General features: G+C 38.3%; 3 protein-coding genes across 10 annotated transcripts; all 3 read right to left on the reverse strand.

The window, feature by feature from the left end:
- Positions 1-26924: 26924 nt before the first annotated feature.
- LOC103718833 (chloride channel protein CLC-b-like) lies at positions 26925-32003 on the reverse strand. 6 transcript variants are annotated; one of them, XM_039130988.3, is made up of 7 exons: positions 31311-32001; positions 31022-31226; positions 30720-30920; positions 30445-30622; positions 29117-29649; positions 27772-28924; positions 26925-27489 (listed from the first exon to the last, which is right to left on the reverse strand). In XM_039130988.3, the coding sequence occupies exons 2-7, from the start codon at positions 31213-31215 to the stop codon at positions 27379-27381; spliced, it is 2370 nt and encodes a 789-aa protein (XP_038986916.3). In that variant the 5' UTR covers positions 31216-31226; positions 31311-32001; the 3' UTR covers positions 26925-27378. The 6 variants fall into 6 exon arrangements, with proteins under 6 accessions (XP_038986916.3, XP_088565644.2, XP_089783018.1 ...); XM_088709518.2 differs by having other exon boundaries at positions 30445-30593; positions 30721-30920; positions 31022-32003; XM_089926892.1 differs by having other exon boundaries at positions 31022-32002.
- A 3809-nt stretch (positions 32004-35812) lies between these two features.
- Positions 35813-43734, reverse strand: LOC103718832 (F-box/kelch-repeat protein At1g67480-like). Of its 3 annotated transcripts, none has more exons than XM_008807821.6 (5): positions 43436-43734; positions 43156-43353; positions 40828-40877; positions 39846-40726; positions 35813-36649 (listed from the first exon to the last, which is right to left on the reverse strand). In XM_008807821.6, exons 4-5 carry the CDS (start codon positions 40370-40372, stop codon positions 36022-36024), a joined length of 1155 nt encoding a protein of 384 aa, XP_008806043.4. In that variant the 5' UTR covers positions 40373-40726; positions 40828-40877; positions 43156-43353; positions 43436-43734; the 3' UTR covers positions 35813-36021. The 3 variants fall into 3 exon arrangements, with proteins under 3 accessions (XP_008806043.4, XP_008806044.4, XP_008806045.4); XM_008807822.6 differs by having other exon boundaries at positions 43156-43296; positions 43436-43727; XM_008807823.6 differs by lacking the exon at positions 43156-43353 and having other exon boundaries at positions 43436-43675.
- A 7189-nt stretch (positions 43735-50923) lies between these two features.
- On the reverse strand, positions 50924-51565 carry LOC149751461 (uncharacterized). Its single transcript, XM_089926902.1, has one exon. The coding sequence runs from the start codon at positions 51563-51565 to the stop codon at positions 50924-50926; it is 642 nt and encodes a 213-aa protein (XP_089783028.1).
- Between the last annotated feature and the right edge of the window lie 19528 nt (positions 51566-71093).

Genomic DNA, 71093 nt, shown 5'->3' on the forward strand with positions numbered 1-71093 from the left:
GACTAAATCTAAATTTAAATGCCAAACTCTATAACTTCAACATTCAGAAGTCATCAACTACAAATTTATAGTTAATTAAAGAATTAAAATTCTGCTACAAAATCGCTAAGCTTGCTATCGCAAATTCCAAGCCTGAATCATTTTTCATTTTTAGTAATCCTATTCCTCTAAAAAAAGAAAATAAATAGAGATATCAGATATACAGCTCTGTAAACAAATCTTACACTATTTTATCAGATCAAGCATAAATTTTTACATACATCAATAGATCATTTAGAGAAAATAACTACATTAGAAAATAGAATATTTCACAATAACAATACAATCATAAATCAATCATGCTCTTGTATATGCATAAATTATGCAAATTAGATAAATATGGTTTTGAGTGGACAAACAAAATCGTAAATCATGCTAACTTTATAAAGTCATAAATCATTATCATTTTGCCATATCATAATTCATAATGATTTTCTCAAACTATATACTAAGGTCACCTTATATCTGTGATAAGACTGTAATCGATATCATACCAACTAATATAATCATAGGTGGAATCCGTATGCTAAGCTACAATAACCTAGTAGCAAGGGCCATATACTAAGCTATTGTAACCTCCTTGCAAGGGCCGTATGTCAAGCTACTATAACCCACTAGCGAGGGCCATAAACGAATTACTATAACTTGTTCGCAGGGCCATACATAACTATATGAGAGTCTGTAGTCATATTTTCTTAAGTCATAATTTGTTAAAATATATGTTCTCATATAATAAATAAATAAGTTGAAAGACATCACACGGCTTTATATACTTCATAAATCATTAATAGTGGAACAATCATGTAATTAAACTTTTCAAAACAAAAATGAAGATTTCATAAGTATGGAGTTTATAGTTCATAAACAAAATATTAATATCAAAATATACATTAAAATATCAATGAAACCATACTTTTCATGACAATATATAATTTGCATAATATCATGTGCTTGACCCTTAATTTAAGAAAACATAGAATTATCAATATCAAATATTCTTTTTATATTTCATAAAGTTTTAAGCAGCTGAAAATTCTAAAATTAGTAAGGGGTGCTAGAGTTACTTACTTCTTTCACTTTTGAACCTTCAATGTTCAACTATGTGAATCTACTGAACCTATTCAAAGCTATTAAAATCTATCATCAACAACTGCAAAATCCAAAAGAACTGGGGAAGGTTAAAATTGGGCAAAACTATCTTGTTTGAGATACTGCAGACTGTATGGCTTCATACTCGAGGGTAGAAGAAGAACAAGGTCGAGGCAGCAGTGCCCAGTTGCCCAGATTGGTCCGAACAAGGTGAACTCAATTGGTCCTGATCAACTATGTTTTAGGCGACCAAATTCTAGAGGTATCCTTACAAGTGCCAGGACGATGGATCGGTATGCTACCTGGGTATAAGGGTGGTTCAGAGCCTTCCCATTGTGGTCAAATTAGATTCATAGCAAAGGGAGATGGGATCCTTCACTGGGTCCATAGGTCTGCTAAAAAGAGAGAGGGAGATGAGAATGAAAGAAGAGAGAGAGAGGAAGAGAGAAATGAGAGAGAGAAATTCAGAAAGAGAGAGTCTTTGTCTCTTCTAGAAGAGGAAGGGGAGGCTAGGATCATCAAAGACCATGCCGGGGGGCATGGTCAATGGCTGGAGGCAGTGGTCAGCCGATGATGGTGACCGGCTAAATGAAAAAGCCCAAAATGAAGGGGAACCAGATCTTTTTCTCATTTTTGTCCGTTGGCCGCTTATCGGCGGCCATGGCTCCACCAGAAAGGGTCGAAGGGAGGCCAAAAAACTTGTCCAAGGGTCAAGTGTTTAGAGGCAGAGGCGTCAGTGGTCAGAAAGGAAAAGGAAAAGGCAAAGAAGAAGGTTTCTTGGTCAATTTCTGATAGAATAGGGGGCTTTCTTGGTCAATTTCTGATCGATTTGTTGATAGAATCCGGCTGGCAACTGCATAGTGGAGAAAGGAAAAGGCAAAGAAGAAGGTTCAGGGCTTAATTGGGCTATGACGGCATCTACAGCCGAATTTTCCGGCAGGTGTAGTTAAAGTAAACCCAAAAAGTAGGGAGAAAGAGGGAGAAAGAAAGAAGAGGAGGCATTGTACTCCTCGAAGGAGGGTCCTGGAGGGAAGGGGTGGCCATTTTATAGAGGATCCCTAGGATCCCGGAAACCCTAGGACTCTAGCTTCTTTCTAGAGTCGCTGGAGAGGAGGAAGATACGTCTAGGAGTCTTCCATGCCGGTCATGCACAGAACACACGCGACTAGCTTGATGGGCCAAGCATGGGCCGACCAAGTGGACCGAGCCGGGCCTTCACACGTGGATACTTTGGGTTACGGTGTTTTATTGATGAAAAACAGATTATGCACTTTTAGAATGTAATGCTTGTTGATATGATCACTGCATGCGTGAATTGGTAGATTTGTTATCGTTAGTCTTGAGTGGCATTTTTCAATATACTATTTCTAGAAGAGGTTCTTTTGAGAGGATGGATATATATACAACTTTGGTATAAATACATCGATAGGAGATAGAGGATGGGAGTTTCTATAGTTGGGAAAGAATAAAAAGAATAGAGTCTCACAGAGTTCTCCCAATGTGATTAGCCACGTAGGTGGACAACCCAATCAATCGCACTACTCGATTCCTTGCAGACATTGGTTGCCTAAAATCTATTCAAGGTGGCTTCCATCCTTTGTATGTCTTAGGGTAGGAGATGCTAATGTGGTTTCCAGGTTTGATGACCAATTAACCACATTTTTTGAATACGACTAGGGTTGCCCTTAGTGCCCTTATAATATGGTAGAGCTCTACCCACGCTCCATGCATTTGCCACTAGAATAGTAACACCAAATATTTTACCAACAGTGACTCCAAATGATGAAGCTAGCTCCTTGAGGAGCTCGATCATAAAGTACATTGCCATCAAAGTTAATCTTGAGGAAGCAAGAGATGGTATCTCTCAGGTAAAAATAAATCACTTGAGGAGATATGGAAGCTGCAGTACAAAACCATAGATCTCCCTTACTGTCAAAGACTCTCCGGTGGGAACAACCTGAATGAATTTTGAAGCATGAATAGAGAATTTCAACAAGATCAATCTAGAGCTTAGGAGGGTACTTTAAAAAATGTGCTCATTCCTAGAAAGTCAAATATAGTAGGCAATGTAACACATATAAAAAATCTCATTTTTATCTTTGCTTCTTGGAGCTCCCTCCTTTAGATGTTGAAGAAAGGCATCTAATGTGAAGGATGAGATACTAGCTGCATTAGGGATAGGGCCAATATCTAGGATCCCAACTCTCTGGGCTAATGAGCTGGCCTGAAGAGGTTAGGCCCATTTAGCCTTTGGTTGTGGTCGACTGATCGTGGGAGGTAGAGAAGAAAACTCCCAACTTCTTCGATCTTGCCGAACTCTGAGAGTCCGAGGTGATCCAACCACCGGCCGGATAAGGCCGGGATCCCTTCTATTTAAGATCTCCTTCTCTGATGAATCCAACACAAATCCCTCGAAGGAAGCCGTTGGTTTCAATATCTTTCCGAGTTTCTCCCTCGATGTGTCACCGAAAAGAGACACTGGATCACCTCGCTAGACCAAGGCAAGTGTCCTACTTCTTCTTCTCTTTCTTCTCTAGTATATCAGACCTTGTTCATCTTAATTTAGGCCGACGAATCGACAAAAAACCGTCTGAAATAGGGGTGCCCTATTTCGGTCTCTTCTTCCTGTGCTCGCCACCATCGGCTGCTGGACTAGGCTGGGCTTTGACTTGGTTGGGCCCTCTGTGACTGTGCAGGTGTTGGCCTAGGTGATCGATTGTGATCTTGGCCGAGATTGGTGTGGATCTCTTCTTTATTTTTTTTATTTCTTCCTCTTTTTTCCTTTCATTGGTCGACCACCATCGCCGGCAATGATTGTTGCTGTGGGCCATCATGTTTGCCACAGTCGGGGCTAGGTTGTCCTTGGTCCCTGCCAACTAGATAGGGGTCGGGTCGTCCTTGGCCACTGCCAGCTAGATCCTCTGTTTCTCCATCGCGAGGAAGAGAGAGTGGGAGAGGGAGAGCTTCTACAACTCTCTTATTTTCTCTCTTCTCTCTCTTCTTTCTATTGCTCTTTTGTCTTTCTTCCTTTTTTCCCTATCATGGTTTCTGTCTCTCTCTAATTGACCCGAAAAAGTAGTAGAAGGGACTTGGGGGACCTAGTGATGGACCCCTGGGGGATGCCAGTAGGCAGTCTAGGCTACTAGTCTACTATATATATATTTTTTTGATAATCGAGTTTGATTCCATAGGAGAAGAGTCATTTGCATGAGAAAGTTTTGATTGGGGTACTTAGTATCCTAGCTCGTAAATTATGAAGTGGGTTAGTGATTATTGTATTTAGTCAATCTTCGGTAGAAGTAAGGATCTACGTACTTGGTTATCATTATAAATATATACATGTTATTGATTTGTACTGTTAGATTTGCATTGTGAGTTTTACATCGATAAATTTGGTTTAACATGTGATGATATATTTTATATGATTTTCAATATGAATATACTTGTATGGATATTATATGCATCAAAGTTGATTATGTGAACAATGATTTGAATTTTAGAGAAATGCACTGTGTAGGTGAAAATTGATTTGATAAGAGTAACATATAAATCAGAGAGATAAAATATAGTTTGGACTAACCTTGTCATAGGATAGCCTCCACGAGCTTATGCATGAGATAATATCCACAAGTTTATGTGTAGGATAGCCTCCACGAGCTTATATGTGAGATAGCTTCCATGAGCTTATGCATGAAATTTTGTAATAGCTTTGGATTTGGTTATGATCTTGGTTAGTCCAAAGCCAAAAAAATATTGCTATAAAATCTGAAAATCGAGTTAATGAGAAACGGATGACATGATATAAAAAACTGTTGTTGAATAATTAGTTAAATTTGATGCTTTGGTAAGGTGATAATGAGGGCTTATGTGCATGTTATTTGTATGAGCTTTTCGAGTATCGATATGGTATTTATTTTATCTAGTATTGTTCATTTGATTATTACTTATGGTGTAGCGATTCAGAATTCTTACTAGCTAGAAAAATCTCATGTCCTTGCATTTTTTTCAGTAACAAGAGGTGTAGTTTGGAATGGGAGGGATGAGGAGTTTGTGCAACTAGTAGTTAGTTAGTTTGTTATCTCTTTTATTTTACTGATACTGATGGACATTTGAAACTTTATAATTGAACTAGTTGATTATTTAATGTTAGTGATTTTATTGGATTGATTTGATTATTATTGGTTTTACATGATCTCTAGGGCTTCGCTTTAAGAATTATGTGGCTGTGTCACGTGTTCGACTTGGGTGATAGGTTTAGGGCATGATAGAAGTGGTATCAGAGCTTAAGGTTCTCGTATTGTAAGGTTTAGGTATTTCATGTTTTAATGTTGAGGAAGTATGTTTGAGACTCGAATCATGTGGTAAAGTATGAGCCATTGTGTCTTTATGCGGACTTGACCTACGAAGAGCACCCAGTGCGGATTGTGGATACAAAGGATCATGTGCTGTGGCATCGGATCATTCCATATGGAAAGGTGCAATGGAGCAATCATTCAAAAACAGAGGCTATCTGGGAGCTTGAGGAAGAGATGAGACCAAGCATCCTCAACTTTTTGAAATTCTAGGTTTGTTAATTCGAGGACGAAATTATTTTTAGGGGGAGGAATGTAATAGCCCAACTCTCTGGGCTAATGGGTCATCCTGAACAGGCCAAGTCCATTTGGCCTTTGATCGTGGTTGACTGATCGTGGTTGACCGATCGTGGGAGGTGGAGAAGCAAACTCCCAACCTCTCCGATTTTGCGAGACTCTGAGAGTTCGAGGTGATCCAACCACCGGCTAGATAAGGCTGAGATCCCTTCTATTTAAGATCTCCTTTTCCTCTAATGAATCCATCGCAAATCCCTCAAAGCAAGCTGCCAGTTTCAAGCTCTTCTTTCCAAGTTTCTCCCTCAATTCGTAGCCAAAAAGCGACACCGTACCACCTCACCGAATTGAGAAAAGTGTTCTACATCTTCTTCTCTTTCTTCTCTAGTGTATCAAACCTCGTTCACCTTAATTTGGGCCGGTGAATCACCGAGAAACCATCTGAAATAGGGGTGCCTTGTTTCGGTCTCGTTTTCTTGTGCTCCCCGGCACTGGCCACCGGATTAGGTTGCGCTTCGACTCGGTTGGGTCCCCTGTGACCGTGCAGGTGTTGGCCTAGGTGATTGGTTGTGATATTGGCTAAGATTGGTGTGGATCTCTGCTTTATTTTTTTCTGTTTCTTCTTCTCTTTTTCTTGCATTGATCGGCCATCGTCTCTAGTAATGATCGTTGCTTGGGTCGCCGTGGTCACCACTGCCAGGGCCGGGTTGTCCTTAGCCATTGCCGGCTAGATAGGGGTCAGGTTGTCCTTAGTTGTTGCTGGCTAGATCCTCTGTTCTCGCCATCGTGTGGAAGAGACGTGGGAGAGGAAGAGCTTCTACAACTCTCTTATTTTCTCTTTCTTCTCTCTTCTTTCTACTTCTCTTTTGTCTTTCTTCCTCTTTTCCCTATCATGGTTTCTGTCTCTATCTCTAGTTGATCCGAGAAAGTAGTAGAAGGGACTCGAGGGACCTAGTGATGGACCCTTGATGGATGCCGGTAGGCGGTCTAGTTTACTAGTCCCTGTATGTTTTTCTTCTGATAATCTAGTTTGATTTTGTAAGGAGAGGTCATCTATGCAAGAAGGTTCTGATTGGGGTACTTTATATCCTAGCTCGTAGATCATGAAGTGGATCAGTGATTGCTGTGTTTAGTCATCCTCCGATAGAGGTAAGGATCTCTATACTTGATTACCATTATAAATATATATACATGTTATTGATTTGTACTGCTGGATTTGCATCGTGAGTTTTATATCAATAAATTTGGTTTAGCATGTGATGGTGTTGCCCAGATAGACAACCCAAGAGGGGGGGTGAATTGGGTTTTAAAATAATTTTGCAATTAAAACGTTTGAGGATGACTAATTAATACTTTTGCAAGATGATTAATTAGTTGCTATGTGCTGTGAGTGAAATGAGAGTGAGAGAGAGAGACACAAGCAATCACAAACACAATGTTTATAGTAGTTCGGAGCTAACCCTTGCTCCTACGTCCACTCCCCAAGTCTCACTTGGGAATTCACTATAACCCCTTGGATTACAGCCGGTTGTTTTATAAGCTCACAACCCAACTTGTTGTTTTACGAGCTCACAACGAACTCGGTCGGTTTTCCCAGGCTCACCGACTAGAACCACCCCGATTGTTTTCCCGGGATCACAATCGAACCCTTACACGTTGGTTTTACCCTCGGCTCACCAACCAACCTCTACACTCTTGATTCAATCCCTTGATTGAATCAAGCAAAGACAAGATGGAAAGAACAAGGACAAACAGAAAAACAGAGTTTCTAAAAAACAGATATACAGCAATATAAACTAGAGAGAAGTTAAGAGCCCTTAAACACGTTTGAGTTGGAGTAGAGTAGGGCTTCTTGAACTGTGAGTCTCCTCTTGAATGTCTGGTCGACTTGAAGGCAGGAGGAGACTTCTTTTAAATGCTGGGAAGAGGTAGCTGGATGGAGTTAATGGCGCTCTTCCTTCTTTTCTGTTGAAAACCAGTTGGCAGAGATAGGATGCTTGATTTCTTTGAGTGGAATAGTGCTTCTCTGCCTTGCTACAGTCCTCTGTGGCTATTTAAGCCATCCCCCACGGAAACTAGCCGTTAGACACCTTTTTCTGCCCGTTCTGCACACTCTGCACATCCTGACAATATGTCCGTTGGGGTTGGAGTCGACTCGCGCGATCTGGAGTCGACTCGGCTGTAGCGTCGACTCATGCTTTTCTGGAGTCGGCTCGGCAACTGTTCCGGATTTGAATTAAAGTGACCTCCGCGACTGGGAGTCGACTCGACTTAACCCGGAGTCGACTCGCCAACTTCTGGAGCTGACTTGCCATTTTCGGAGTCGGCTCATCCCATGAAGTCCATGGAGCTAATTTTTCAACTTGGCCCACTCGAGTCGACTCGACAATCCTGAGAGTCGACTCGGCGCTCAGAGCCCGAACTCCCGATCTTCTGTCTTTTGGCTCATCCAGTCTTGGAGTCGACTCGAACTTTTTCGGAGTCAACTCGGCTCTCAGTTTCCGAAACACAGCCTTCTGCCTTTTTGATGTAGCGCTGCCTTGGAGTCGACTCGAGCTGTCTGGGAGTCGACTTGGCTCTCAGAGACAATAATTCGGTCTTCTGTCTTTTTGGGGTCGCACTGTCTCAGAGTCGACTCGCGCATTGCGGGAGTCGACTCGAATCTCAGAGTCCGAAAACTGCTCTCTGACTTTTGCCTTGTGTACCACTGAGAGTCGACTCTCGCTTTCTTTGGAGTCGACCTGCCAACCATCGAAGTCGACTCGCATTCCTGCCAACCATCGGAGTCGACTCGCGTTCCACAGGAGTCGACTCGAATCTTAGGGTCGAAAATCGCTCTCTGACTTTTCTGTCTGTAACTCCTTGGAGTCGACTCATACTACTCCGGAGTCGACTCGGTAATCATCGGAGTCGACTCGCGCACTTCAGGAGTCGACTTGCTGACAGGTTTTGAGTTGAGTCTTTCTGTTCGTCTGTCAGTTCTCAGTCGGAGTCGACTCGTAATGATCCGGAGTCGACTCAAGCCCGTGCCAGTGATTCTGATACGCTTGGAGTCGACTCGTAATATTCCGGAGTCGACTCGAGTCTCAGACTTTGGTTCAAACTGACTTCTTAACTTATCCAAAATATCTTGAACCAAGTCTAGAAACACTTAGACAAGATTTTTACTGAAACACTCAATTGAATTCATTAGTAAACAAAAGATATACTCAATTGTTTGAGCTCATCAAAATCAAATAGGGTTTTAATCAATCACTCCACAATCTTCCCCTTTTTGATGATGACAAAACATTGAGTATATGTAAAGTGAATTGCTCAATAAACAAGGAAATGAAATCTATAAATGAATTCAAGTGTCTGGTTTTTTAATTTATCCAAACTTGAAAGGTGTGAAACAATAAATTTTGGAGTTAAAGCTCCCCCTTTCATTTGGAATTATATAAGCCTTCATGCACTCAATTGTTTGGCTTATATATATTTAATGATTTGACTTTCTTAAAAATTCAGATTCTCTCCCTCAACATATGCATTCTACTTTGTTTTGATTCTCTGAATTTTCTTTTAATGCATTGAAGTTTTTGAACTGAAATTTTTGATTTTTAGAGGAAAAATCTGTCAATTTGTTCTTGAGTAGGATTCAACTAATCTCCGAATATCCCTTGAATAGATTCTGAAGATTACTCCATTAGAAGCCCCAACAGAGAGATAATGAGCCTCGAGGTACCAAATCCACTAAGAACAAATTATGTTTTAATTTTTGATTTCTTTTATGTTGATTCCATTTATATATCTATTAAATATTTCTCCTCCTTTTTGTCATCGTATCAAAAAGAAAGTGAGTATAACACGCAATCAATTAGAGAGCAAATTGCACAAAATTGAAGAGAATATGTCTACTCATTGTATTGATGTGTATGTAAATACATTTGTGAATATAATAAGTAAAGCAAAAAGAATACATGTCAAAATACAAAAAGATATCTAAGGCTTCCTCGAGGAGGATGCGGCTCCCCGGGGCATGCGCTCTGCAAGTAGTGTGACTGCATTGGTGACGTGCTCGAGCTGTCGGATAATGGCCGAGGTGGCCCTGCTATGTGTCGTATCGAGCTCGGTCACCGACTGCTGAAGTGTGTCAAGCTTGGCGATGAGCACATTCGCCAAGCGCTCGGCCCCCTGGGTAGTGGTGCCCATGTCGTGTCGCATGTCATCGCGCATCTTCCGAGTGGTGCTCGTGATTTCGCTCATGCTGTGGAACTGGGCTTGGATCAGGCTCCTTACATTGTAGATCTCTTCCCGCACATGGGCCGTCATCTCAGTCACGGCTGATAGGAAAGGGACCAACGCTGAAGAAGGTGCAGGAGAGGGAGCAGGCACTGAACCTCGGAGCTCCCTAAGCAGGTCGTCCCGGAGATCTCTAACTATCTCCTGCCGCAACTCCCGGAGCTGCTCAGGAGAGATCCGGACCTCCATGGGCTGAGTAGGTGGAGCTGAGGAGGAGGGTCCGGCAGAGGTCGTGGGAGCAGAGGTGGAGGGAAAGGTAGGATAGTCTGAGTCTGGGTCAGGACTGGGGGAATGTCTGGTGGTATGTGTGGAGGTGGATGATTTCCTAACCCAGGTTCCCTCGACCTTCCGAAACCCCATCCTGTGTAGGGTTCCCGGACGCATGCGATCTGTCCATCGCAATGCGCGAGAGGGTTCCCCCTCAGGAATGGGAATCTCGGCCTCCCTAAATAGAAGAGTGAACATCATGCCATAGGGGAGGGTGAGCCTAGGTCTATCTAGTGGCTCACATAGATATCTATACATCATCTTGGGAAAGTTGATTGGGGTGTCCTGGAGGATGTAGAACATAAGAGCTAGGTCTCTCTCAGATACAAAATCGAAGCGGCCAGTCTTCGGGAAGAGGGACCTAGAGATGATACTCAAGAAGAGCCGCATCTCAACTGAAAGTGAGCTAGCGGACACCTCATCTAAGGGGGACTGAGGTGGATGTCCTAGAATGGCCATAAGGGCCTCAGTCCTATCCTCGGGGTGTGTGGGAGCCACCCCTACTTGTGGAAGATGGAGGACCTGAGCAATGATATCCTCCGAAATGAACAATGGGACACCGGCTACCATGCCCTCGATACCCCCATCGCCCCTATGTACAGTACCGTAGAACTCCCTAACTAGGCCAGGGTATGTGGGGAGATCTAGGGAACAAAAATACTCTAAGCCCTGGGCCCGCAGTCTCTCTCCTATAGTAAAGCCCTTCCGGAAGAGATAGTCGAAATCGACGTATCTCCCAGTGGAGACCGCCTTCCCGGCGCACGGCCTCGAGGGAACCTCCCTCGGCGGGGAACGAGCCGGAGGTTGTGGCCTCGCGGGATCGTTCCGAGCCTTGGAACGCCGCTCGGCACCGGTCGCGGGTTGGGGTCTCTTCCAGACAACGGCTTTACGAGGCATTTTGACCTAGGGAAGAGGAAGGAACCTAAAGAAGCGAGGAAGATGGATGGAAAAAAAAACCTTAAAGTCGGCCGGAGACGCTCTAGGAGTCGGCTCTAGGGCTTGTGAACAGTGGCGGCGGTGAATAGAAGTGTTGAGTAAACGATGAAGTTAGGGTTAAAAAATGGGATCCCGACTGCGAGTCGACTCCTCTGAGTCGCGAGTCGACTCGACCTCGAGTCGACTCCAAAGTATGCGCGAGTCGACTCTCCTTATGCGCCTATTGACCTCGAGTCGACTCCCGACTGTATGCGAGTCGACTCTCCGTTACGAGCCAACTCTGAAACTTGCTCGAGTCGTCTCGAACTCTGGCACGCACCTAAAAATCATCCTATGTTCGTGCCGAATGAGGGAAAATCACTAAGTTATGATCTGATTTGATGATCATTGTAAAGAAACTCTAAATTAGCCACAATCTAATTATCAAAATCAATGAACTAGTGGAAAATACCACTAGGATGGATCAATCACTCCCAATCCCCTCCTAAGCACACTAAATCTCTCTTCACTTAAGGGTTTGGTAAAAATGTCAGCTAATTGATCATCAGTGCAAACAAATTGAAGTGTCACATCACCATTCAGTACATGATCTCTTATGAAGTGATGTCTTATCTCAATATGTTTAGTTCTTGAATGCTGAATTGGATTTTTAGTTAGATTAATGGCACTTGTATTATCACAATTAATGGAAATTTTATCTTGTTTAATGCCATAATCTTCCAATTGTTGTTTGATCCACAAGATTTGAGCACAACAACTCCCGGCTGCAACATATTCAGCTTCAGCAGTAGATAATGCAACCGAGTTTTGTTTCTTGCTAAACCATGAGATTAAGTTTTCTCCTAGGAATTGACATGACCTGCTGGTGCTTTTTCTATCAAGTTTACATCCAGCAAAGTCTGAATCTGTGTATCCTATTAAGTTTAGGCTAGATTCTTTAGAATACCATAACCCTATATTCTTTGTTCCTATTAGGTATTTAAAGATTCTCTTGACTGCAATTAGATGAGATTTCTTCGGATTAGACTGATATTTAGCACACATGCAAACACTAAACATGATATCAGGTCTACTTGCAGTAAGATACAATAAAGATCCTATCATACCTCTATATAGTTTCTGATCTACAGATTTACCTGATTCATCTTGGTCTAATTTGCATGATGAGCTCATGGGGGTGCTGATTGACTTGTTCCCCTCCATATCAAACTTCTTAAGCATCTCCTTGATGTATTTAGCTTGATTGATGAAGATGCCTTCTTCAGATTGTTTGATTTGAAGCCCGAGAAAATAATTCAGCTCTCCCATCATGCTCATTTCAAATTCCCTCTGCATCAAGTCAGCAAATTCTTCGCAGAGGCGATTGTTAGTAGCACCGAAAATAATATCATCAACATAAATCTGCACTAACAACATATCTTTGTTTTTCTTCTTTAGAAACAATGTTGTATCTACATTACCCCTAGAAAACTCATGTTCTAATAGGAATTTGCTAAGCCTCTCATACCATGCTCTAGGTGCTTGTTTCAAACCATAAAGTGCCTTGTTCAATTTATATACATGATTAGGGTATTGATGATTTTCAAAACCAGGAGGTTGTTCTACATATACCTCCTCATTAATATACATATTTAAGAATGCACTTTTTACATCCATTTGAAATAATTTGAAGTCCTTAGAGCATGCAAATGCTAGTAAAAGTCTAATTGCCTCAAGTCTAGCTACAGGAGCAAAGGTTTCATCAAAATCTATACCTTCTTCTTGATTATAACCCTTTGCTACTAGTCTAGCCTTATTCCTTATTACAATTCTATTTTCATCAAGTTTATTTTTATAAATCCATTTGGTACCTATAATTGAATATTCAGTAGGTCTTTCAACTAGATTCCATACTTTGTTTCTAGTAAATTGGTTTAATTCTTCTTGCATTGCATTTATCCAATTTACATCTTTTTTAGCTTCTTCTATGTGTTTGGGCTCAAAATGTGAAACGAAAGCTAGATGATTGTTTAAGTTCCTAAGAGATGCTCTAGTCCTAACAGGTTGAGATGGATCATCTAGAATTAATTCCTTAGGATGCCCGTGAGCAAACCTCCAAGCCTTAGTCAGCCCATGATCTATAATAGCCTCTTGGCTTGATGATGCATTTCCAATTAATTTTTGATTATCATCTTGTAATGTCATCTCATCTATCTTCTCTTCAAGAATTTCACCATCATCATCAAAATTAACTCTCTTGCTAGAAGAGATATCACTAAAATCATCAAAAACAACATGTATGGATTCTTCTATAACTAGGGTTCTTTTATTAAAGATTCTATAGGCTTTACTAGTTGTGGAGTACCCCAAGAATATACCCTCATCAGATTTAGAGTCAAATTTTCCTAGATTATCTTTCTCATTATTATGAACAAAATACCTACATCCAAAAATATGAAAATAGTTCACTTTTGGTTTTCTGTTTTTCCAAAGTTCATAAGGTGTTTTCTTTATGATGGGTCTTAATAAAACTCTATTTAATATATGACAAGAAGTATTGACGGCTTCTCCCCAAAAGTACTTAGAGAGGTTACTTTCACACAACATAGTTCTAGCCATTTTCTCTAGAGTTCTATTTTTCCTCTCCACAACTCCATTTTGTTGTGGTGTCCTAGGTGCAGAAAAATTGTGTGTTATCCCCTTTTTACTACAAAACTCATCAAATAAATGATTTTCAAATTCGGTACTATGGTCACTTCTAATAGCTATTACTGAAGTATCTCTAGCATTTGTTACTTCTTTATGAAATTTCTTGAAAATTGAAAATGCTTGATCCTTATGGCCTAAGAACATGACCCAAGTATATCTAAAATAATCATCTACGATAACTAGACCATATTTATTTCCACCTAGACTTGTGGTTCTAGTTGGTCCGAATAGGTCCATGTGTAGTAGTTCTAGAGGTCTAGAGGTAGAGACACAATTTATAGATTTAAAGGAGTTCCTTGATTGTTTGCCAAATTGACATGCTTCACATATTTTATTCTTTTCAAACTTTAATTTTGACAAACCTATCACAGAATCTCTTTTAACTAGTTTAGATATGGTGTCCATGCTTGCATGACCTAACTTACGGTGCCATAACCAACTAGCATCATTATCCTTAGTTTCATTAACAACTAAACATGGGTTGTGTTTGGCAAGATCCTCAAGGTCTACAACATACACATTTCCACGTCTTATTCCTTTAAAAACTAAACTATTGTCATTTGGATTTGTTATGATGCATAGTGATGGTTTAAACATAACATTATAACCTCTATCACATAATTGACTAATGCTTAATAAATTATGCTTAAGACCATCAACATATCGAACATTATCAATAAAAGTTGAAGGAGTAATTTGTACTTTACCTATACCAATGATGTGACCTTGGTTATTGTCTCCAAAAGTCACAACACCTCCCTTCTTAGCTTCAAGGGTGAAGAATTGATCCTTGTCACCCGTCATGTGTCTTGAGCAGCCACTATCCAAGTACCAACAATTTTTGTCGACCTTGGCTGCAAGACACTCCTACACAAGCAAATCATATAATCTTAGGTACCCAAGTTTTCTTGGGTCCTTCATGGTTAGTAATGTTGGTTCCTTTTGGAACCCAAACCCTCTTAATTTTTCTTTTAGTTTTCCCTTTCCTATAATTACACACATTTGCTTTATGTCCTAAAGTTCCACAACAAAAGCAGGTTATTTTCTTAGTTTTACTTTTCCCTGCTTTAACAAAGAAGTTACTAAGAAGTTTTTGCTTATGTTTAGGTTTATACCCTAAACCGCTCTATTGAATACCGCTCGTTGACTATTAAGTATCATATTCAATTTTTCAGAACTATATGTAAATTTTTCAACCAAGGGTTTGTATTTTTCAAGTTATTTAGTTAGTGTTTGTTTTTCTGCTTTTAGATCATTTAGTTCTTTTGTGAGACTCTCATTTATATGTTTATTGTTTTTGGGTTCTAATGTTTCTTTGTTCAGCCTTTCATTTTCTTTAGTTAAGGTATTATTCTTTTGTATCAAGATTTGGTTGCTTGTTTTAAGTTCTGCATTTTCTTTGATAAGAACATCTTTATCCTTAACTAATGAATCATACTTACGGAGATGAGTTTGGTTAGTTACTTTTAGTTCTTTGTTTTTAACGTTTATTGTTTTGTATTCATCCATTAATTCATTGAAAGCATCATATAATTCATTGAAATCTAAATGTGGTGCGGATGTTACCTCATTTTCATTGGCCATGAAGCAGAAATTGGCCTTTTCTCCTTGTTCCTCATCCGATGATGATGATGATGTGTTGGAGTCCGATAGGGTGGTGATAAGGGCTTTCTTTTTCTTGTACTTGCTCCCCTTCTTCAGTAAAGGACACTCAGCTCTGATGTGTCCCGGCTTCTTGCACTCATAACATCCAATCCCCTCATTTTCCCTTTCCTTACCTTTATCCTTTCGATAGAAATTTGAGGGGCCTCTCCTTTGATGAAAGGACTTCTTTTGGTTGATGAATCTTCTGAACTTACGTACGAGAAGAGCCTCATCATCCTCTCCCTCATGATCTTCTTCTTCACTGCTGCTACTGCAAGACAAGTCTTTGTTAGATGATGTAGATTTGAGAGCTATTACCTTTTTCTTATGGGAGGACTCTTCTTCGCTGTGTTGCTTCATTGTTAGCTCGTGCGTCATTAGGGATCCAAGAAGCTCCTCAAGTGGTAGCTTGTTCAAGTCCTTGGCTTCTTGGATTGCCGTCACCTTGGCTTCCTATGACCTTGGTAGACAGCGAAGAATCTTCCTGACAAGATCACTGTTAGTATAGTTTTTGCCAAGGCTTTTTAGGCCATTGACAATGTCAGTAAATCTAGTGAACATGCAAGTGATTGTTTCATTAGAATCCATCTTAAATAGTTCATACTTATGAACCAATATGTTTATTTTGGATTCTTTGACTTGATTCGTGCCCTCATGGGTCACTTCAAGTCTATCCCAAATCTCTTTTGCAGAATTGCAAGTAGAGACTCTATTGAATTCATTCCTATCTAATGCACAGTAAAGCACATTCATTGCTTTGGAATTGAGTTGTGCCTTTCTCATGTCATGGTCATCCCAATCCTTTTCGAGTTTGGGTGCAGTGACACCCTCTACATAGATGGATGGGATGTATGGTCCATTTACTACAATGGTCCACATCTCATAGTCTTGGGCTTGGATAAAGATTCTCATCCTAGCCTTCCAATATGAGTAGTCGGATCCATTAAAGAATGGGGGTCTTTGGGTGGACTGACCCTCAATGTGGGAAGATCCAAATGGGGTTGTCATTTTGATCTTTTACTCTTAGGGTAGAAGAGTTTAGGCTCTGATACCACTTGTTGCCCAGATAGACAACCCAAGAGGGGGGGTGAATTGGGTTTTAAAATAATTTTGCAATTAAAACGTTTGAGGATGACTAATTAATACTTTTGCAAGATGATTAATTAGTTGCTATGTGCTGTGAGTGAAATGAGAGTGAGAGAGAGACACAAGCAATCACAAACACAATATTTATAGTGGTTCGGAGCTAACCCTTGCTCCTACGTCCACTCCCCAAGTCTCACTTGGAAATTCACTATAACCCCTTGGATTACAGCCGGTTGTTTTACAAGCTCACAACCCAACTTGTTGTTTTACGAGCTCACAATGAACTCGATCGGTTTTCCCAGGCTCACCGACTAGAACCACCCCGATTGTTTTTCCGGGATCACAATCGAACCCTTACACGTTGGTTTTACCCTCGGCTCACCAACCAACCTCTACACTCTTGATTCAATCCCCTGATTGAATCAAGCAAAGACAAGATGAAAAGAACAAGGACAAACAGAAAAACAGAGTTTCTAAAAAATAGATATACAGCAATATAAACTAGAGAGAAGTTAAGAGCCCTCAAACACGTTTGAGTTGGAGTAGAGTAGGGCTTCTTGAACTGTGAGTCTCCTCTTGAATGTCTGGTCGACTTGAAGGCAGGAGGAGACTTCTTTTAAATGCTGGGAAGAGGTAGCTGGATGGAGTTAATGGCGCTCTTCCTTCTTTTCTGTTGAAAACCAGTTGGCAGAGATAGGATGCTTGATTTCTTTGAGTGAAATAGTGCTTCTCTGCCTTGCTACAGTCCTCTGTGGCTATTTAAGCCATCCCCCACGGAAACTAGCCGTTAGACACCTTTTTCTACCCGTTCTGCACACTCTGCACATCCTGACAATATGTCCGTTGGGGTCGGAGTCGACTCGCGCGATCTGGAGTCGACTCGGCTGTAGCGGGACTCGACTCATGCTTTTCTGGAGTCGGCTCGGCAACTGTTCCGGATTTGAATTAAAGTGACCTCCGCGACTGGGAGTCGACTCGACTTAACCCGGAGTCGACTCGCCAACTTCTGGAGCTGACTTGCCATTTTCGGAGTCGGCTCATCCCATGAAGTCCATGGAGCTAATTTTTCAACTTGGCCCACTCGAGTCGACTCGACAATCCTGGGAGTCGACTCGGCGCTTAGAGCCCGAACTCCCGATCTTCTGTCTTTTGGCTCGTCCAGTCTTGGAGTCGACTCGAACTGTTCCGGAGTCGACTCGGCTCTCAGTTTCCGAAACACAGCCTTCTGCCTTTTTGATGTAGCGCTGCCTTGGAGTCGACTCGAGCTGTCTGGGAGTCGACTCGGCTCTCAGAGACAATAATTCGGTCTTCTGTCTTTTTGGGGTCGCGCTGTCTCGGAGTCGACTCGCGCATTGCAGGAGTCGACTCGGATCTTAGAGTCCGAAAACTGCTATCTGACTTTTGCCTTGTGTACCACTGAGAGTCGACTCTCGCTTTCTTTGGAGTCGACCTGCCAACCATCGGAGTCGACTCGCGTTCCACAGGAGTCGACTCGAATCTCAGGATCGAAAATCGCTCTTTGACTTTTCTGTCTGTAACTCCTTGGAGTCGACTCATACTACTCCGGAGTCGACTCGGTAATCATCGGAGTCAACTCGCGCACTTCAGGAGTCGACTTGCTGACAGGTTTTGAGTTGAGTCTTTCTGTTCGTCTGTCAGTTCTCAGTCGGAGTCGACTCGTAATGATCCGAAGTCGACTCGAGCCCGTGCCAGTGATTCTGATACGCTTGGAGTCGACTCGTAATATCCCGGAATCGACTCGAGTCTCAGACTTTGGTTCAAACTGACTTCTTAACTTATCCAAAATATCTTGAACCAAGTCTAGAAACACTTAGACAAGATTTTCACTGAAACACTCAATTGAATTCATTAGTAAACAAAAGATATACTCAATTGTTTGAGCTCATCAAAATCAAATAGGGTTTTAATCAATCACTCCACAGATGGTATGTCTTATATGTTTCCAATATGAATATACTTGTATGGATATTAGATGTATCAGTTATTGAAAATCGATTATGTGAACAATGATATCTTAAATTTGAGAGAAATACACTATCTAAGTAGAAATTGATTTGGTAAGAATAACATATAAATTAGATAGATGAGACATAGTTTGGACTATCTTTGTCATGGATAGCCTCCACGAGCTTATGGTTGAGATAGCTACCACCGCTTATGCATGAGATTTTGTATCGGTCTTAGACTGGGTTATGATTTTGGTTAGTCCAAAGCCAAAAAGTATTTTTATGAAACTTGACAATCAAGTTAATGAAAAATGGATGACATGACATAAGAAATTATTGTTAAACAATTGGTTAAATTATATATATATATATATTATATATATATATATATATATATATATATGTATGCTTCTTTTGTAAGGTGATAATGAGGCCTTATGTGCATGTTATTTGCATGAACTTTCTAAGTATTGAAATGGTATTTATTTTATATGGTATTGTTCATTTGATTATTACTTATGGTGTAGCGATTTGATTATTATCTCTTTTATTTTGCTGATATTGATAGATATTTGAATTTTTTTAATTGAACTAGTTGATTATTTAATGTTAGTGATTTTATTGGATTGATTTGATTATTATTGATTTTATGTGGATATTGTTCATTTTAAGCCTTACATGATCTCTAGGGCTTTACTTTAGAGATTATTTACTTTAGAGATTATGTGGCCATCTCACGTGTTCGACCTCAGTGATGGGTTCAAGGCGTGACACAACCTGCACAACCGCGTGGCCATTTGGCATTCTATGATGACATGTGCAATGAATTTCTCAATATCTAGACAAAGATCACAGTGAGAGGATATGCACAAGTCATACTGGTATAGAATGCCATGACAGAGAAGATGGTTCCATGAAGCTTTCAAAAGGAACAGTGCAATCCTTGGGTGGGTATCAATATTCCAAGCCCATGCAGCACTCTAGGTTACAGAAGGCTTGGATTGAAAAGCCTGTAAAAATCCCTCGCTTTAATATCTGAACATGAGGATGTAACCCACATAGTTTTATTAGGGCCATCAAAAATCGAGACTGCCAATGACAAAACTCCGGTTGCTGGGGCTTCACTAAAAGCTTGATGAATGAGCGTAATGATCCACCTCGTCCCTCTTGGCACAAGAAGGCCATTGACTCATAGGTCATTCAAAGCATCAACATCGATCTACCAACACTGGCTAATAGGCAAGCATACTGGAGGATATTCATGGATCATAAATAAACTTTATAGAGGAAATCCATGAAAGATGTTTTTAATCCTTTTTTCATGGTAGGTACCTTGAAACTTCAAAATTTATTGCATTGTATCAGAATGTATTGTTTCCACTTTGAAGGATTATTACAAGGTTCGAAAGGGGAATTGTTGTTGTCATCTTGTAAGTATGTGGAAATTTTATAGAACTGAAATAATAGCACCAAAACTTGATACAATGCCAAACAATGAACTGGGAATCTTAATTGCATTCCCTTTGAGTCTATCAAAATCTACCATGAATCTAAGTTGTGGGAATTTCTTATAAATTCGATTGCACAATATTGGTTGCTCAAATGATGTGGCCTGATGCTACTTGTTCTAAAACAAGGAATTGCTGCTGTAAAAGCCCTACATGTTCTTTTGGTTTAAAAAAAATGCTTTGGAATTATTGCCATCAGCAGCCCTACATGTTGGGTTTGCCTTATGGATGGTGGGATGATGGATTCTGAGGATCTTCATAGTACTTGCAGCAAAAGATAAGGATCTTTTTTATGATATTATCATACTAAAAAAATATGAGCAAGGGTTAAAATAATTTATTCTTGTTCGTGGTGATGAATCTGATGCCGATTTTCATGTTTTTAGTAGACGTTGAGACCGTGAAAATCGGAGCATGGACTAAAATGGTAGCAGTAGTAATTCTTTGAGGGTTACATGCTTTTGCAGCCTCAACATCTCTTGGGAATATGAAGATTTGCATTAGATTTATATTACCATGGGCAGGTATAATTTATTCTTACACTTATTCATACTTATTTATGTAGTACTTATTTATGTAGTAATTGTCATGCTCCAGATTCGGAGCATGACATGGCCATACTACCGAGAGGTATAACCCATGATAACACGAAGTCAATATTACATTTAGATTTCAAATCTATCACATATATAATAAAATAAATAGAAATCCAAGTTTATTATTTATTAAATAAAACTAATATTAGTTTAGAGCATATAAATCCAAACATAAATACTGAACCCATAATTCTTACTATTTAGAAAATCACTAACTACAAATTCATAATGAACTAAAGAACTAAAGTTTTACTTTGCTATATAGATCGCCAAGCTTGCTAGCATAAACTCCAAGCCTTGACTATCTTTTATTTCTATCGACCCTATTTGTCTGGGGAGAGAAAAAAATAAAGATATATGAGTGACATAGCTTAGTAAGTAAACTTTTCACTACTTTATCGGATCAAGAATAAGTTTTTGCATGCCAATACATCATTTAAAGAAAAATAACATATATTACAAAATAAAGTATTTCTTAGTACAGTATATTAAAATATATCATAAATCCAATCATACATTCATAAATCATTCAATTTCATAAACATAATTCCAAGTTTATTTTTGCAAATAAATACATAACTCATTCTTCAGCCATTTAGCCATATCATAGTTCAAATATTGTTCACAGATATTCGTGCTATGGTCACTTTATACTCGTGATAGGGCTAGTGCTCGTAGTCGACGTAGATTTATGTTCTGCATGCCAACTTTATATCCATTGGCAGGGCAGTGTTCGTATGGATGCTGGCTTTGGATGTTGATTTTTTCAATTTTAGAAATCATACATAGCTATTTGAGAACCTTTAGAAAACTTATATCTTTTTTTATAAAATATACATATAAATAGATAAAAACACTAAATGGCATGATCTGATTCATATTTCATAATAAAGTTATTTTCATCAAATCATTAATAAAATTATTTTTCATAATAAAGTACGATTTTCACAATATATATGTTGATCCATAATTTTAAGAGAAGATGATATTCCACAAGCACATTTAAAAGATAATAAGGAGTGCAAAATCTACTTACAAGTTTAAAAACTAGTAAGAAATATAAAATTTACTTACAAGTTCAAAAACTAGTAAGAAGTATACAATTTACTTACAAATTCAAAAATTAGTAAGGAATACAAGATTTACTTAACTCTTTTATCTTAGACCGTCAAACTTCACTAGGCTATTCAGTTAACCCTATAAAAATATTAAAAGCAAAATTAAGTTTTTGTTTGACAATTTTAATCGAATTAAAATAGTAAGATACAGGGACGAGCGTTCGACGATTCTGAATAGGTCAGGCCTGAGCGATTCAATCAATAAATCATAGGACATAGACTCGATCATGCCCAAGGTTAATCAATATAGTTCATTAATGAAGGTTTCTAGAATATTCAACAGAGCCGAGGTGATCGGTCCAGTACGTGACTCGAGCACCAAAGCGGATCGCGCCCCTTACAGGGGTCAATTTGTGTTCGTAGATCAGGTCGACAAAATCGGATACTAAGTTTCTTAGATCTTCTAGAGAGAAAAAGTAGCGAGAGGAGAGAGAAAGTAGAGAGAGGAGAGAGAATAAGAGAGAGAAAGAGAGGGGTGGTTCTCTCTCCTCCTCCTCTTCTTCTTGTTTCTTTCTTTCTTGCTAAACAGGGGAGAAAAGGGAGGTGGGCTAGTGGCTACCGTGGTCATGGTCCGACGAAGTAGCAGCCAACAGTGGTGATGGCTAGTGGCAGTGGTCGACCAGTGATAAAATTCAATGAAAAAGCCCGAAAAATAGGGAAATCGGACCTTTTCTTGATTTCTGGCCATTGATCGCTCACCGGTAGCCTTGAATCCATCGTGCAAGAGAGTAGGAAGGCCGGAGGTCTGGCACCAAGAGACGGCAATGCTGGTAGCTGGAAAGAGGAAGAAAAAATCGGCCAAAATAGAGAAAAACAGGGTCTCCTTTTGTCGATCGATTTTTGGCCAATTTCTCAATCGACGACCATGAATCGTAGTTGTGGGAAGAAGAAGAAGAAAAGAAGAGGAGGGACAGGGTTTTACCTCGGCTCCTGTGGCATTTGACGGCCCAAATTTTCGACGAACATGAAGACGGGCAGCTACGAGTTCAAGGGAAGAAAAGAGAGAGGAACGAGCTCGATGATGTTTTGGTGGAGGGCCATGAGAGGTGGGGAGGGCCTTATATAGAAGTGGAAGCTAGGCTTATCCTAGCCTCTGACGGATTTTGTGGTAGAGAAGAACTCTTCCTCCTCCACCGAGTTCTATCAGGGCTCCGCGTAGTTTTTGATTTGAATCAGACCTTTGGGCCACTATTTTCGCTCGGGGCCGAGCCAACAGGCCGGCCCAGTAAGGTTGGGCCTCACAATAATATCATGAACAAAGGTTCTTATCCTCCAATGCTAGTACTCCTACGATCCTCAGGATTTTATCATATACAACTGACCATATTTAACATTTAAACTTTACAAAATTGTAACTCAATATGCTTTATTCTATGCTATACAAATGTGACAACCAAATTGAAAATGATTTTATATGAGTCTGATGATTTTCTAGTTGTAACATGAAAATCCAATTCATGATATTTTTCCAAGCTCTCGACCAACCCAGTTCACCAAACATGACTTGTGAACCCCCTAACCAAACCTAACACAACTCCACTTAACTAAACCATTATCTATAGGTTTAAAGATATAAAACTCAGTCATGAATGGGTTAGAGGGAGCCTTGTTTCAGTTAGCATAGGTTGGACTATGATTGGACACTTTTACTGGCCTAGAAGGCCTTGATTAGCTTGTGGCTTAAGCCCATAAAATAGATTACAACTATTGACACATCAGGGCCAGGATCTGTCTCTCCATTTTTCATTCTTTTGATATATCTAGTTGTCAATTTACAGATAATGAATTCTACTGACCATTAACACGACTTCCACTTGTCTAAATTCTGTGAGGTCCCCATGTTACTTGATCATTTTCTCCATTCTTACGATCTTGTTACGGATGCGTGTTTTGAAAGGTGACACTTGGAACTCTAGGGTTGAGGAAAAAGTGCGTCCACTCGATTCAAGATACAATTGATGATTGTTATTCCATCCTTTCTCTCTCACATGCAGGTATCTCAATAACATTTGGGTTTCTCATGAACTCAATCAAATTCTTTCTTGACAAACTGCAACAATGATAATAAGATCTCACTATCTTATCCTGATGTAAGGGGTGATTTTTTGTTGGTCTATTGAGATAGATTTTAGTAGAGCAATCTAAATCTTAGCATTAACATGGAAAAAGTACAATGCACACTTAATTTAATGCAATGAGACATATAGCTATGGTGTAAACAACGTCCTCAATGCAAGGTAATGCACGTTTTCTAGTCCATATATTGACAACACTCTCATGGAGTATGTATTATCCTGATGTTTGGAAGGAGCGCAATGGCAGACCTTCAAAACAAAAACACATTGCCCTTTTCTAATTTTCTATATGTCTACATGCATAGAAAAATTATTTTGGCAGTTTAGTTGATGGGAGATTTTCTATATGTCTACATGCATAGAAAAATTATTTTGGCAGTTTAGTTGATGGGAGCTAATAATATGTTTAGATTAATAATACCTTTTCTCCAACTTGTTTACTTAACAAATTGTTTCTAATTCTTCCTTAAAGTCCACCATAATTCCGAAGTCATTCAAGTCACATTAAATCAACAGCAACAATGGATAAAACTATCAAGAACTCCATGATGCAAAGACTCTTCATAAAATTTTCTTGGGAAAATTCCATTAGTTTGTGTTTATGTAGGGCAGAAGACATTTAAAGCTGTATGCAGATTGGAAAGAAGTCACACGAGCAAGCACTTGTACTGGGTTCTAGTTCACAACCCAAGCTTCCATAACAGTAAGCAAATCAATGCCCCCAATTCTCAACCATGCTTCCAGGATAACAAGATTAACAAGTTGGTTGCAAATCCATCAAGTGGAATCAAAGGAACTAGCTAGCTCTATATTTCACACTTTTGCTATGGATAACTGCCGCTGGCTATCATTGAAAAGGAGGAAGAATGAACATGGAAAGACCCTATTAACACAACAAACCCTAATTACAGCAGAAGTTGAAGAGCGAAAATCTGGAAGGGCAAGGCTATTTTCCACACAAACATCATATACTACAATTATTGCTTTGATAATAGATGGTAGTTGTTCCATATTTGGCTTGGGACTTCCTTGAAATGTGGGTCTTCAAGAAACCAAAATTAACAGTATCTCTATCAGTTAGGAAATTAAGAGAAGGTAGAAAACTCATAGAATGTCTGCTAACCGGTATTATTAAAGATTTATCAAAATCATGAAGTTTGTTGGGTCCATGAGGAATTTATGGTAAGGAAGCAGTGCCATCTAACTCAGATCAATCTGATGAGAGTTGAATTCTAGGGGAATTCAATGTGATTGTAGTAAACAAAGATAAAAAGGACAGAGCGAAGTGGACAAAGGGTCCCAAAAATCCTGCTTTTTCTCTGCGGCCTCTTTGGCTTGGGCTTTCAGTGAGTGATCTCGGTTTCAAGGGGTTTTGAGCGGGGTTTGGATTCATTGCTCTGTTTTGGGTTTGGATTGGGTTACTGAAGGTGAGAGGAAGGATGGGCATGGGAAGTGGCTAATGAACTGACTTTGAATTAAGGCTGCAAATCGACCAAGTTGTTCATAAAACAGGTGAGGTTCGAGTGGAATGCGCCTGTTTTATTAGAAAATGAGCCAAGCTTAAACTCAACTTAAGAGCTAAACTCAAAGAGATAATCACATTGAATAAAAATGAAGAATGCATAAGAAAGAAGAACCTCTTCTTGGCAACGGGATAGTTTGCCGATGGTCAAAATCACAGGGGCATCGACCCACCTTCAAATGTATTTCACAAAAAGATCAACTTGTAATGAGTTTTGGGTGGTGCAACTCCAAATACTTGGACCTAAGTAATTACCGTGTGGATAAATCTTGCTCCTCATCTCTCGAAAAGGAAAAAAATTTCCATATATCAAGTGATTATATTTTGATGGACTCTCTCTTGGTTAGATTAGGAATAAGGAAGAAATTCTATCAACTTGCTTGACTTCAATCTCTTTAAAGAAAATTTAGAAAATAGAAAAATTAGTGAAAGTAGGGTCTAAATTCTCTTTTGTTTCATTAATGAGTCATAAAACTAAGTCATAAAGCTTTTATTTATATAATTAAGAATCGTGGAAATGTTCACCAAAAAAGAGGTTACATCTTTCCCAAAATTAATATATGACTAGTGAAAATGATCACCAAAAAAGTTAAAATCCTACAAGTAGTAGATCTTAACTTCTAAATCAACTTTATCTTTAGCCGCTTTGTTTCAGGGTAGCTCGTCACTCGGCATGCCGCACTTTATAAGATGGCTCCATATTGTAGAGCTCAAAAAGGTACCCTTTTTTTATATAAAAAAAAGTCACCTCAATGAGACAAGCTTATAGACCTTCCAATTTTTTTAGTAGCTTGGCAGACAATTCTGCTACTCGATGCGGCGGTTTTACTCATGGACCTTGTACAATCCTCTCTATTATGATCAAGATAGTCTATATCAATTATGGTGATCCTCCTACATCACTTGTTTTTGTACCCGATTAGTAATTACAGTGCATCCTCTAGCTACATGCTTTCTTTCCTCTACCTCTCTTGGCATCACATTCAGATAAATTATAATCTCATATAATGGAGGACCACTTGGAATAGAACATACAGTGCCGGCACTAAGAGCTTTTTTTTCATTTTTTTTTTCCATACAATATGTATACCTCATTAACTCATACTTTAATTTTTTTATATCTTTTTTTTAAAAAAAAATCACTAGTGTTATTTCAAATGATTCTTCTGCACTTCATGGTGATTCATGACTATTGGACTTATTATCATCAGCCAAACATTTAAGACTTCAACATAGGAGACTACCACCATGATCAGCGTACCATTTGTTCAAGGCAGTATAATTATTCAAGTCTTGCTCAAATGTCTGAGTGAGACGTCCCAACTTATTCTACCATTTGAATTCATGTTAGTTTTTACTGTCATCATATACTTTACATGCCCCTATTCCATCTTCTTATTGCATAGTGCATTCTGTGGATTCTTTCTATGCTAGTTCTCCTACGTATACATCATAACATGGATGTGCCACTGAACATGCAGCACCACTGAAATAGTCTATGAACTTGTCACACTGAGAAAAAGAACAGGAAAATGGAGATACTTTAGTAAGAAAAGCAGAACTACAAGTCTTGCACTCTATATGCAAACTGTTGTTTGGTATCTTCTTGATAACATAATATGAAGCTGAGGTTTTACAGGCTGTGGATTATATTTGACCATTCTCATGAGAAACAAAGAATGGCAGTAGTAGTAACAAAAATTTCTCAAAGTATAACGAATGATCATAATTCCCTGCAAACTGAATATTTTGACTAGGAATTGGTACTTTCACTTTTCTCCTTTTTCGGCCAAATGAGGGAAGGCACCCAAGATGTTGTGGGCTCTGAGATCCTGCCTGGTTAGAATGCCTACAACAGGCGATATCTACAGAATCAAAACCAAACAGCTAATTCAGTGGAAAAAAATTTCCACACTAGTTGTTGCTCACTTTTGCTTCTATATTTGAGTATATACAGCAAATGTAGTTTGTAAAGATCAGTGCTGAACTGCATCTTTCTTCTTGGAACAATATGCTATTTGTGAACTTGGGTGATCTGCTACGCTTTTTTGGTCTTGTACTTGGTACAGACACATATGGTCTGTGAACTAGCTTTTGGTACAACATGTATATTATCATAAATTAGTATGCATGAAATATAGATATTTGTGCATGAAGAAAATAATGTTAAACTATAGGGTGGATAATTATATCTTTTAAACAGTTGTCTGTCTTAATTTTTGTTAAAGGCTTTACATGGTTTGAGTTAAACTGTCCCATCAGCTTTTGAAATTTTTCTAGTCCTTTTTCAGTGTTGTGGCTTGTGTGGACTGAGCAAGAGTGCACCAAGCATATTAAGTCATGGAGAAAAAAGGAGGAATTGAACTCACCCCTGCTCCTTGGTACTTGGGAATAATCAGCAAATGCCTCAGAGCAACCTGTCGAAAAAGCACCACAGCCTTTGCAACTGACATGGTCTCCACCACTGTATATGGTGTTGTATTTGTGAAGGGGTGTAGATCAATGTACATATCCATCTCATCCTCCGTTAGCACCATCTCTTCTAATTTTGGCCCCTTCTTTCGTGCTAGATCCACTGATGTAAACTTTTCCCTCACTTCCCATTCTTCAGTTCTCCTCCTCTCTTTCAGGAACCACTTCTTCCTCAGCACTGCAATGAGGTGCGACCTCAGGACCAGACCATGCAATTCCACTGCTCCTTCAGGCATCCCTATGGGTGATGCCACTCCTTGATCAACAACAGGGAAGCCATTGTGTTTGGTGGATTTCAATACCTCGACAACGTGAGACACCTTCTCGATGCCTCGAAGGTTTACAACACTGGGCTTAGCTGCTGCAAGCTCTCCTACAGTAAGATTCCTCATCCATGGTTCTGGATTTGCTTCCAAGAATGGCAGTCCCTTGAGCTCAAGTATGATCTCATATATGCTTGGGTTAAAAGCATCACCAACGGTCTTGGCGATTAGCAATACAAACATCATTATGGGTAGGAGGTGAAGGTTGTTTGTGAGCTCTAGGAAGATGACACAGAGGGACACAGTCATTCTCATTGAGCCGGACATAAGAGCTGCGGCGCCCAACACTGCGTAGAGACCCTGATCAATGTAGGTATAAGATCCCATCACTAGGCCAAGCAGGCGGCCGTAAGCAGAGCCCATGAGGATGATGGGGAGGAAGAGACCCGAGGGGACGGCGATGCCAAAGGTGAAGAGGCCCAGAATACAGTAGAGAGCAAAGAAGATGAGCAGAGAGATGGGGCGGAACTCGGTCGGGGTGCTCGTGGAGAATATGTTGCGCACTGCATCATCATTGGTGGCATGGAGGAGGCTTGCCAAGTCATTGTAGTAGCCATTCGGGCAGTTGAATTGCTTGAAGTTCCCGCTTTGCCCGACGGTCGGGCAGGCGACATCCAGGGTGGGATCGCATGGTGTGCATGGCGCGACAAATGGAAGAAGGTATAGGCAGATGGAAGTGAAGAGAGAAACTCCTAGGCTGAGCAGCAGCTTGGCCATTCGGCCTTTTCTGTAATTCAAGAGCAAGTGCAATAGAATCAGCAATAACAGGAACTACTCATCTTGAAAACATGGCAAGAGAATGCTCTGGGCAAGCTTCGTATTATGGAAGATTGTGGCATTAAGGTTTCAAAGTAAATGCTCTATACATATGATTACTGAGCAATAGAAATGGTTGATCAGAAGACTGAGGTTGCCTTACTCATTAATTAGGCTATAGAACCTAAGAATCTTGTGCAAAAAATGGTTGTACAGACTTCCGAGGACTCCTCCGATTATGCCGATAAGTGCGACAGGAAGAAAATCATTTGCATGATAAGTCACAGAAACTGAGCTGACATCAAAGAGAATTAGTCCTCCTTTTCCAAACAAGCCACATTTTCCAGAGTTGCAATACTCCATGAATCCCCTCAGCACCACAACAACGATGGCGGTGCTGAAAAATGTTCTCCATAAAAGAGCACTCCTCCACCAGGATGCAATCTCTTCAAGAGCGAAGAGAACACCCCCGATGGGTGCTCTGAAGGCAGCGCAGACACCGGAAGATGCACCACATGTGATGAGGTCCCTGCGGTCCCTGTCATTCTGGAAGTATTGAAGCCATCTCCACTTGAGGAAGTAGTTGTCTGATCCACCTTGGCCTAGCAACGATGCGAGGCAGGCTCCGATGTGCACCAGTGGCCCTTCTTTTCCAAGATCTAGCCCTGCAGATACAGCTCCAATGCTTCCAATGATCTGTAGAAGCAGAAAGTAGGAAAAGGAATCACAAAAATCAGAAATGATGTTTCTGAATGGGTTGAAGTTTTCACTACATTGTTTGAGCTTAAGATGCATATGGAGCCAAGCCTCAGAGGCTTGTAAACTGGGAGCTCGACTGCTCCAGTGCATACCTAAATTAAGACATCAATTATATCAACTGAATCAAATTAGATAGATTAGTCCATGAAATATTACTGTTGTTTAGATATTTTCATAGGAAGCAGGTCTTGCATATCTATCCTGATGGAATGATTTATTTGGAAAGATGATTCTTTGAACAAATTCTTTGTCTAAAGCAAATCTCTTGGTGAGTTGATCTCAAAAATTATGATTTGATTGCAGAAATTCTTCATTGATTAAATGCATTTAGCTAGATGGATTTAATGATCTCAATTCTGTATCAGAAATCAAATGGTGCCATTCTGCTAGTTTCTAACTCTGCAACTTCTGTTTTCAGGAAAAAAGAAAGCGTGACGATGATTGATAGTCTATTTTCACCTAAATGAGGGATATCAATGGAAAGAAACATGTGAATTTTGATGAAATGATTCACTTAGGAAAATGGTTCTATGAATAAATTTTGTGAACAAATTCTCTTGGTGAGTTCATCTCTCTCTCTCTCTCTCTCTCTCTCTGGAGAAAAGCTGTGTGCTTATCTGATTTGTTTATCAGTAACCAAAATGATATTATCATATTGCTTTAAAAAAAAAACTCAAACTCATCTTATCATGTAAATCACAACACAGGAAGGTGATTCATAATTCACCTCACCTTGACGATCAACGTGGATGCACCAAACATATTGGGAGTATCAACTCCATTGAGATAAGCTTTGATCTCCGGTATTCCTGGCCCTGCTGCAGTCGGAGCAAACACCACACAAAGAGTCGCAGAAACTATGGTTAGAGCAAAATTTGCCCCTGTGAAGTAGGCAAACCCAGTTAAATACCTGCACCACCACCCAAAGAGACCTTTCCAATCTCAGGTTTACAAATTCTAGATCAACAACTGCTTACAGTTCAGTTCTTGAGCAATCTAAAACTCAACTTTTTTCATTCACAAGACGCCCCACAAGTAGCATCTTGAAGCCAGCAATGTTTTCGATAGCCAGGTTGATGAGGGAAGCAATGACACCAGTCAGGAGCCCGACGAGAAACACCAAAGTCCATTTCAAGAAGACGTACTGCAGTACCTGAACACTGGATCTGCTCCTCCAGTCATGCTTAAATAGATCATTCTCATTGATCCTGCACCGAAGAGCAAACCATAACAAAGTAGGAAAAGGTACTCAATTGGATCTTTCATTGTTAGACAGGAAAGAGTTCAAAGGTTGATGGTAAGGACATACTCATAGTCCAAGCTCTCTATATGGGAGACCTTTGCTCCAACCATGGCTAGATGATTGGTGGTGAGTGTTGGGGTTCTCCCGAGCAGTCGCTGATGCAGAGAGTTGCTTTCTGGATCTTGTTCATCTTCTTCATCTACTTCCAAATCAGCTACTGCTGTTGTTGGCTCTGGGATTAGTTTTGAGGTCTCTTCCATTAGCTCTGTGCCTGCTTCCAATGATATAGGGTCAGTATTCTCAGGTTCCTCTGGTATCCAAGTCTGAAACTGGGAAAATTGGAAAGGAAACTGACTCTGAGAGTTCACCAGTTTAAAAGATGTTTTAAACTGGTCTCCTCTTCTTCTTTTTTTTTTGCCACTTTCTATGAGTTTTTGCCAAGAGATAATGAGATGCAGATGTACATTGAAGGCACCGATATTTATCCCTGCTCTGTCACTACATAGAAACAGGGCAAGAAAGGATCTTCCAGTGACTTGGGGGAATATATTAATGAGCAACTTTCCCCATTTTGATGCCTTAATAGACTGATGCTGCTATAGTTTGATTGTAAATGTGTAGCTGGTAGGGTTTTAGGTGTACAATGGTAACAGACGTGTCTTTCGTGCAGGAATTTAATATTTCTTGGCATAGATTGGTGAGGAGCTCCACCACTGTTTAGACTTTGAATGAAAGGATGGTTTTGATTTCTTGTCTACATCAAAGTCTCCAATTTTGGTACTAAACTCCATAACAATACCATGACGATACAATATCGGTATGCCCAATATAAAGGTTGATTTTATATACCGAGATGCTCCTCAGACTAAGTGTTGGTTCGATATCAGTATAGTATGATATGTCTGTTACGAGATGGTATAGCGAACTTTTTCTGCATGAATTATAGGTTTTAACCCTTATATTTCTTGCTCGCAGACCTCTTACATTTTAATGGGCCCTTGATAAGTAGGAGGGGCGGTAGCTCACGCGGGGTGGAGACAATGAAATTCGGAAGCGTGTACATACAGCATTCCTGGATTTCAGTTCAAGATAACAAGATTAATCAAACTTTCAGATGAGCATGAGGCAAATAAAAAAAAAGGGAAACCTTGAATAATATATAGAAAGGATACTGAAGTTGTTTGTCTCATTGCAAAAGGTAAGTTGTAGCTATTGTCTGGCCCTCCTCTAGTCCTTTAGGGGGCATTTGGACTCTGGATTACCATGAGTTATGAAGAGGATCATGCTGGGGTAGTTGAATCATTTAAAAAAGGTTTAAGGCTCAGATAATGATACTAGTATATGGTTTGAACAAAGTGCTTGCATCTCATTCATAATACTATATGTGAAATATCTTTTGTTAAAATAAAATATGATGGTGACACGTCACTGACACCTAGAATTTTAGAGGGATAACTAGTTCTATTATCATATCCTTCTCTTCCTGAAAAAAATATTGTCAATTCTTTCCTAGCTCAAGAAATAATGCCCACCATGTTATTTGGACATGGCAGAATAGACATCCCACACCCTCTAATGGTATCGAAAACCTAGCAATTAGCTTCTGACTAATATCCAAGTCTTCACAATATTTCTACCGAAGACGAAATCTAAACTCATTGTGTCAATGACAACCTTTTATTGCTTAATAACTTTAGAACACAATCCTCTCATTTACATAATAGATGTAAGTAGCCTTGCTTAACAGGAAAGGAAATGATTTTGCATCACAGAGATCTCTGACCCAGAATGTCACACAGCAGATTTGGAACTTCTCAATTGTTCTAAATCTGACAAAAGGTGCCTGTTCACAAAGAAAAAAAAATTTATGACAGGATATTCTGATCAATTCATTAAGTTGCTGAGATTTATCCGATCTCGAATAGTTAGGATAAGACTGAAAAATTATGATCATGGTCCAGGACCACTTTTGGCACAGGCTGCCCCACTTGCAACCCTAAAAGAAGCCGGTCCAACTTGCATGCATCCTTGTGGGTTTAGATCTAGGTGAAAAATTTTCTCAAGCACGTTAATACCTGATGGAGACGACGACAAATGTCATCATCCCATGAATTATCTAAGCAAGATGGATGGATAAGAAGAACCGGCCGTTCGAGGTTCCAAGAGCCACTTTATCCAACTCACATGTCCTTTTTTTTATCAGCTTAATTTATGCATATATGTATGATAGAGCAGAAGACAATTGGCTGGAATTATTGCATCTGGCCAGCAAAACAGTCCAATGTAAACAAGCAACAACATGGGTGTTTGTTCTGAGGCTACCATTCAGAATTCCAAGGGTCAGCAGCATGAATAACAATTTTCCCAAGATAAGTGAGTTGAGGAAGTCATGTGGTTAACACTTGGATCACCTCTTTTCCTTACATGGGACAAGCTTTGGTGGCCTCAACTCTTCTTTTATACATGAAAAGACCGTCGTATTTCATTAGCTACCTGGTGGGTATTTGCATTGAATTTTCATGCACTCATATTTTTAATCTTGTCCACAAGCAATTGAAGGAAGCCATTGCCCCTAGGTTAAATAGATCTAAACACTTCCTTTACAAATATGTTTTTCTTTAAAAAAAAGAGACTAACTATGGCATGTGTGGTCCCCATTAATTCTTTGATGTGTGGCCTACCCACATTATTAGGGGGAATGATGTTGTTCATTTCATGGTGGTATGTAATTGGATGTCAATTTTTTGCGTGTTGGTATAGCTATAGCATGATTTTGTTGCTTTTGGATCTATATTTCAATACTTGTCCATCTAAATCAAGCATTCACTAATCTAATAAGGATTGTTTTACGAAGATTTTTATTCGGTTAAAATCTGAAAAATGTGTGTATACGAATACACGGGTTCGAGAAGTTAAGCTGTCGAAATCCATCTTTCTGTAATTACAAGGAAGAAATTAAAGCAAAAGAAGCAGAATATATATTTGCTGCAGTTGAATTTATCAAGAAAAAAAAATAAAGTTTTGGCTGCAGGTCATCTGTTTTGGAGGCAAAGGCATGTCTAACAATATTGTACAAGAACGTTGGACATATTGTACAAAATGTGTGGATTCACAAGGAGAGTTAGGTGCTTCCAAAAATGAAGATGCAGTCACCTTGAGAGTTCCCTGAAAAATTGGTGATATTTTGCTGTTAATCATCAAGAGTTGGACTACTCACCGATGCTTTAGCGATAATAATCGAAAATCAAGTATCAAGATGGCAAGTGTATTTGGCGAGATCGAGTAATATTAATTATGTTTTGAGTGATGTGAATACTCTTGTATGAAAAAATAGTCAGTTATTGTATCTAGCCAGATTATTGTAGATTATTGCAATCCAATGGGCCTTCTGAACCAAAAAAGAAAAATTAGAGGAAATCATCTACTTTTGACTTCAGTTATTTGAGTAGAGCCTGCAACTGTTAAAAAATTGGGCTAGAATAGAGTGGAAAGGAAGACAATGGAAGATGACAATATTATAAAGAATACATTTAGTCAGAGAAAGCATAGTAACAAAAGTGCTTCATTTAAGATAGTGATTTCACTACTATATATACAGAGAGATTTGTGAAAATCCTATCTCCATTATATAACGCCTAACATTTTCAAGATTTCTAAGGGTTGCACTCCCCAAAAATTTTGGGTTTAAATGAGAAAAAACCAGAATAACCTGAACATAGGAATACGTTTCGTTGTCTGTTGTGTGAAATAGAATTTTCTATATGCTCTACTCTCTTTATGCACCTGAGTTTTTGAAAACAGAGGGATGCAAAATGTGATTTTTCAATATTGAATAGTCATAAGAAACAACTGTTCACTAGAATAATTTAAACTAGAAAATTTGAATTTTTAAAAGGAGTGGACATGAATAAATTTAGTCTCATTAATACCTTCCATATTTATACTAAAAATTAATAAATCATCTACATAAAGAGCAGGCAAGACTTTATAAATTTCAGTAACTATATGTAATATACAACTCTCGATTTTGTTGCTTTGAAACCAAAATTTTTATTTCTTATTTGTGAGATCTGTGCTTGCATAATTCTAGCTAGATTATTTTTATAGTTAAAAGAGAATACAATTTTTCAAAATATATATAGCAATGAAAATATTCATGAAAAAAATAAAATTCTATATGAGATAGATTTTGATTTCTACATCGATTTTCCACTTCGTTTAATATTTTTCATATTCGAAGATATACCCCATCAAATTATTTTCTGAAAAAGAATATTTTTTTTGCTTGACCGAACAATCTAATCATGCATCACAAGAGTAGATGGATAGAATTTATGATATCCAAGATTTATATCATAAAAAGTTTATATATATTATTTAAATATATAAATTATATAAGGTATTCTTTTAAAAAGTCCCAGCATGAGTCAAGCTCATGGGATTTGAAAGAAAACTAGAGATAACCTCAGATAGGAATGCTTGGTGACCAAAAATTCATGTAGCCTACTCTGCATGGTTGGGACACTGGCTTGATGGTTATAATTTCAATACTAAAACTAGAATATTTTGATTTCAAGTTTAATTGAATGTGACATCCAATTATTATTTATGCTTCAAGAACTTTGATCTAGAATTGTAATTTAGCATGGCACAGTGAAGAGCCATGAGACTAGTGCTCCGGCCCTCAAAGTAAAGCATCCACTCGGCTGTTCCAGTTCCCCTGTCAGCATATATTGCCTAGGCTCCTTTTCAATAATATTGTATCTGGTGCAAATGTCGTTTCCAACTTATATTACACTAATGCAACCACTCATCCAATAATGACAGTAAGCAATACAAAGCTTAAGAGAGCCAATATAGAAAAATAATTGCAGCCATTATATGATCAAATCAAGAGAATCATAACTTAAATGGAGTTGAAACCACATCAGCAGTTCACACATCACTACAGGAAGGTAAATGAGTCTAGTCTAAATTGCAACCTCAATAGAAAAAGCAATCTAACATCACCTTTAGCAGCAGCACACTAAAAAACAACAGCTAATCCATTGAACCTTCAAAAGACTTCAAGCCTTGATTGTCACGCTGCACAAACACAAACCAGAAGGCTTGAGTGAAGATGTTTGCCATTCTGATCCCACTGGAGCATTTGGATCATACAGCAGTGTCTGGTACCCAGGCTCTTCCTCCAGCGAAAAAAGCAACAGTTTGCCATCAAGTATCCCGAAGCGAAACCCTATGGCCGAACTACCAGTAAGTGGCACTGGGACCTTCTGCCATGAGCTGTCGACCGGATTAAATATCGCCAGCTTCCGCTGGTTTTTCCACTCCATACAGAATAGTTTCTTGCCAAGCACAGCATGTGAGGTGACCATCACGCACCCATTCTTCATCTCACACCAAGAGTGTTGTTCAGGGTTGTACACATCGACAAACCTCGAATTGCCTATTGTGAAGCTTGACCGTCCACCCATGACATAGAGCTTGCCTTCAAAGCCGCAGGCGAAGCAGCCCCACCTTGGGCGGCGAAGGCTTTCAATTAGGGTCCACTTGTTTTTGTCAGGGTCATAAACTTCAGCACTTGATAAGCTCTCGCCATCAGAGCCATAGCCACCTACAGCATATATTGCACCATTGACCTCAGCACAGCCAAAGTCATAGCGGGCAACATTCATCTTGGCTAGCATGCTCCATCTGCCATCAAAGAGTATTATTATTTATATTGCATAAATCTCAAGTTGAAAGAAAAGCATCATTTTCAAAAGTACCAGGGTAAAAGGAAAGCGAGGTAAATACCAACAGCCTAGAGACTGAGGTGCAAGGCCTGAGCTTAAAGCTCAGTGCAACGTAGGAACTGAGATTCACCAAATAGTTAATGACAAGTTTGAAATATAGGTAATACCAATTATTCTGAGGGCATACAATCACGTGCAAGTGCATCAATTATTATTTATTTGGCTTGTTATAAGCATTCCATTACAGATTTTTAAAAACAAGGTGCTGCCTCATAAAACCAGTGACCAAAAGGTGATTAAAAGATGGAACCACCTGTTTCTTAACTAGATAAATACCCTCCGTACATCTACAGAAAAAAAAAAAAGAAATACCATGCATCACCATACCAACTCAACCTCAAATCCTAACAGTCCCACATCAAATAACACACTCGCCCTCATGACGAACAGTCAGGGTGTGATAAACAGCAACACCATAGTGGTGGGATGGCCTGTTGATTATGAAGTAATCCTCAAAGATCATTGCATTCAGTTCAATAAAAAATAGAACAATAGATCGTGGTAACAAATCATATCTGATATTTGTTATTTACACTAAAGAAATCATATGAAATGACGATTATGCAACCATGATGGTTTTTTACTTTCAACATACTGGAGTGAGAAGTTTCACCAATTGATGGTCTGATGGATGCCAAGCTACTCCTCGAGTACTGGAAGGAGAAACAAATTTCTCATATCTACAGGTAGGCAACTGAAACATCAAATGGGAACCGAAGTGAGGCACCAGCTCGCAGCATCATCTGCTGCAACTGGAGAAGTGTCTAACAATCTAATCTAGATTGTTGTGGAGGATATGTCTGCAGGCTGACATACCAGGGGATTGTTAATTCTACTCCAGTTTTGGTGCCAATGAAAGAAAGATAATAGTTTTAATATTACAAAGGTAAAGGAGGAATGGAGCTTCATGTTTACTACCTTTTGATTGTTATATCAGGAGGGTCCATTTATGCATTTAGAACTAAGTACATAAATAACAGGCTAAGCTGTTTTGACTAAAACTCACTAGTATTGGATACATGATGCTTTGATGTAAGTTTATCCACAAAGAAAAGGAGTGCACTAATCAACTTACTTTCAAGCTAACAGTCTATTCTATAACATCTAAGATCCAATTTTACAAAAAAAATTGACATGAACTCTTTTACAACCAGAAGATATGATTCACCCTTTAGAACATCGGATTCATTGACCCTGGTCGTTAGATAACAGAACAGGCGTTTCTTTTTTCCTTTAGTTGGAATGAGGAAACATTGCCAAGTACCATTTCATATCTGAATCTTACATGGGTGTGAATGAGTTTCATGTTCAGTTCAGAAAGGCAATCCCAATAAGTTGGCATCCTAAAGTTTCGCCCTCCAAAAAAACCTCCTTGTTTTCTTTCTTTTAAAGAAAAGGTAGACATTTTCCATGGCCTACGCATTTTTTGATAAGATTCATCTTTTTGCAACAATTAAGTTTGGATAAAATTTCTTTTGAATCTACAAAAGTTTTACCAAAGTGAAAAAAAGAAACCACTTAACTAATTAGCTACCGACGCACCTTTCGACAATACCAGCAGATGCAAGTCATAACTCAGCAGGAAGCTCAAAAAGGAAAAGAAGGCCAATTACACAAGTTCAAGCCAGCATTAGATGAATGTTGATACCAATGTCTGGTTCAGGGAGCCATATTGGTCGGTGACCGATGTTGTATGGTACCAGTTCGTACCATATCGATATATGATACGCTATGATATACTGGTTTAGTATTAGTACACCTTTTTTTTATCTTTTTAACATTTTCTTTTTCCAATTGCTTTGTTTTAAGGGATTATTTTAATGCTATTTTGATGTTTTGAGGAATTATTTTAATAATTATGGTTGTTCAATTTATGATTTCAATGCTATCTTAATCTTTTTTTTTTATGTCATATTAGTCATAATCAAGGTCCGCCGTACCGGTACCGGTCGGCGTACCGGTGGCCGGCCGGACCGGTACGGTACCGGTCCGGTCCGGTCCGGTACGGTACCGGTCCGGTCCGGTACGTACCGGCCGGTACCGGTACGGTACGCGGTGGTTTCAAAAACCACAGCGCGCGGTGCTGTGGTTCTAAAAAAAAAAAAAATCGTACCGGTGCGAACCGGCCGGTTCGCACCGGTACGAGGCCGGTACCGGCCGGTACGGGCACCGAACCGGCCGGTACGGGCTCCGAACCGGCCGGTACGGATAAAAAACCGGGAATACCCGTTTTTTTGCCGTTCCGGTACCGGACCAGTACGTACCGGCCCGTACCGGCCGGTACGGCATTCCATGGTCACAATAGACCGTATAATCAATTAATGTATGCAATTATAATATAATTGATATAGAGAATGCATGAGTACATATAATTGAAAATATGTATATCAAATCAATTTGAAGCATATAATACATATCAACATCTAGTTCCTTTTCTCCTTGAAAAAAAAATAAAGAAGAGGAGGCAAAGAAGGAACGGAAAGCCTTCTTTACCTCTCGCTCCAATTATTGAGGCAGTATGGGCCTCCAACGGAGCACAATTGGGTGTTCTGCTCAGTTTAGGCTAGTTCAGGCTGGTTCGTTTCCGATACTCACCCGAATAGCCACCCCATCCTAGTAACTAACTGGTTCAAGTCGGTCTATCCCAAACTATGCAATTCGGGATGGTTCGGCCATCCTTGGTTGAGAGAGGTTTTTGGCCCCCCTATATGAAAATAATAACAACGATATGTACTATTGACAACAACATACATTACAAATATTAAAATTTATAAGCGATAGAAACCATATTGTCAATCTATTGGAACAAGACCAACCTTCAACAACTACAAATACACTTAAGAAAATTTGACAAAATATCCCTCATTTCAAAGGGCTAATATGAAAGCATCTTGCTTATGTAACAATAATCCCATGCCACAAAAAGGAAGTTAGCAGATGCTATACCTGAAAGTACCTTCACTTACAGATCACTAATTCAACACCACTCCTAGCCAATTATTGAGAATAAAAGGCCTTAAAGAAAGCAAAAAGAGAGAGAGAGAGAGAGAGAGAGACAGAGAGAGAGAGAACGAAAAGAGCAACATGCTACATACCTGTTAAGCCGAGAATCATATTGATAGACATCATCTGAAACACGCCCTGTTCCAGCATCAACTGAATATCCAGCTATTACAAAAAGCTTGCCACCAAGAACCACAACTCCAAAACCAGCTTTTACAGGACCAGGCATTGGTGGCAACAGCTGGTGTTTTTCCCCAAGGCAGCCTAAGACCTCCCAATGACTCCCTTTTCCTTCTGCATCACCAGTTAAGATATAGAGCCACTCCTCAAGCTTGCCAGCCTCTTTCCTTACAGTGGTGAACTCCTTGCTTTGGATAAATGACATCCATCTCTTGCAGACAGCACCCATGACAGGGAAGTAACAACGGGGAACAAGTGCAAGGCAATACTTTGCCACATCGTCAGGTAATCCAGGTAATAAAGGGCAATACCTATCTTGTGGTGCTTGTATGGTAAGCCTAGAGGAAACTTTCAAATGGGTTGCAAAATTATTTTGCATTGTAGTGCTGAGATACATTTCTGACTCAGCAAACAATTTACTGACACCAAGTTCAGGCATTGCTTAACTTCACTATTAAAATAATTTTCAATATATGCACAAATCCCTTATTGTCCCAACCAAATGTTCCTCTTCGACTACTGGAAATGAAGTTTTGGGTGTATTATAAATGACAGTAATTGAACAGTGATTCATGATATCCATCACTTATAGGGATTTTAAGAGACAAGGGCCTGAAGGATGACAACGCTCGGGGTGCGAATGTTAATGATGTTTTGGAAATTGCCCACACTGTTTGAAATGCCATTCCAGATTGGCTGCTCTTAGAATGGATTCTCCCAATTGATCTGCAGAAACTGAGCTCTTGATCGTTGTTGTTGAACTTGTTCTCTTCCCAAAACATGACACCAATATCTATATAGTCTCAAGAGAATCGAAAGAAAAAGAGTCAACAACTCCCACAATATCTATGAAAATAAAATATGCGCACATGGAGAGAGAGAGAGAGAACATACCAAAGGCCATAGAACTCTGAGTATGCTTAGCCCCCTATAACCTCCATTTTCTGAAAATAACAAGGATGAAAAAAAAAAGCAGATTATCAACATCAAAGCTCAGTTGCATACATTTGTTGTCGGATTTTTTAGTTTCTTGAAGATTTTAAGTTGTTTGGGAAATTTTAGACTACAAATAGTCATGACGGTGTTGCATTTAATCAACACCAACCTGGCATGACACGCTTAAATTTCCTTTGGTCAATTAATTTCAGAAATTTGTACCTCCAAACATCTGATTACCAAATGATGCATTCCAGGTAACACAAATTAGTCCTTTTCTTTGTTGAAAGAAAAGGACTTCATCAGATGAAGGGAAAAGTGACTATCATGCAAACATTAAAATATGATCTTTCCGAAACCAACAAGTAACACTGGCAGTCCGCTTGATGTGTATTTGGTTCAAACTCTATGCTTGGATATTTTTGAACAAGAAAGAGGCATTCAAATAAGCCAGAAGATAAGATTCCTTCTTGGAGTTTGGACCAAGGAAACCAACCTGAAGACTAGAAGTCTAGAAGAGATATGGATGTCCTTATCAAGGAGTAAGATATCACAAGGCTCAAACTCTAACTCTTGCACCCTCCCATCAACCATGCATGAGCCTGGTTTTTGCTTGGGGATACTTCCTTGGGTGTTCTTTTCATTATGTCAATAAAATGTCTATCATTCTCTTGCCCCAAGCTAAAAATAAACTAAAGAAAAAAGGGAAACCATTGTGTAACACAAGTATATCAACAGCTTTCTACCATTCTGGAACTAAAGAGTCTCAAATAACTAACATTAACACCAGAGAGTTCCTGCAATGGACACTTCAAGAGATACTACAAGTCTTATCAACATGATTTATGGAAAGCTGAGTTTTTTTTTCAGGCAGTTCCAATGGTAGCCATCTTTATAACTATGACTGATGCCATATCAAACCCACATACTTCATAGATAGTCTCCCTTATCGCCATCAATGGGCAAACTCTACAAAAGAGAAAAGGAGACTCACAACTTCTATATGGATCATTTTCCTTCTCTATGACATAGTAGGTAGATATAAGATATCTAGATGGATATGCATACATTTTATTTTTTACCATCGAAATGCCCACAATAGAACAAATAATACTGCTTTACCGAAAATTGGTTTCTTGCAAATTTTTAAAACCAATCCTGCATTGGCAATTTAGATCAGACAACTGAAACAAAATTTACAGATCTAATTCCAATAAAAATATATCATTATAACTGCAATTTCATGATTCAATCTAATGATGGAAAAATACAGATATATATTTGACCAAGAGATACAGGTGTTCTATGGCTTGTTAATGGTTTGGACTTAAATAAACTAGAGGTCGATGTAATGGTTTTATCAAACTTCAACAATTATCATTCAGAAAATTATAATGTGAAATAGAGTGAAATGTAGATAATTCCCTGGAACATATAATAGAGAGAAATATGATTTGATGTATGACACTGAACACCAAATTACAGAACGGTGATTAGCAAAAAACAAACAGGCTGGAACTCCTTAGAATGAAGAAAATAAAAAGGAAAAACAACATAAAGAAACTCAATAAACATTGCGATACTTACAGATCCAGGTATATACCCACAAAAGGATAAAACGAAATAATCCAACTTCAAAAGAAGGCTAAAAATAAGTTATAAGGGTGAAATTAGGTCTAATATTGGAAGCATTTCAAATTAGTCCAGCATTAGAAAACTATAATCCATTATCTATTCATTCAGATTGAAACAAAGCTGAAAATCTCCACACAAGATATCCAGTCATTCCCTAATAGTCGCATGTAGACAAAGTATAATTTCATACAAACCTACTTAAAGAATCCAGCATTGCATGAATATAAAGTTGTCTGCAAATATTTTAGGAAGCTCATAGATTCTTTTATTAAAAAAACAGCTTCACAGGAAAATGATTTAAGAAATAAAAATAAAGAAAAGCATGTATTCTTTTCTTTTCCAATTGTATTCTCCAGGGCAAGGCGGAAAGGAAGAAGGAAAGGAAAACAGAAGATCTTGGAATCTCATAGCCGCTAAGAGGACAATAAAAATCTCCGCTTTCCTTCCTGATGTCGAACTAAGAAATCAAACATAGCAGCAAAATAACTAAAACCAAAACAAAAGAGAAAAAGACAAAGAAACTTCATTCAAAGCATATCTCGATCTTCTCAACTGGTGTGAGCAATAAGGATAAAATTGAAACGTAATCCAATTACCGGAAGAAAAACAAGCAGATTTATTCAATTAATTCAAAAAAATTGCAACAAGTACCTTAAAAATAAAAAACCTTCAAAGAATCGGATAGAACTCCGCCGCAAGCCGCCGAACTGGAGATCTCCGGTGAAAAACCAACTACAGACACCAAAATAATAGAATTTTTCGGCTTGAAAAATGGATTTTGTTCGTAAATTCCTAGCAAAAGCGGAAATTTAATATAAGAGTCTGCTTGGAAGATTAGAGGGCTCCGATCTGCGAGAAAACAGATAGATTTTCACAAAATCTTGAAGAAATTGACACAGAAAAATAGGGATAAGGAGATGATGAAGAATACCTAAAAATAGTATTTTTATCCGGCCAGCGTCAGAAGGAGAGGTTAATGACTACATAAAAGGGAAAGAGATATTGAAGAGGATGGAGGTAGGGACGGAGCGGAGAATACAGAGAGGGGAGTGAGAGAAGGGATAAATTTCCTAAAAATAGAAGGAAGGGATAGAAACAGCCGCCAAAGTAGCCGCCACGACGACCATACAAAAACACAATTTTTTTGTTATTATGTCTTCTATCCAAGAACAAGGGGAAAATATTATCTTGTCTTTCTAATATTAGGTTATGCTGAAAACACTGCCATGCAAAATTTTCCACTGGCAGATTTATAAAGTTTATAATGATAATGATGCCCGCACAGGAAGATAATAAAAATATAAATAATTTATATGGAATATAATAATAAATATTTTTTCAAAAATAGAATGAGAAAAAAAAATTATAAGCTAAATATATTTATTAATTAATGATTATTTTTGTTCAAAAGTATCAATAATAAAAACATCAATAATTATAAAAAATAAAATTATTTGATAAAATAATTAAATATTTGTAGTAGAATAAATAAATATTTATTTATGTTATATATCTTATTTTTCGATTACTATGACTCACATCTGAAATATAGAAAAAAATAACGACAAAATTATTTTTGGCCTCATGATCACCATGTTACATTAAATGCAAGAAGTTTTGATTTTTTTTTTGGGCATCTTGGCACCACGTCAAATATAGAAAAAAATAGAGACGAGCTTTTAAATACTTTCTAAAATAACTTTACATAGATAAGATATTTTTTCTTGAAAATTTTCTATTTGAATTCGACTTCCTAAAATAATTAATAACTTTTTTAAAAAATCTCTAAATTTGATTATTTTTAAAAATAATTAAAAAGAGTCCTGCACAAATTTAAAATTTATTTTGAATTTTATTTTTCTCTACACGCATGGAGAGGAATATTCTTAAACAAAAATATTTTTCCTCCATAGGTGGAGAAAAAAATATTTAAAAAATAAATTTTTGCAATTAACATCTTCTTAAAATAATTTAGACTTTCTAAAATAACTCTAAATTTTTAAAAATAATCTTTGTATGTGTGGACTCTAAATGGTCAACATTTTTTTCTAAAAATATTAAGAAAAGTCCTACGCAAAAATTCTTCTTCTACATATGTGGAATTAGTTAACTATTTATCAAAATAACTCTTTTTTTTTTCTGTACATGGGTGCTAAACAACCAATACTTTTTTCCTAAGATAATTAAAAAGGGTCTTACTCAAATTCTAACTTATTTTGAATTTTTTTATTTTTCTTCTGCATGTATTGAATTAGTTAACAGCTTTATAAAATAATTCTAAACTTGTTTTTTTTGCATGAACTTTAAATGGTCAATAATTTTTTAAAAAAATAGTTAAGAAGTGGAGGATAATATTTCTAACAAGAAATTTATTTTAATTAGCTTCAACCTGACTTTCTAAAATTTAATTAACAACTTTCTAATAGAATTATAAATTAATTTTTTTAAAAATAATTAAGAAGGATCCCACTCAAAATCAAAATTTATTTTGTCATACCAATATTTTCCTTCACGTATCCAATAGTGCCTTCGAAAATTGGAATCAGATAGCTTATTCTTCGGAACATTCTTCCAAAAAAAATTTGACTCTCCTCAAAATGACAGAAATAGAGGACATAATTACTTCTTTCGCCTAAACCTAAAAAAAAACTTGAACTCGAAAATAAGGTCCAAGTGATATGGTCCGAATTTGATGCCCATCAAAATTGTAATTGCCAGCTCGGCCAACACGTGGTGGCGTGATCTTAGAGTAGCAGATAAAGAAGAGTGTGACAACTCGTTTGAAGATTCTATAGACAAATCATAATAGACCCTTGCCCTCCCGTCTATATAAATTAGGTTAGGAAATTCTAGATGTATAATCTTTCACTCACTCATAGCCCGTAGTTCATATTTTTTGGCTCTCATTTTTTTTTAATTTTGTTTCATCAAAATTTTGTCAAACTCAAGCATCGAAAGATTCTTGCTAAATAAGCTCCGGCAACCCTAACTATTTTTCTGTTTGTAGGTTGCATTGCACACCAAGCAGAATTATCCGCGCCGACCAACCATCACCAGCGTCAAACTCCACCTACCCCGCGAGATTAGGTGTTGGGCGGCAACGAGAGCCATGAGCCATACCAACCAGTGATAAAGATTTATCACTGAATGTAAACACGTGCATCCTTGAATATTTTTTTTATTAGAGAAGAGGTGCATCATTGATCGAGGTTTTAAAGCCGCACCATCTTTTAACAAGCAAGCCGGCCAACTAAGGTACATTGGGATGTTGGGAAAGTTATAATTTAAAAGAGTTTCCCCAGGAATTTAATTTGCCTGGTGCAAAATGTTTGTTGCCTTCCCAATTTCTGAAATATATTGGTATGCGTTCATGGATATATGGGCTCCCGATATGTATGTATTAATCAGAAGTGGCCATCATTAGGAACGCTTTCCATCCTAACATTGTGACACCCTTGTTGGGGGCATGGACTAACATAAGGGAAGAGTAACAAACTTATTGTAATAGGGAATCCACTCTTTGATCATGTATATGAATATCTCAGCTGATACAATTTGTACAGAAACAAGGACATCAATCATCACTTAAAAACTATTGTTTTATGCGTCAAAAGAAACATAGCTAATGGATTAAACTGTAATTTCATGCTGTTATTCCAAGACACTATCTGACTTAAGCATCAAATGAGGCTCGATCAGAGTCACCTCGGTGGGTCTTTCTCTTCTCGTTGTGTGTACATCTGCGACTCTCCACAGCAGTTGATAAGGGTACAAATAGGTCGGATCAGAACGAGTCATGAGTGATCCTGATCCAACCCAGTTCCTTGTTCGAGTTCTAATGTTGGACCTAAACCCAACCCACTAGAAGATCAGATGGGACAGGTTGGGTCCACGGCTACAATTTTTGACCCAGTGGATCATTCGAGTTAGGTCGGGTCTATGTATAACCCAGTTCCAACCCAAAAAATTCGTAGGTCCAAGTCGAGTCCAGTTTGGGTTCGGTTAAGGATATAAGCCAATACTCTAATGACTTTGCTGACGCCACAAATATTTGTTTTGCTGAAATCAGTAGCTTCCATTCTTTTACCAAGTTGTTCTCAGCTTTAGATGCCTCCTTTTTCTTCTAAGATGGAATCACAACCATCTTTCATATGTTTTATTTTATCGAGTGTTCTTCCTCCATCCATCTTAACTTAGGCTTGCTCGTCATCTTAACTATTTTTGATGCTTTAGCACCCTTTCTCTTCTCTATTATTTCAGCATCAAATGTGATGATCATCCACGGTCAGGTCCCTCCATCCCTTCTATGAGTTAGTAACATTCTTTGGTTATGTGACCTCATATGTTTAGTGTTGCTATTTTCAGTGGTAATCTTGGATGGTTTCCAAACCCATGACCATGAGACTATAGTTTCTCTCTTGGGAAATAGATATAAGAAAATGGTACATGAAAAAAAATCTAATCTAGTTAGTGCTTAGAATTATTAATTGCCGACATGAGAAAATAATGTCATAAGGTTATTAGTTGTATTAAAAGAAAATTTTCTTTGACAATATGAGATGAGAAACCCCATGGATATGCTATAGAAAACTAGGGAACTTACTATAATTTCAAGATCATTTTTTAAAAGTAGAAAAATAGAAAGGAAATGCTATGATCTATGCCATTTAGAGGTGGTGTGGAGATGTCAACCAACTGGGTTTATGATTCTAACAATTCTAATGGTCAATTTGTATACATTTTCCTGTCAGAGTAAGCAAATTCCAATCTGGTTCAATTTAAATAAGCAGTGTAGCATCATGACACTACTACTTCCTAAAGATTGCACCCTTTTTGGAAAAAGTAGGCTCCCATTGTTAAAACGTCTTCTCAATTATAGGTTGACAACTATTTTCTTCTCCTAAATTTTAGCTCATAGTAATAGAAGTCAACACATGCCTGGTTGATAGTGATTTTAAGAGTGTAGTAGCATATATCCCTGCATTCCATGTTGCAGGCAACTAGCTAGGCAGCTGGGCTTGCACCCTTACAGCCCGTGGGCCCAAATAGTTTAGCATGTTCGGGTCAGGTCGTAGGGTTAGAAATCCAAAATTGTCCAAATTTCAAACGGATCGGGTCCAAATTCAGAAAACCTAGACTTGACCTTGAAAATGGAATGGATTAAATTTTAGAACCCAATCCGACTCTACGGGTCTTTTAAAACGAGTCAGATCGGGTCATGTCACTAATCAACCCAACCTATTTGCATCTTTAACAGTTGGTGCTCCATTTTCCACCATCGTGGATCGAGTAGATTGATCTACGCCTCTTATGCCTCCAAATCATCAAAATATGGTCGGGCAGAATTTGGACATAAAAAAATATCAATGATAATAATAATTATACACTTAATTATAGTTGAAAAAAATTATCTCCGTTTACTCACCAACCCCACTTCCACTATTGGATATCGTATAATTGCTTATAGGGTGATGGCAGCTTACCTCTTCCTAAGGTAGCATTACTCCACCTTGTGCGTATATGTGTATGCATATTTATGTTTGCCTTTGGTACTTGTTTTAGTAGGTTTTTGCAGTATCTCAAAAAAATCTCTTCCTTCTCACCTTTTGGTATTAATTGATTTTTTCTTTTCTTCTATAGATATCTCTTGAGGGGCTTGTGCTAAGATTTTCATATCTTCTAGGCTCTATCATTAATCATTTTGTAAATCATCTATGATACTGCATAGATCTATATGTCAAAAATAAATAAAATTAAGACTTCAATACTTTTGAAGTGCAAATAAATGGTGATCTAATGAGGCTATCATAAATTTTAATTCTTTGGTAAGTTATGTGGAAGAAATTCACTTAAGAATTAAGAAAAATACTAGTTATTTAACATGTAGGGTGAAATCCAGTTGATGGTGTCCCCATTATAATTCCTCATCGAGGAAGAGTTAAACATCTAACGAAACCTAAAGAGAATCATCTAGGTCAGGAAGAGATTCATTTAATTATTTTTAGAAAATGCTACACGACATAGGTTAATTACGTATACAAGTGACACTAGGATGGTACATTTTGATTTAATCAACTCCTCAAGAACCGGTCCAACTCCTATAGGTGGAACTAATCCCCTCATTGTACATGAAATTAGTATAAATTATTTGTCCAAGCAAAATCGATCTTATTTGATTACTATATTCATACTATTTAATATTGTAGTGTGGTAATCCGATTGGATGAATTATTAAAGGAAATAAACGGTGAAATCAACAAGAGTTATGAATTGTTAATTGGAGGCATCACACAATCTTATAAAACTTCATCTTGTATAAGAGTGCACGCACCACGCGTTTGTCACAATTTTTTAAATTGCTTTAAAAAAAGGAAAGCAACTTAATTGACCTTTCTCGGATAAAGGGGCGTGAGGCTGGTCTCATGCTGACTTCTAGTTTACTGGATTCCATAAAGTCGTTGGAAGAGTGAAATGATAATATTGCCCTCTGAAAATATCATGTGATAGTTGTGGTATAATATATAGACCTGGAAATTAGACTAATTTAATGGAAACTAGCTAGAGCAACCAATGCTTTAGGTTGAGTTCTAGCTGGAAACTTTTTAACCTGCCTCGAAGTTTCATAGTTCAGTTCGCTCGAGCAATCCAACCTAGCCCAATAGCCAACCCAGATTCGCATAACAAGATTATTAGTGCTAATCTAGATAGGTATGCTTATCGTAATAATGAATTTTCAAACCAATCCAATCCAAACACTACACGAGTTTCGGAATTGTCGATGCTTTTTAATGTATATACCGACGTTTATAGCATCGGTATTTTTATTTCCGACATCGCAAAAGCATCGACTATATAGGCGTCGGAAATCAAATTAAAAGCGTCGCTAATTGCCGATGCTTAGAAACGTCGGAAATTTTATAAGTATCAGTAATGCTTCTTTTAATAACGTTTTAAAGCGTCATAAGAGTTAATTTTAAAATCAGCTGAGTTAGGCACCTAGCTCAAGTGAGCCAACCCAAGTTTCACTATTAGTGGGCTTTGCTTCAAGGGTAGTTGGTGAGCTACCCCAAGGAGAACCAAACAGCAGATTTCTTGGCAACCAGAGAGCATTGGAAGGTGATTTAATGATCGAAGAAGGCGGTCAGGTTTAGCCTGCTCTTGCTCAGATCCTTCAAGCTGATGGTTTTGGTACAATGTTTCTTAGGCTTGTGAATTCAGCTTTGCTAGGTTTGTTGTTATGTTTTCGGACTTTAATTTTCAGCCTTGATCTCCCCCATGTACCAAAATAATATATATATATAGGGGCAAGGATAAGATAAGCCTATGGTCTAGTTTATTTTACCTATAATTTTTTAATTAATTTTGTAGTCAAGAGACAAGTGACACTTCCTTAGATAAGAATCATAATGGATGAGAGCCACTTGCTCCAGCTAAGTCAACACATTATTTTACCCCTAAAAGAATGGTTCTAAACGGGCTGCCCGGAGAGGTGGGGACCGGCAATGATAAAGATGGAATTGCCGGCCTAACTTTTTTTTTTTCTTTTCCTTTGTCTTTCTATTTGTCGGTTCACCTACCACACCACGAATTTAGAGTCAATATGTCATACTTTTAAAAATAAACAAAATATAATTTTAGTCGTATCCCGAGAAATGCTTAAAATACCCAATTCTAATGTAAAGAAAAATTTTAATTAGCAGAAATATTAAGGCAGTTAATGACATTAAAAAGTCATTTAATCATCCTTTATGTTTAATAATAAATGGAATTAAATACAAATATATTCTATAGGAAATATTTAACGAGTGATAATGCTTTCTATGTTTTGTTAGTGATGTTTTAAAAATCAGAACTCCTACTGAACCGAAAAATGATCCAGTAATTCGACCATCGGGTTAACTGAAAATGAACCGAGACATCATCATAATATACTAAATATATTAATTATTAATTAATTTTAAAAATATATGTGTATTATAATTTTGGCATGAATAATATTATTTTTAGCACTCTTCCAAACACATTTCATAATAGAGGTTTATAATATGGTGATACTGTCAAGAATATTCTTCATAATTAACTATTAACTAAATTAGAAATAGATAATTTTAAAAAAAAGGGAAATAGAACTTCTAGAAATGCATAGCTGACTGATTACTGAAGATGATCTAACAAACACGCTTCATTAAAAATTATAAAATTTCAAAAATACATGTGATCAACAGAAAACCCATTAAGTTAGACTAAACTGAATCGCTAAATAAAATAATTTTCTTCAAAAAATGAAGATTGTTTACTTGACATAACCTGGAAAAAAAAAATAGGATCATGAGTCTGGAAGCCTTTCTCCTGAAATCATTTGCTCCTTTCTTTCCCCTCCACTCTTTTTTTTTTTTTTTTTTTGGTGAAAACGGCAATTTCATATAACTCTAACGTGAGTACACCTTGCCATATCAGAAGAAAGCAAAAAATACAGTGGGGGCGGGAGCCCTGCCGTGGAAGTCCAACAAAAGTCTCCTGAATGTCGAGCAACGTAAGAGGCGACCCAGTCTGCCACACTGTTCGCCTTCCGGAACACATGTACTGCCTCGAAGTCGTCCATCTCCAGGGCCATCCTGCGGGTCTCCCGAATGAGAGGATGTCCATCACCATATCTGTCCGCACCCTGAATCCAGTCGATCACTATAGAGGAATCCCCCTCGAGGTGCACCCGCCTAGCGCCAAGCACCCGCCTCGCATAGGACACACCCTCCCAAGCTGCCTGTAGCTCAGCTCCCACTACTGTGAGTCCAGGCGTATATCGGCCACCCGCCACTACCAGCCGTCCAAAATGATCTCTGATGATAAATCCAACCCCGCTGGACCTGCCCTCTAAAGCTACACTACCATCAAAACTCACATTGAGATAGCCGGGGGGTGGGGGCACCCAAGAAGCAAATACAAACCTGGGCGCTAGAACAGCACAATGAGTACCCCAGATGTCCCTGGCCGTCCCGAGGGGATACAAGTCAAGGCTGGAAGAAACCTCCCCAGCCTGAAGTACAGCTCTGTCCACCACCATCCTCGTCGTGAGCCTCCTGCCCTCAAACAGACGTGCATTCCGATCCAACCAAATATGGTAGGCCAGATAAGCTCTAAGTATACCCGCCTGGGCGAACCTAGGGCTCCGCATGGAAGCCCGCAGCAAATGTAACAGATCCTGTGCCGACTCCACTGAACAAGGAAGAGGAACAGGAGACCTCCTCCATATCTCCCTAGCCCTGGGACACTGCAGGAGGACATGCTCAATGGTCTCCACGACGTCTGTGCACAACACACAAAACTGAGGGATCCGCACTCCCCGCCTGACTAGCACACTTCTGGTAGGTAGGCAACCCCAGGCCACCTTTCAGATAAAAAGTGCCACCCGCGGATGGATACGCATCCTCCAAATCCATCCCCCCTCAATCTGCCTGACTGGCTCCCCACTGAAAAGTACCATAAGATCCCTAGCCCGCACCTGTGACCGCCCCGATGATCCCCTCCACTCTTTGCTTTGTTTAATCATACAAAGAACAAAAAGAAAGGAAAAAAGAAAAAAAAGTTATGTATCCATAAATTATTTTGGTCAAAAATAGTGTCCTAAAATAGATAAGAATATCAACAATCTTCAAGATAAGAATAGAGGAGGAGCAAAAAGTAGAAGATTTTTGAAACATAAAAAGATGCTTGAAAGCCGACTATGGGGCTTGGCAATTAGTTATTGGGGTTGTTGCCGCTGAGAACTGGCCTGTTCTAGGCCTTTTGATGAAAAACAAGACGACGCTGGAGAGCTCAATGGTCAGCTGCTTCGATTGGGATTGGAGAGAGCGAGCGGCATGCGGTGGCTGCCATGTCCTTTTTGGATGACCAAACTCCGACCTAAAATAGCACAAACGAAGAAATCCTCTAGTCGAAGTGTATCCGACAGAGACCCTCCGATGCCTAAATCAGGATAGTGCTCAAGAAATAGGAGGTTTTTTCTCAGTCTAGTAGGGCGTCTTGTATGTGTGTCTCACCTTCTGAGTTTTTCTTCCTTTTGATTGAGTGGGTGGAGGAGCTTACCTACCACCGAAGAATTAGGGCACGTGGGCCGACCAGAAATAACTGGCTTGGGTATGGCCTGGATATCATACATGAATGTTTCACACGCGGATAACATCTCGCCTGTCACATCGGTTGGATTTCGGTGATCATTGAGACCTTCGATTAGGATGCGGCCAATCATGGGAAACTCATAATTTGCGAGTTTGGCCGCACAACGTTGGGCATGCCAGGTGGCCGCTCCTAATCAACCACGTATTGACATCGTGGCGAATGCTAATTGGCTAGTCCTTCTGATTAGGAGGCACATCAGACTCATGATCCAGGTGGCCGATTTGGAGGCACATCAGGGGCTAATGGTGGGGAGATGGCAGTAGGAAAACATAATCTCGATCTTGGTTCACGGAAGTAGAGCGAGATGGGAGCTTGGAGACTATTGTTCATCTCCCAATTAGTTGTGTTCCGATTACTTTTACACCTGATGTAAACATGGTTTCCTTCTGCATTTTACTTACCTTTTTCTTAACACGTACGACGTACCAAAGGAAAGATACCATGAGTCATTGTTAAAAAAGATCCTTAATATTGTTGTGATCAAACAGATGTATCCTCTGTCGGAGGAAGCATAAAATGAAATTATCAGGAGAGACAACATAAATGAAAATATAAATTCAAAACTTATGTTTTGGTATATAATAAAAATTCCTTTAGTTGTATCAGGTTTGCGTAAGAATCCTTTTGCATGCCCACCTAACAGTTGAAATTATTATGCATGAATATATTCTGTATAAATTATTTTTAAGTGGAGATAAATTGTTTTGATTTTGCATGAATCATGACTATATTTTGATAAGCATAATGTGTACAACTGATTAAGATGAAGTAGAATATGGTATGATTTAGTAGTTAATAAAAGAAAAAAGGTATTGGACTACCACATTAATTGCGAATGGTCTTATTACGGATAGAAATGTGACGTTGTGGATAGCCTCATTATAGATAGGAACATGACACTTTGGATAGCTTTAGTCTAAATAGGACCTCACAATATGGATAACCTCCCTACGGGCAGAAAACGTGGTATTATAGTTCGCTGCTTATGAGCTGAAGCATAGCAATAGCTAGTTTAAAACCATAAGAGAATTGGAAATTCTGGTCGTGAAAACCTTGATAATTGGATGCTATTAAAATTTTATTTCAATCACTGATAAGATAAATTGCTATAGGTGGTATATGATTGATGGATTGTGCCTAATGATTGTTTGATCCATATTTAAATCCTGATTAATTTTGGAGTATGCATGTTATGACTATTTTATTTTCTTCGATGTGATTTTAACGGTCATATTGTGGGGATTTTGCTTTATGTCCAAGTGTAGTTGGTGGGTAAATAAGAGATTAAGACATGTGGTGGAGATGAGAACAGAAGGATAAGGGCCATTCAGTCCACAGCTAAGCCGCCCGGAGTTGTATGGACTGGGGAAGGCTCTATCAGGAATTTGATTCTCTTTTCCTCTTTCTTTTGTTTTGGTCTTTGTACCCACCATACCAAATTTTTCTTTTTCTTTTTTGAAGGAATGGAATCCGCCATAACAAATTATTGACAAGATCAAGAGATTGAAAAAGAGGGTTTACACATGGATTTGGATCCGTTTCTTAGCCAATGGAAAATATAAGAGTAGGATGTTAAGTTGTTGGAACTTCTGATTCATTCAAAACTTATTTATTTATATAATACTCATAAATATATTGTGATGGGTTGTTTTATTCATGCTTTAAAGATGTTTAGACTAACATCTTTATTACACCAAAAAATTTGTTTAACTTCAATTGCAATAATTTTCTTTATTTTTGGTAGCAAATATTGAAAATATTTTTTTATTTGATGTATGTTTCCAATTGAAAAGCTTTGATTTTGCAAAATTTTCTATAAAAATTAATAATTAGAAATGGAAAATGGTTATTATGATGGAATATATTGAACTCTCGAGCTATGCTTGAGATATTGGAGGAGATCACACCAAAAGGTAAGACATAAATCTTTATCATGTAAAACCAAGTGATTTCCAAAACTAAACAACTATATTTTTAGATATTTCTAATTATTCTTCCTTTCACTATCTCTTTCTTTTTAAAGCATCCTATTTTTTTTGGTAAAAAAAAAAAATCAATCTTCCCTCCATGTTTTAACTGAGAACAAAATAACAATTCATTATTTTTCCCCCACCTTTCTATACTCTCATTGATAGATTAGCCACCGTCGAGCAGAGAAACATTTAAATTTTGATGAGTTGGAACATGTTTTAGAAAACTATTCACCACGCTTTACAAGACAATTTGCCACATCATTTTAATTTTTTCCCTTAATTACCTTGCCTGCTAGAAGAAGTCAAGATTCAAGCTTTAAAAGAGAGGCTCTTTTAATGAAAAAGATTAATATATTCTTAATTATTTGGAAAGAGATATTGTATTAGCCATTTTCCTCTCATTGAAGATACTTCCAAGAATTATTTTTAGTTGAGGCTTCCTATACTATTTATGATAAAAATTATTGTCATCGTATGTTAGTTAAATTTGTTACAAATTATTACTTAAATTTACTTATTACTTAACTTTTTGAGTTTGATATTTATAGGGTTGGAAATAGACTAGGCCAGCTTGAGCCACACTCCTACTTGAGCCTAGCTAGAATTTTTTGTTTGTTCTTAGAGCTAAGCTTATGCCCAAAATTTTTGGAAGAATCAAGCCTTGAATCCAACATGAACCCAAGTTTGAGTGTGACTCAAGCCCATCGATTCAAATTAACCTACTTGGGCATTTCGTAAAGCATCTCGATGGCTTTGGAGATGAGTCTTGCAGCAGCAAAGCGGCAGAGGTAAACTAGTCGGCGATGAGTTCAGGTTGGGATGTCACGATGCATCTTGTTGACAACAGCCCAAGCGGTGTGGCAGGCATTGGGGGAGAGGAGTTAGCTGGAATTCAAACGGAGTTAGAAATGAAACTTACATTACAAATAAATATTTTTTTTTCAAAATTATTAATAAAACCATGATTAAGATGAAATTTTGCCTTTTACTTTAGTTACTAAATTTGTTCTAGATTTAAATGTCTAGATTGGTACATGATGTATATTTTTCTAAAAAAAAAGCTTTCTTATTTCTCAATAAGTTGTTAATTTATGTGCCCAAGACAAACCTCAATATTGGTCTGATTGAAAAGCCTTTTGTTTAATCAATATTCACATTTTTTGATATTCTAAAAATTCTTACTTTGATTTTTCTTCCTTTGTTTAGAAAGTGTTTAGGATACCACACTATGGTTGGAACACTTGCCTCTCGACGCCAACCAGCTATCTCAAATCTAGAAAAATAAATTTTTTTGTGTTACCCATTTTATTCTTTCAAATTATTAGAACTCTTGAGTTTATTTTTCAATTATTTTCATAAGTACAAATATTTTGTTGCACAATTTATGAACTGCTTTATTATCTATCAAATTTCTAAAGAAAGTGATATGAAGATTTCAATTAATTGAATAATTAAATAATTAATTGACTATCTTGCACAAGCAATCCAAATCAAACAAATCATGGCCAAGCTCTTTATTCTTTTGCGAAATTATTATATTTGGTATGAAACTAAAAGTAAAAGTAATAAAGCAATAGAAAATAAAGAGAAAGAAAACACAAGAGAGCATGAGATATAAATGGCTCTTTTATTCTTTCTTACTTTTCACCTCACGATACAAGACTATATATCACCCATTTATAGGCCAAAGAAGAAAGATCAAAGGCCATAAGATTAAAGGCCATAAATATATTAATTCATCATTAATGATGAAATTGGAGGGTTATGAGAAGTTGAATAGTCATGGATGAATTCAGATGAATATCCATCTAGAGATGAAGATGAAAAGTCAAGATTTTATAACACTCCCCCTTGGATATTCATCTCTAAAGAATATGCCTCATTAAAACCTTACTAGAAAAAAACCCTGTAGGACAAAAATCCTAGTGAAGGAAAAAGAGTACAATATTCTCATTATACGCTTCTCAAACTGTCTCATTAAAAACCTTGCTAGGAAAACCTAATGGGACAAAACCTAGGCGAAGGAAAAAAGAGTACAGTGCGTATAAGCCTCCCCCTCATGTGAGCATGTCAACAAATGGCTCTGAGTTGACACATACCAATCTTATGTACTAGTTTCTTAAATGTTGCAGGCAATGCTTTGGTGAACAAGTCTGCTAGATTTTCACTTGAGCGAATCTGTCGAACATCTATTTCACCTTTCTTTTGAAGTTCATGTGTGAAAAAGAATTTTGGTGAGATGTGCTTGGTTCCATCACCTTTAATATATCCTCTTTCTATTTGAGCAATACATGCAGTATTATCCTCGTATATTATAGTTGACTTCTCGCTGATTGTTGGAAGATTACATTCTTCATAGATATGTTGAAGCAAAGATCTCAACCATACACATTCTCGACTTGCTTCATGAAGCGCAAGTATCTCAGCATAATTGGAAGAAGTGGCAGTGATAATTTGCTTTATAGATTGCCAAGATATAACAGTACCACCATATATGAATAAATATCCTGTTTGTGATCGCCTTTTATGTGGGTCAGACAAATATCCAGCATCTGCATATCCAACCAGTTCCGGTTTTGGTTGCTTTGAATATAATAATCCCAAATCAGTTGTTTCTTGAAGATAACGAAATATGTGTTTAACACCATTCCAATGTCTCTGTGTTGGTGTCGAACTATATTTTGCTAATAAATTAACAGAAAAAGCTATGTCCGGTCGTGTATAGTTAGCAAGATACATTAGTGCACTAATTGCGTAGAGATACGACACTTCAGGGCCAAGAATCTCTTCGTTATCTTCTCGAGGATGAAAAGGATCCTTCTTTATATCATAGGATCGAACAACCATTGGGGCACTCAATGGATGAGCTTTATCCATATAAAAACATTTTAACACCTTTTCTATGTAATTAGATTGATGAACAAATATTCCATCTGATAAATGCTCGATCTGCAGGCCAAGACAAAATTTTGTCTTTTCAAGATCTTTCATCTCAAATTCTCTATTTAAGTATATAACTGCTTCTGCAAGCTCTTCAGGAGTCCCGATGATGTTGAGATCATCAACATACACTGCAATAATAACAAACCTAGATTTTGATTTTTTTTATAAAAATACATGGGCTAATAGCTTTGTTAACATATCCTTCCTTCAGGAGGTATGTACTAAGATGATTATACCACATTCGTCCAGATTGCTTTAATCCATACAAAGATTTTTGTATCTTGATTGAATATATTTTTTGGGGTTTTGAACTACATGCTTCAGGCATTTTTAGTCCTTCTGGGACTTTCATATAAATATCATTATCAAGTGATCCATATAAATAAGCTGTGACTACATCCATAAAACGTATATGAAGTCCTTCAGAAATTGCCAGACTAATTAAAAACCTAAATGTAGTTGCATCCATTACAGGAGAATATGTCTCCTCATAATCAATTCCAGGTCTCTGTGAGAAACCTTATGCTACAAGTCATGCTTTGTATCTGACAACCTCATTATTCTCATTCCTTTTCTGTACAAACACCCACTTGTAGCCAATAGGTTGCACATTTTCAGGCGTTTGGACTACAGGTCTAAATACCTTTCGCTTTGCAAGTGAATTTAATTTGGCTTGGATTGCGTCTTTCCATTTTGGCCAATCATTTCTATGTCGACATTCTTGAATGGACTTCGGTTCAAGATCCTCGCTTTCTTTTATTAAATCAGTAGCTACTGCATATGCAAATATTTCATCAACCACAACTTTATTTCGGTTCCATCTTTTTTCTGTAGTGACATAACTTATTGAGATTTCTTCATTCTCAATGTTTGCAATTCTTTCATCATTTTTAGGTGCCTGACACTCTTCTGGAGTTGTTTCTTTAGTTATGTCTACTACTGGCTTTTGTGCCATAGCCTCTTTAGGAGGATCAAAAACTAAAGTAGTGCTAACTTATTTATTTTGCTCTCGTCTCTTTCTTGGATTTTTATCTTTGGAACCAAGAGGTCTACCACGCTTCTAGCGTGCAAGAGACTCATTTGCTAATGTGTTAGTAGTTTGTTCCTTTGGAACTTCAATTTGAGCAGGAGCATTTACAGCTGGTATATGTGACTTGGTCACTTTCTTAGCATCAGTGAATGCATCTGGTAATTGATTTGCAACCTTTTGCAAATGAATAATTTTCTGAACTTCTAATTCAGACTGATTTGTATGAGGATCAAAATGAGATATTGGTGATGCATTCCATGAGAGAACTTGTTTTTCCAGCTTTTGTTTTTCTCCCCCTAATCCGGGGAATATTGTTTCATCAAATTGATAATCAGCAAAACGTGCTGTAAAAACATCTCCAGTCAATGGTTCAAGATATTTAATAATTGACGGAGATTCAAATCCTATATAAATTCCCAGTCTCCTTTGTGGACCCATCTTTGTGCGATGTGGTGGGGCAATTGGAATGTATACTGTACAACCAAAGATTCTTAGATGGGATATATCTAGTTTTTTGCCAGAAACAAGCTGTAATGGGGAGTATTTATGATGAGCAGTTGACCTAGTTTGAATTAGTGCTGCAGCATGTAATATAGCATGTCCCCAAACAAAACTAGGCAACTTTGTTCGCATAAGTAATGGTCTAGCAATTAGTTGCAAGCGTTTAATCAGAGATTCTGCCAGACCATTTTGTGTATGCGTGGGGGCCACAGGATGCTCCACAGTAATCCCAATTGATATGCAATAATCATTAAAAGCTTGGGATGTAAATTCTCCTGCATTATCAAGACGAATTTTCTTGATTGTATAATTCGAAAATTGAGCTCTTAACCGGACTATTTGTGCAAGGAGTCTCGCAAATGCCACGTTACGGGTGGATAATAGACTAACGTGTGACCAACGTGTTGAGGCATCTATCAATACCATAAAATATCGAAATGGTCCACATGATGGAATAATAGGCCTACATATATCCTCTTGAATCCATTCTAAAAACGTAGGAGATTCAATCTCAATTTTAGTTGGGGATGGCCTAGCAATCAATTTTCCTTGAGCACAAGCAGCACATGATAATTCATTTGATAAAAGAATCTTCTGGTTCTTTAATGGGTGTCCATATGAATTTTCAATAATTCTTTTCATTATTATTGCACCTGGATGACCTAAGCGGTCATGCCAAAGAACAAAAGTCTTTGGATTGCTTAACTTCTGATTAATCACAACATTGGATTCTATTGGATTGATATAAGTATAATATAATCTAGAGGAGAATGATGGCAATTTTTCCGCTATATGCTTCTTGCCAGAGATAAGCGATGCAATATAGAGATATTCTTTATCATTCTCATTTATGGTTTCAATATGATAACCATTTCTACGTATATCTCTAAAACTTAGTGGGTTCCTTTGAGATCTACTACAAAACAAGGCATCGCTTATTGATAATACTGTTGCTCCAGGCAACACCATACAGGCTCTTCCGGAGCCTTCAATAAGATTTGCAATACCAGATATTGTATTAATATTTGCTTTAGCTAGTTTTAGCTGGGAAAAATATGCTTCACTTTTGAGAATGGTGTGTGTTGTTGCACTGTCTGAAAGACACAAATCTCCATCATTGATTCCAAATGAATCCATATTCTTCAAAAAAAATAAAAATAAAGTACGTATAAGCATTAAAGATGCATAAAACATAGAAGTTAGTAATTAAGAAAATGGAGCACCATATATATTTTATTACAAAAGAGTTCATCATACAAAAATTAAAGGTAACATGCTTCAAAGAAAACTAGATTTCTAAAAGGAAAAACAAGATTTAATCATATTGAACATTTCCATCACCACTCAGATATTCAAACTTTCCATCAGTATTCTCAAAAAAATCAGAGACATCTAAATTGGTGATGTTCAGTGGATCTTGATTTTCAACAAAATTTGTTTCTACATCATTTCCTTTTTCTTTCAGTGAAGCTTGGTAAAGGTCAACAAGGTGTTTGGCCGTACAGCAAGTACGTGGCCAATGTCCTTTCATGCCACATCGATAGCAATCACTTTCTTTATTTTTAGAGGAGTTCTATGGTTTCTCCTCCTTGTTTGCTGATTTCTTAAAGTTTATGCCGTGGTAGCCTCTACGATACCAATGCTTATTACGACCACGGCCATGACTACGTCCACGGCCACGTCCATGACTATGACCACGGTCATGTCTATGATGAACAGATGATGCAGCATTCACTTTAGGGAATGGATCTGAACCAGTTGGTCGTGATTGATGATTTTTCATCAGAAGTTTATTATTTTGCTCAGCAACAAATAGGCATGATATTAGCTCAGAATATCTTTTAAAACCCCGCTCTCGATACTGCTGCTGCATGAGCACATTCGAGGCATGAAAAGTAGAATATGTTTTTTCTAACATATCCTGTTCAGTAATTTTTTCTCCGCATAATTTTAACTGAGAGGTAATTCTGAATACTGCAGAATTATACTCGCTTACAATTTTAAAATTCTACAGCCGTAGGTGAATCCATTCGTAGTGGGCTTTTGGAAGGATCCTATATTTCTGATGATCATATCTCTCTTTCAAATTTGTCCACAGGACATATGAATCTTTTACTATAAGATATTCGGCTTTCAAGCTTTCATGGAGATGATGGCGAAGGAAAATCATTGTTTTGGCATGATCCTGCAGGGATGCGTCATTTTCTTCTTTTATAGTTTCTCCAAGATTCATTGCGTCCAAATGGACCTCGACATCAAGAGTCTATGACAAATAATTTTTGCCAGATATGTCAAGAGCTACAAATTCAAGTTTGGTGAGATTTGACATTATGAAATAAAAGGGAAGAAAAATATATTACCACAAATAAGTGAAGACCCTTAGTCGGTTAGAGCCTCGTGCTGATAACGTGGTATGAAACTAAAAGTAAAAGTAATAAGCAATAGAAAATAAAGAAAAAAAAAACACAAGAGAGCATGAGATATAAATGGCTCTTTTATTTTTTCTTACTTTTCACCTCACGATACAAGACTATATATCACCCATTTATAGGCCAAAGGAGAAAGATCAAAGGCCATAAGATTAAAGGCCATAAATATATTAATTCATCATTAATGATGAAATTGGAGGGTTTTGAGAAGTTGAATATGTTAGAAAACCCCGATCATGCCGCTGAAATTTAAAAAATTCAGATGCAGCGGAAGAGGCATGTGCGGGATCAACCGTTCATCGCATGAACGTTGTTTAAAAACCGTTCGTAGATAGATAAGGATTAAAAACTTTTAAATAACATTAGAAGATCAGATCTTCACCTTTGTGCGGGTAGATGATCACCGCAAACTGATGATCGTGGTTTAGGATGAAGGTTCGCTTGAAGCCATTCAAGTGCCCGGCCTCTACGGGTATCCACACGAAGCAGAAAACCGATCCAAGCTTTCTATCTCCCCGGGGTGCTAGCTCCCTTGCAGAGATAACTTTGATGGCTGATATCCTCCCTTTCAATCAATCCTTGATTGTGCTTGGGAGGAGGAAGAAGAAGGATGAAGAGAAGAAGAGGAACGAAGCCCTACAGCCTTCTTTTTCTTTCTTGCGTTGGAACCAAACGGTGGAGGAAGAAGGAGGCCACCAAGATCCTTTTCTTCCCTTTGTTGTTGGTGGCTGAAAAGAGAGGAGAGGAGGGTGGCCACGTGATGGAGAGGAGGAGGGCTTCACTTATCATTAGGGCACCTCCTTTCAAAGCCTTATAAAGGCATCTAGGGCTCCTATTTGGTTTAGTCCAAATCATGAATCAATTGGGTTCAATCTATGCAGTCCTAATCCAATTAGAACTTGAATGAACCATGACTCAATTGAACTCTTCAATCCTAATCCAATTAGGAGTCATGTTGATTCATTAGATTAATAATTAATTAGAACTTAAGAAATCCTAATCCAATTAGGACTTGTTTAATTCTAGTCCTAATCCAATTAGGACTCTAATTTGAATTCGAAGTCCTAATCCGATTAGGACTCTAGGAATCCTACTCCAAGTAGGAATCTAAATTTAATTCAAAACTCCTAATCTAATTAGGATTGTAGGAATCCTACTCCAAGTAGGAATCCCAGTCCTACTCCAAATAGGATTCCCAGTCCAAGTAGGAATCCCAGTCCAAGTAGGATTCCTAATCCTAATCCAATTAGGACTCTAGGAATCCTACTCCAAGTAGGACTCTTGTTTTAAATCCAATTAATTAATTCTCTTTGTTCCTTCTTCAGCTTATTATCAATTGAATTGATTACTTGTGATTCCTAATCACGATTCAACCGTCGGATCGGTCAATGCCTCTAGTGTGTGTGACCCCATAGGTTCTACTCTGACTGGTAGTGAGATATATTGTGATCACTATCACAATATCATTGAAAACTCCTTTCAATGGGTCGGAACGATTCCAACTCTACTCATTAGGGCTTATCGATCATCGAGATAATCCCTATGAGTCCCACCATCCACCAGTGACACCTAGCAGCATGTAGTGGCTACCCAGCAGAATAGAATGATGAACCTCTAGGTGCAGTTATCATGTGATACAGTCCTTCTATCGTGGATCCCTACAGGACGGAGGTCATGGATAACTCGTCAAACCCCTTCGTCTGTCATATGTCAAGATTTATTTGACTCGAGTTCGATAGTGGAAAACTCTTTCTCCACTTTATATTACTGCCCTGGCCAAGGTCTTAGAACTCAGTCTAACAAATCACATAGGATCACTCCACTTCTATCAAGGTCGATAGATTCCATGTAAGTGCATATCCTACTCCTACAGTGAACTTACTGCAACCAATCTACACTACAAGGACCCATATGACTAGAGGCCATGTATACGTGTAGTCAAACTACAATAACCTCACTGTGAGTAGCCGAAGCACCGCAGGTCAAAGGACCAGTCATACTACTGCAACATCAAGCAAGTCACTGACGAGTGGATAGACGTCCAAGTAACTTCTTGTCTTGGTCACGCTCAGTACCCTTGTTCTCTAACAAGCACCTGCACTATTACTTCAGTGTCCCTACACTGTGGACTCAAGTCTCGTCCATCCAGAAGGAAAGTGATCTGTGCACTGATCGGATCGATCACCGTCCTCGTGATGATCCATTGATCAGGAGCATTTAGAAATTAATCACCAATGATACATGGCTCAAATTCTCAACTCTTGAGAATATGCATCATCATCTTATTAATTTCTTAGACGATTCATAGACACATAATTAATATGAATAAAAAGATGCCTTTTATTTATTCAATAATAAATAGTCAAGTACAAAATTATGTCCCTAGAATTAACAATGTGTCAGCCAGATTGGCTTCTAGGGCATACATCTAACAATCTCCCACTTGCACTAAAGCCAATCAGTCATATATCTAAGCCCCATCTTCTCAAGGTGGGCTTCAGTCTTTTGCTGACTTAGCTGCTTAGTGAACGGGTCTGCCATGTTATCCGCGGAGTCTACTTTCTGCACCTCTACATATTTCTTCTCAATATAGTCGCGTATGAGGTGGAAGCGCCGCTCTATGTGCTTGGACTTCTGATGAGACCTTGGCTCTATAGCTAGTGCTATGGTGCCAATGTTATCGCAGTAAAGTGTTATGACATCTAATGACATTACACCTAACTCTGCAATGAACTTTTAATTAGAAGGTTTCCACTGCACCCTTAGATACGGCTTAACATTCAGCTTCTAAGGTAGAATCTATAATGATTGGTTGTTTGGAACTCTTCCAACTTACTGAACCATCATTGCACATATCTTGATGTAGACTTTCTATCATCAATATGTGTGCATCCTTCTACCTTCAACTCTGATCTTCTCCCAAAGACCAAGAACATGTCCTTAGTTCTTCTCAAGTACTTAAGACTATTCTTCACAGCTATCCAGTGCTTTTTGTCTGGATCTGATTGACATATGCTCGTGACACTCACAGCATGTACTATATCAAGTCTTGTACATAGCATGGCATACATGAGGCTCCCTATTGCTGATGCATAGGGGATCTTGCTCATGCGTTGAATCTCTTCAGATGTGTTGGGGCATATCTTCTTGGAGAGATTAATTTCATGCCTTAGGGGTAAGAGACCCCTTTTAGAGTTTTCCATGCTGAACCTTTTCAGCACTTCCTCTATGTACATCTTCTGTGATAGGCCAAGCATCCTTTTAGATCTATCTCTATAGACCTTTATTCCCAAAATATAGGATGCTTCCCCAAGGTCTTTCATGGAGAACCTTTTTGACAACCTGACCTTGACCGAGGTTAGCATGGGAATATCATTCCCTATCAGGAGGATGTCGTCCACGTACAGTACGAGAAATACAACAGCACTCCCACTAACTCTTTTGTAAACACATGGTTCCTCTTCGTTTTTGATGAAATCAAACGTTTTGATTGCGTCATCGAAACGAGTGTTCCAACTCCGAGATGCTTGCTTTAGTCCATATATGGACTTTTGCAGCTTGCAGACTTTGTGATCTCCATCACTGAAAGTGAAACCCAAAGGCTGTTCCATATAGATGTCTTCATCAAGATATCCATTCAGGAAAGCTGTTTTCACATCCATCTGCCAGATTTCATAATCATGAAATGCTGCAATGGCAAGCAATGTTCGGATGGATTTCAGCATGGCTACAGGTGAAAAGGTCTCCTGATAGTCAATGCCCTCGCGCTGACTATACCCTTTCGCCACAAGCTTTGCCTTATAGGTCTCTACCTCTCCATCCGAACCTATCTTCCTTTTGTAGATCCATTTGCATCCAATAGGTACAATACCTTCTGGTGGATCTACTAAGGTCCAGACTTGGTTGGAATGCATGGAGTCTAACTCTGACTTCATAGCTTCCATCCATTTCTCGGAATCGATATCAGATATCGCCTCGTCGTAGGTTTTGGGATCCTGCGTGTGATCCCTATCTCCCACTAGGAACATTTCCTCAGTATCCTCTTCTAGTATACCTAAGTATCTATCGGGAGGATGGGAGACCCTACTTGATCTGCGAGGTGGTTGAGGGACATCGTGTACTAGCTCTGTATTAATGGATTCGATAGGATCCATGACTCGTTGCTTTTCAGAGACTTTCTATTCAAGCTCAATTTTCCTCCCACTGCCTCTATCAAGGATAAACTATTTTCATGAAGATAGCATGGCGTCTCACAAACACTTTGTGATCCTTTGAGATGAAAAATCGTATCCTAATAACTCTTTCAAGATATTCAATAAAACGAGCATTAATTGTCCTATCCTCTAACTTGTCCGCTTGTTGTCGCTTGACGTGGGCCGGACATCCCCAAATCTTGAGATGACCAAGACTCGGCTTCTTACCATGTCATATCTCATATGGTGTGGTAGGAACAGACTTTAGAGGAAATTCTATTCAGTAAGTAAATAGCTAAAAATAGGGCACTATCTAAAGAAATAAGAGTAAATCAGTGAAGCTCATCATGGATCGGACCATATCCAATAGAGTCCGATTCCTCCTCTCCGACACTCCGTTGAACTGAGGTGTACCAGGAGGAGTCCATTATAAAACTATACCATTCTTCTTGAGATAATCATGAAACTCTCCACTAAGGTATTTACCTCTTCGATCTGATCGAAGAACCTTAGTGAGTTTTTCTATATATTTTTCTACTTCATATTTAAACTCTTTGAACCTTTCAAAAGTTTCATATTTGTGTCTCATACACATATCCATACCGTGAGTCGGTAAAATGAAGTAAAAAATTACAACCCCTAGCCTGCACATCGAATGGGCCACACACATCAGTGTGTACTAGGGTAAGTATTTGAGTGGACCTCCCTGTGTCCTACAAAGGATAATTTGGCCATCTTTCCTTGAAGGCAGAATTCACAAATCAAATATGACTCGAAAGTCAATGAGCCCAAAAGCTTATGTTTCTCCAATTTGTTTATTCTGTCTTCTCCTATATGGCTAAGCCTGAGGTGCCTTAAATACTTTAGATTTATCTCATTTTTGGATCTATTAGATCCTATGGTATTCACTGTTTGCTCAGATATATTCACATATACATCCATATGTATGTGATAGAGACTGTCAATCATAAAACCATTTTGAATCAATTTAATTTTCAAATAAATAAAAATCTTTCTGTGCTAAATAAAATACAGAAATCAAATTTCTGCTAGCAATAGGTAACAGTCCCTAAGTATCCTGAGCATATCTGACATACCTTCTGAAGGTCTGTATTCCTTCATGTTCTTTATGCTTTTCCATGTATGTAGGACAGTTCCTCTTCCAATGGCCGTCCATGATGCAATGGAAACATTTTTCCTTACAATTGGCCTTTTCTTGGAACTTCCTCATTTGGCATTTTCTCGGTCTTCTGTTTCTTCGCAGGCTTTTCTTCTTCCAAATAGACTCTCTCTTGGAAGTAGAAATCAACTCAACAGTGAGAACGATGCCCCTTGAACTCTTCAGCGTCCCTAAGGTAGTTACCAATTTTTTTAATAATTCTGTTTTGGTGCATACAATCTTGTTCATATGGTAATTTACTATAAATTGTTCATATGAAGCTAGAAGGGATTACGGGATCAAATCCATTTGCAGTTCTTTGTGCATGGTCATGCCGAGCTTCTCAAGCTTCTTTAAGTCCTTTATCATGGTCAAACCATGATCATGGACATACTGCTCATCGTGCATCTTGGCTTTGAAGAGCCTCTTGGACACTTCAAACCGAGCTGCGTGACTCTGATCACTATACAACTCTTGCAGGTGATTTAATATGTCCCTGGCAGTCTTCATGTTCTCATGCTGGCATTGTAATGCATTGGACATGGATGCCATTGTGCAGCACCTAACTTTATTGTCATTGTTCGTCCACTTAACAAGCATCTTACGCTGATCAGTGATCGGACGGATTGGTAACACGGGGATTCCATGGTCTAGCATATACCCAAATTTTTCATAATTCAAAACAATTTTTTTTTTTTTGAAATTTGCTGAGCCAATCTTTATAATTGGGTTTGGTCAAACGGTTGTTCTATAGGATATGAGTTAAGAGTCTAGAAGCTGACTTTATAATCCTCAGAGAGTAAAGATTCTAGTTAGACTTTTGTACTTGATCCTAATCTGTTCTAAGGTCTTTTAGAACAAATATAACTCCCACTATTTTCTCGAATTCCTCACACTCTCCTAGTAGGAAAACGGAAATCCCACACGACTAGGGTTTCTAGTGGGTACTGCGGTCCCACCGATTTACATGCCACCTCACCTAACAGTTATTGGTGACACATAGATTGATGAATGTACAACTCTTGTACAATGCTTCTCAAGCATGTTGTAGTGTAACTTGGTCTCTAAGCCATGAAAACCTCACCTAACAGTTATTGGTCTCATTTCTTAGTTAAGTCACACCCACCGTATAACCGTAGGAATAAAGTCGTCATTGGGTCCTCACCTAACAGTTATTGGTGCCCAACCCCACGTTTACCCTACAACATCTCATGTCTATAGAGAGGTCCAGCCCCCCGATGCAATTTGACCACTGTATCCAGCCGAGATAAATCAACATCAGAAAGGCCTTAGTAGCTCTACTACAGTGGAAGACCTATTGACTTAATATTGGTTAATCAGGTCTTAGTGTTTGCAACTTGAGCTCTTCATAAGAGGTAATCGAACAATTGGCCAGGTAAGCAGGTGGGAGGCTCCCCTTACTCAGAGAGTAAGGTCCTAATTAAGTAACCACCTTTCATGCTTTCCTAGACACCAATTAGATCAATTAATCTAATATGACTTGCTCATGTTGGTTCACTCTTGACTTGATTGAGGAGGTTTTAATTTAGGTCTCAATTGGGTTTGTTACATCACATGTAAACCTATCTACCCGGCTCTCATTCACATCACATGCAAACGGCACATCACACGCAGTTATAATCGCAGCATCAAAATAAAGTTAAACATTAAATAGGTGATGATCATGGATTCTAATTAGGTCGTATTACAAGCACATGCACGTCAATCGATCAATTGGTCTTCAATTCTTGAATTGGTTCCAAGCCTCCTTGATTCGATCCTTGACCAACTCTTGATCCAATCGCCATCAACCACTTAGACCCCTGTTCATCTCATGCCTTGTCTTCAACTTGATCGTTGACGTACATCACATTACAGAAATACAACCAGATGTAAAATAAAAATAATAATAAATTACATCTCCTTTTAGGAGGCACGCAGGCCTCTCAAAACATCAAATAAGATGCATGCAAGCATCTGAAAAATTACATGACATCACAGATCACATCGCAGGTCATTACATTTGATACCAAAAGGGTTTGAATCCTATGATCATCACCACATGCAGCAATTATAATTTTCAGATCTGAAAACTAATTGATTATCTTATGACATAGGTTGATGATCATGCTAATCATGATTCTAAACTTTGTAATCCCATTAACAATGCAATTAGAATCATCTTTTTATCACATAGAAATCAGCATGCAAAAATCAGCACCCTAAAAAAATCTGCATGCAGAAAATTTTCAGCATGCATGATCATTCAATTTTCAGATCTAATAAGCCTATTAATAATTAATCCTTACCTTAATCTACGATGCTTAGGCTCTGATACCACTGTTAGAAAACCCCGATCATGCCGCTGAAATTTAAAAAATTCAGATGCAGCAGAAGAGGCATGTGCGGGATCAACCGTTCATCGCATGAACGTTGTTTAAAAACCGTTCGTAGATAGATAAGGATTAAAAACTTTTAAATAACATTAGAAGATCAGATCTTCACCTTTGTGCGGGTAGATGATCACCGCAAACTGATGATCGTGGTTTAGGATGAAGGTTCGCTTGAAGCCGTTCAAGTGCCCGGCCTCTACGGGTATCCACACGAAGCAGAAAACCGATCCAAGCTTTCTATCTCCCCGGGGTGCTAGCTCCCTTGCAGAGATAACTTTGATGGCTGATATCCTTCCTTTCAATCAATCCTTGATTGTGCTTGGGAGGAGGAAGAAGAAGGATGAAGAGAAGAAGAGGAACGAAGCCCTACAGCCTTCTTTTTCTTTCTTGCGTTGGAACCAAACGGTGGAGGAAGAAGGAGGCCACCAAGATCCTTTTCTTCCCTTTGTTGTTGGTGGCTGAAAAGAGAGGAGAGGAGGGTGGCCACATGATGGAGAGGAGGAGGGCTTCACTTATCATTAGGGCACCTCCTTTCAAAGCCTTATAAAGGCATCTAGGGCTCCTATTTGGTTTAGTCCAAATCATGAATCAATTGGGTTCAATCTATGCAGTCCTAATCCAATTAGAACTTGAATGAACCATGACTCAATTGAACTCTTCAATCCTAATCCAATTAGGAGTCATGTTGATTCATTAGATTAATAATTAATTAGGACTTAAGAAATCCTAATCTAATTAGGACTTGTTTAATTCTAGTCCTAATCCAATTAGGACTCTAATTTGAATTCGAAGTCCTAATCCGATTAGGACTCTAGGAATCCTACTCCAAGTAGGAATCCAAATTTAATTCAAAACTCCTAATCTAATTAGGATTGTAGGAATCCTACTCCAAGTAGGAATTCCAGTCCTACTCCAAATAGGATTTTCAGTCCAAGTAGGAATCCCAGTCCAAGTAGGATTCCTAATCCTAATCCAATTAGGACTCTAGGAATCCTACTCCAAGTAGGACTCTTGTTTTAAGTCCAATAAATTAATTCTCTTTGTTCTTTCTTCAGCTTATTATCAATCGAATTGATTACTTGTGATTCCTAATCACGATTCAACCGTCGGATCGGTCAATGCCTCTAGTGTGTGTGACCCCATAGGTTCTACTCTGACTGGTAGTGAGATATATTGTGATCACTATCACAATATCATTGAAAACTCCTTTCAATGGGTCGGAACGATTCCAACTCTACTCATTAGGGCTTATCAATCATCGAGATAATCCCTATGAGTCCCACCATCCACCAGTGACACCTAGCAGCATGTAGTGGCTACCCAGCAGAATAGAATGATGAACCTCTAGGTGCAGTTATCATGTGATACAGTCCTTCTATCGTGGATCCCTACAGGACGGAGGTCATGGATAACTCGTCAAACCCCTTCGTCTGTCATATGTCAAGATTTATTTGACTCGAGTTCGATAGTGGAAAACTCTTTCTCCACTTTATATTACTGCCCTGGCCAAGGTCTTAGAACTCAGTCTAACAAATCACATAGGATCACTCCACTTCTATCAAGGTCGATAGATTCCATGTAAGTGCATACCCTACTCCTACAGTGAACTTACTGCAGCCAATCTACACTACAAGGACCCATATGACTAGAGGCCATATATATGTGTAGTCAAACTACAATAACCTCACTGTGAGTAGCCGAAGCACCGCAGGTCAAAGGATCAGTCATACTACTGCAACATCAAGCAAGTCACTGACGAGTGGATAGACGTCCAAGTAACTTCTTGTCTTGG

Source organism: Phoenix dactylifera, chromosome 13, assembly GCF_051530095.1.
Source record: "Phoenix dactylifera cultivar Ajwa chromosome 13, Ajwa_hap1_PhDact_Kaust_v1.1, whole genome shotgun sequence".
NCBI lineage: Eukaryota > Viridiplantae > Streptophyta > Magnoliopsida > Arecales > Arecaceae > Phoenix > Phoenix dactylifera.

Coding starts and splice junctions, on each gene's coding strand:
- LOC103718832 (XM_008807821.6), bottom strand. CDS start 40,372: ATGCCTGAACTTGGTGTCAGTAAATTGTTTGCTGAGTCAGAAATGTAT. Junction 36,650..39,845: donor TATGATTCTCGGCTTAACAG/GTATGTAGCATG, acceptor CTTTGATGGCAG/ATGGAGCATGCTAGCCAAGA.
- LOC103718833 (XM_089926892.1), bottom strand. CDS start 31,215: ATGGAAGAGACCTCAAAACTAATCCCAGAGCCAACAACAGCAGTAGCT. Junction 30,921..31,021: donor ATAGAGAGCTTGGACTATGA/GTATGTCCTTAC, acceptor TCTTCGGTGCAG/GATCAATGAGAATGATCTAT. Junction 30,623..30,719: donor CGTCTTGTGAATGAAAAAAG/TTGAGTTTTAGA, acceptor GTGGTGGTGCAG/GTATTTAACTGGGTTTGCCT.
- LOC149751461 (XM_089926902.1), bottom strand. CDS start 51,565: ATGGTGGTGGACAGAGCTGTACTTCAGGCTGGGGAGGTTTCTTCCAGC.